Source organism: Emydura macquarii, unplaced genomic scaffold (genome assembly GCF_026122565.2).
Source record: "Emydura macquarii macquarii isolate MOO-44397 ecotype Brisbane River unplaced genomic scaffold, CSIRO-AGI_Emac_v2 contig_771, whole genome shotgun sequence".
In the NCBI taxonomy this organism is placed as follows: Eukaryota; Metazoa; Chordata; order Testudines; family Chelidae; genus Emydura; species Emydura macquarii.
This window is the reverse complement of record NW_027130908.1, coordinates 132,878-189,001: the sequence shown is the minus strand read 5'-3', so window position 1 is coordinate 189,001 and position 56,124 is coordinate 132,878. Positions and strand designations below refer to the sequence as shown.

Below are 56,124 nucleotides of genomic sequence, written 5' to 3'. Positions count from 1 at the left end.
GGTGGTTCAAATTGTCATAACTTCTTGTCCAAACACTCAGTGATTATGAATTTAAAACTCATCTCCTTTGAATATTCTGATCTAAAGCACTGATCTAAATATATATATATGGTGCTTAACTGTAACGTGAGAGAAGTATCACTGATGGCTAACAGCTAAACTCATGCTTAAGTTTGCTTATTTTTTTTTTTATTAAGGAGTTTGTGTCACAGTGCCTGGAGTGGCTCACAGCTAAGTGTGCCAAACTCAGGTCAGACCATCAGCAACCAGGGCAGACACCCCAGACTGGGAGTATATTTCATCATTAGATTTCACCATGCCAGTAGTGAAAGTGTGCTCCTGGATCACTATCTCTCACTGTCATGGTCACAGACAGTCCCCTTATACTCCCTAGCTTCTCTTTACCACCCAGACAAAGAGGACTTTGTGATAAAGGGTTATGAAAACCAGAAATAATAAAAACTAGATTCTTCCAACCCCAAAGGATCGGTCGCTCATCCTAGATCATTGGGTGCTCAGGTTCTTACCAAAAACAACACAGCACCCAATTCTTTCGTAAACCAACTACAGACTTCTTAACTAAGAAAAAGAAATGAGAGAAATATCGAGAGGTTAAAGCAGATAAAATACATTACAGCTGGATCAGACTGTGCTGTCTAAATGGTAGCAGAGTAGTCGTAATCTGCCAGTCTCTTACTGTCTTCATGAGTTCCTCGGGGTTGACCCAAGTGGATTTGGGGAACTCTGTCTTGTATCTGGTAACTCCCCTGGCAGCATCCAAAAAAATCAGAGAATCCTGTCCAGTGTGCTTTTTTTTTTTTTTAGCTCAAAACAGTCTATCAATCCCTTTCAGCACACCATGACTCTTGCTTTGGTCACTAAAAGCAGACAAAGCTTGTGGATCTCCCATTCTCCAGCATAATGATCCATGCTTTGATGCTAACAGTCTTCTCACGCAAAGTTCTAAGGCTCCAATTCTGGTTTATGGCCCATTTCATTGCAGAGATATAGCTAGTGCATTTAGTGACAATAATCCAGAGCCCTGCATTCGTTTTCATTAACACCACGATAAGAAGAAAACTCTTCCTTAAATGCAAAGCATCCTTTGATTTAGGTCCAGGATACAGACATGAGAAAGAGCATTGCAGCAGCAGGCTAATTTAGTTGCACTAATACACATCAAACAAGATACATAGATAATGCAAACAGCATTCAGCCGGCTACAGATAAACGCAGGCAATAACATTAACATTTAACGGTGAATTGGGGCACTTAACACTGCCTTGAGGTCATGACCTGACTTTAATTAGCTGCTAGAGACACAGTGTGGATGTGATTTTCAACTGGTCCTGTGGTAATTAGACACCCAACATCCATTGACTTTCTGTTGGAGGGCAGCACTCACCTCCCTTGGGCCAATTGCTTCCAGTTCACCGGTTCCAGGAACCTTCATCTCTGAATTGCTGGGGTATTCATGAACTCGCCTGACTCAAATTCATTTAGAGGTAAAGGTATTAGTCACACAACTACGTTTTTACTGTTTTCACTCATTTCTTCAGATGATCCAGGCTTTTGGCAGAGATAATCAGTGTTGTAACTCCAGGGTGTCTTTGTGGCCATGTTAGGTTATCTGTTTCAATGAATAGTGAGGCTCATTCAACCCCAGGCCACTGTCATTTGCTGAGACTCTTGAGAAAAGAGGTGACGGGTGACTGACACTGGAATTGTCTTCTCATTCTACAGCCAAACCATGCTGACCTGTAGGATGTGCCCTGAGGCCTCCCCATTCCCCCAATTTATCCCTGAAGTCTTGGATTGAAGAGGTAACATGATGGGTTGATGGGAGGGATTATATTCAGGTTTCATTAGTTGAGCTGAGAGGATGTTATGGTGAATATCTGTGAAATGATCTTATGGTGAGTGAAAAGGGTAGAATACTATCATTGACTGAGGAACGAAAATGGTATGATTTGTGAATAGGGAATTGTTTATGGTAGATTGTGAGGGGTAAGTCTATAACAGGTGGAGGTGTGGAAAGTCTTGGTATAAGTAATTGTGCTAGTGAATATTATGGTTTATGAATGCAGTATTATCCAATGGTTAGTGGAGGATCGAGAAGCCTATTGCTGGTGGAGGGCAGTGAAGTCCAAATGCTGATTACAGGATAAAAGATAAGGTTAATAATGCGGAAATGCAAGAGACCTATCAGCCCAGGCCCGTAAGAATTAGCGTCTTTGCTTTGTACACGAGCAAGTCCTCACAGCCTTAGCAGGAATTAAGTTGCTTAATAAAGTTAAGCTGAAGTTGCTTAATAAACACCAAAAGGGAGCTTACAAGAAGTGGACGCTTGGTCAGATGACTAGAGAGGAGTATAGAAATACTGCTGAGCACACAGGAGTGAAATCTGGAAGGCCAACTCACAACTGGAGTTGCAGCTAGCAAGGGACGTGCAGGGTTCCTACAGTTATGTTAGCAACACGGAGGAGTTTAAGGGAAGTGTGGGTCCCTTACGGAATGGGGGAGGCAACCTAGTGACAGATGATGTGGAAAAGCTGAAGTACTCCATTTTTTTTTCCCCTCTATCTTCACAGACAAGGTCAGCTCCCAGATTACTGCACTGGGCAGCACAGAATGGGGAGAAGGTGAACAGCCCTCAGTGGTGAAAGAACAGGCTCAGGACTATTTAGAAAGGCTGGACATGCACAAGCCATGGAGCCAGATACAATGCATCCGAGGGTGCTGAAGGAGTTGGCTGCTGTGATTTCAGAGCCATTGGCCATTACCTTTGAAAACTTGTGGCGGATGATGGAGGTGCGGGAAGATTAGGGAAAAATAGCAAATCTAGTGCCCATCATCAAAAAAGGGAAGAGGGAGGATCCGGGGAACTACAGACCAGTCAATGAGTAGTGTGTTCAGTTTTGGGCTCCCCACTACAGGAAGGATGTGGAGAAATTGGAGAGAGTCCAGCGGAGGGCAACAAAAATATTTAGGGGGCTGGAGCACAAGACTTATGAGGCGAGGCTGAGGGAACTGGACTTGTTTAGTCTGCAGAAGAGAAGAGTGAGGGGGGATTTGATAGCAGCCTTTAACTACCTGAAAGGGGGTTCCAGGGAGGATGGAGCTAGGCTGTTCTCAATGGCCAATGACAGAACAAGGAGCAATGGTCTCAAGTTGCAGTGGAGAAGGTCTATGTTGGATAATAGGAAAAACTTTTTCCCTAGGAGGGTGGTGAAGCACTGGAATGGGTTACCTAGGGAGGTGGTGGAATCTCCATCCTTAGAAACTTTTAAGGCCTGGCTTGAGAAAGCCCTGGCTGGGATAATTTAGTCGGTGTGGCTCCGGCCCTGAGCAGAGGGTGGGACTAGATGACTTCCTGAGGTCCCTTCCAACCATAATCTTCTGTGATTTTATGATTCTATGAAGAAAGAAAGAAAGAAAGAAAGAAAGAAAGAAAGAAAGAAAGAAAGAAAGAAAGAAAGAAAGAAAGAAAGTTGAAAATCAGATGCAGGAAATCTTAGCAACAGTGAATTCCTCCAAAGATCTGTCCCCAGTGCTAATGAAACACTCCTTAACCATGAAAAGTTACACTCTTGCAACTACAGTAGAATCTCAGAGTTTCGACACAGGACTGTGTTAAGCACAAACTACCCAAAATATAAAGGGAAAGTTGAAACAAACTCTTTGACACAGTGAGGAAACTGTTTCTGTGCTTGTTTCATTTACGTTAAGCTGGTGAAAAGCAGCATTTCTCTTCTGCAAAGGGAAGTTTCAAAGCTGACTTGAGTCAATGTTCGGCTGCAAACTTTTGAAAGAAGAACCAGACTGTCTTGTTCAGAACTGCAAACTTTGCAGAGTTACGAGCAGCCGCCATTCGCCAGGTGGCTGGTAACTCTGCGGTTCTGCTGCAATCCCATTGGGCAAAGAGCTGAGAAAGAGCAGATGGGTTAGGCACTTCTGTCTCTTGTTCAGTTCAGATGCACAGGCAATAGGGATTTGAAACTGTTTCATGGGCCAGGTTCCCAGCAGGTGTGAATCAGTCATGGCTCCCTTGCCGTCAATTTCAGATCCACTGAAATCAAAAGGCCACATCTCCACTTGGCACAAATCATCAATGAAATGATACCAAGTGACATCAGTTTCACACACTGCACTGAGCTCTTAGTGTTTGCCTCTGGCTACCTTTTAGTGAGCAGCGTCCTACACCCAGGGCAGTCAGAGCTGCGGGTTCCTCTGGCTGGCTGCATCACACCAGCTGCTGATGCAATGCAGGAGAGAAACATCTCTGCTGTCTCAGAACTGGTTGTGTGGCATGGCTGAAGGAACAGGCTATTCCAGCCCCTCTGAGTTTCTGGTGCCACTGGGCTCTGAGCTATCGTAGGTCACAGCTCTGGGCTAGCCTATAAATGTATAAATTATTCTGCAAACCCCTTGGGACACCCCTTGAGCCTCAGCCCTGCCTTGTTTTTAGCCCAGGGTCCTTCCAGAGATGCTGCCATGGCGTGAGATCCAGGGGGATCGTGTTCCCCTGCTGTGGGGTTAGGGTCAGCTGGGACAGGCTGTCAGGGCGGTTTGCTGCAGAGGTGAGATCAGAGCTGGGCTCGCAGCCCTGGAGATCGGATTCAGCTATTTAGTCCCAGAACAGGGACATCCTGGGTTGTGACTTTGTTTGAAGCCTGCACTAGAGCCGGGAGAACATTCAGTCCCTGATCCCATCTAGTCCTGCACCATCTATACACCAGCCCGAGGAGGGGAGCAGGGAGCACAGTGTAGTGGATCTTGTCTGCCAGGAACTGCAGAGAGACCCAGCAACTCAGGAAATATGGTGAAGGGGCAGGGAAACGGCTGCTGGATAATACAGGGACGGAGTCAGACAATGACTGAAGAATCCTGACCTGTTAAATGCATCACAAGCTGGGCAATTTCCACATCGTGCAACACAGTGAGTTTGGTGTTTGGATTATAGGTTTGGGTATTAATCTCCTGGGCAAATGTAATACTAGAGCTGTGAATTACAATGGGAACTCTTCAAGACTTTTACTATCATTTAATCAAACATCTAGAGATGCTCAGGTTTCTTTCCCCAGCCAAAACAAAAAGGGGGTAAAAAAGGGTCTTTTCATAGAAATTGTTACAACCAAAACTTTTCTTTTCTGTTTATTGAAAATCAGGTGATTTCAGGTAAAAATTGCTGAAACTAGGAAAAAATGTTTTCAGTTTTCTAACATCTATCTTGTATTTCTAGGACAACAGAGACTTTGCATGAAAGCCTCTTCAGTAGAAAACCCAATTTCCTTTTGTTATAATTTCAGCACAGAATATCTCACCTCCCCCTCCTGGAAATGTAGGTGTAAGCCGAAATGGGAACATTAATAGTGCCCAATAAAAGCACACTCGCTCTGTTGCAATGGCGCTTATTTCTGTTTCAAAGGGACACTCGCAGGACAGTAAAACGGAGGAAGTGGCAAAGCTGGTGATCCCCCGGTGTCTGTATTAAACACACTAGTGCCTTCAGCTGGGGACGGTGGGTTGGAGCCCCCAGCCAAAGCCTGTTTCTCTGGACCCTGCCCAAGACATGGCGAAGGTCAGTGGGATTAGAACCAGCTCTCCTGCTCTAGCGCTGGATCCGCTGCTTCCCTCTGCTGCCCAGGGAGGGAAAGTGACTGGCCCAAGCTCACAGAGATGGTCGGTGACAGAGCCAAGTCTCCTGACTGCCAGGCACCCGCACACACATAAAGTTACAGCAGTAAATGACCCAGCACAAAGGCAGCTGAGCAATGCTACTAGCCCACGATGACACAGGGAGGGAAATGCAACTGAGATTTGGTGTCATCAATCAAGCCATCAGCAGGCAGCAGGCCGCCCGGGTGGTGTTGCAGTGCAATCATTACAGAGGAGCTCTCACACGGGTACCGAGTAACACTATGTCATATTTCCACTGAAAGTGGATATCAGGCAGTGTTGGCATTTTAGTTTCATGCACAATTTCTGAGTCTGCGGTTGGATGTGATAGGAGACCCATCTTGGCTAGAAGTGTTGCGTTGGGGTTGCACTTTGCTCCATCCTTCACACGGCATTTCATCAAGACACATCCTGAGCTAGACCTTCAGGTGGTGTGCACTGCTGCATCTCCATTGACTTTACAGGAGCCTATTTACCTTCAGGTGATAACTCACCACTCCTGGTCAATGGAAGGGACGAGAGCTGTGCACCTTTGACACCCACATCGTGAGATATTACAGAGGTGGATCAGGGCCATTCCCTGTGTCACTGTAATCCCAACCGTTATCTTTGTCCTTCCCTTTACAGCCTTCAGAGAATATACAGAGGAAGAAAATGTCCAACCGAACCGCTGTGACCGAGTTCCTTCTCCTGGGATTCTCCGACATTCGGGAGCTGCAGATTTTGCACTTTGTGGTGTTTCTGGTGATTTACCTGGCAGCCCTGATGGGGAACCTTCTCATTGTCACGGCCATAGCCCTCGACCAGCACCTTCACACCCCCATGTACTTCTTCCTCATGAATTTGGCCATCCTAGACCTTGGCTCCGTCTCTGTCACTATGCCCAAATCCATGGTCAATTCCCTCATGAACACCAGATTGATTTCTTATCCTGGATGCGTCGCCCAAGTCTTTCTCTTTATCGGCTTCACTGCAGCTGAAATTGCCTTGCTCACCATCATGGCGTACGACCGATACGTAGCCATCTGCCAACCACTGCACTACGAGAGGGTGATGAACAGGACAGCTTGTGTCCAAATGGCAGCCGGTGCCTGGATCAGTGGTATTGTCTACTCTGCATTGCACACCGGGAACACCTTCAGGTTGCCCTTCTGCCAGTCCAATGTCATCAGCCAATTCTTCTGTGAAATCCCCCAACTGCTCAAGCTCACCAGCTCTGATTCCTACCTCAGTGAAGTTGGGTTTATTGCCTTTGGTGTGTTTCTAGCTATAAACTGCTTTGTTTTTATGATTACGTCGTACGTTCAGATCTTCAAAGCAGTGCTGAGAATCCCCTCTGAGCAGGGCCGGCATAAAGCCTTCTCCACCTGCCTGCCTCACCTCACTGTGGTCTCTTTGTTACTTTTCACTGGCTTCTTCGAGCACCTGAATCCCATCTCCACCTCAGCATCAAATCCGGATCTGCTGGTGGGTGTTCTCTATGCCGTGGTGCCTCCGATGATGAATCCCATCATCTATAGCATGAGGAACAAGGAGATCAAAGCTTCATTGAAGAAACTGATTGTGTGGAGGTTATTCACCAAGAATTAAAATGTCTGTCCTTGCTCCTTGACTGTGTTTTCATTCTGAACTTCCTTATAAATAGAATTGTCTGATGACAAAATGGTCTCCTTGAGATGGGTGCAGTCAGTTCCTGAATTCATAAAATCCAGACTAACTCAACTGACGTCAAATGAGTTAGCGCTCCATGTGGTTTTTGGGGCTAGGAGTTTGGGAGTGTGGAATTTGTTTGTTTAGATGTCAGTTGTTTAAAGGTCAATGTGTTTTATCATCTATTGGAGATGTAATCGCCTCGTCTCTTTGATGGGGTTTTCTGCGAGACTTAAACTTTTGCTTTCCCCATTGATGAAGACTTGGAAAAAAAGTTCATGGAAGGGTCTCGGTAGCTGAATTCCTGGTCAAACAATTGTTTTTATGTATCATTCTTGCCATGGTGGAAAGGCAGTTGGAAGAGAAAGATATTGCAATGGTGCCTAAAGACAAACTGAGTCTAGGTAACAAGGAAAAATGTGTATGCTACCAAATAATTGCTGTGATGGACCTGGACTTGCTATCTAATATTTTCTCTAATGTTAAACTTTGTTCCTACTGTGGTAAATAAATCACACTTTGTATGGAGAAGGCCGGCCGGTCACTCAACTTATTACTGCTCACAGCTCCTGAGAGAAGAACTGCAGGTACCCAACACTGCTGAGAAATCACGTTGGTGCACAGGGTGATGTCGACCGAGACCCCGCTTGAGAGAGAGGAAAATCAGGTGATTCTGCCTTAAAAGAGGGACAGGCTCATGGCTGAGACCTGAGGGGGTGACCTCAGAGAGACTCGAGAAGGGGTCAGAGATGTAGCTAACCCTGTAACCAGGCCAACTGGGATTTAGCCAATCACTGCAAAGGGTTGATTTGAAATTAGCCAATGGTCTGTCCTCCACACAGGGCTCCAAATGTGTCCAGATCACTGAACCTGGCTGCTATTGCTGTTGTTATTATTATTGGTCTTATTATTAAAGCATGTTTGTGCTTATTTGTGTACCCTGTATATACTTAGATAAAAGCAGAGCATGTGGATAGATAGATAGACAGATAGAGAGATAGATAGAGAGATAGATAGATAGATAGACAGATAGATGGGTGTGTATAGGGAAAGACAGATAGATAGATAATCAAAGCCAATTTTGTGTCACTTTTGTTGCCCATGTCTGTTGCTGTCGAGATCAATGATTTCTTTGAAAGTATTCATTATTTGGCATTATTCATCAAAGAATTTATGTGACTACTTCTTACTCAATTGCTCCCTTACAAGCTCTTCATGATAATCATTGTCTGTGAGCTTTGAGCTTCTTTTGACTGGTCATGTTTTAACCTGTTCTGTTGTTCTTGCCTTGTCGGTTACAATGGATTATTATCATTGGTTTTCTGAAAAACTAATTCAATTGGTCAAATTGTCATAGAATCATAGAAAATTAGGGTTAGAAGGGACGTCAAGAGGTCATCTAGTCCAAATCCCTGCTCAAAGACCCCTGTGTCAAACACGCAGGAACACTGAGAAATTCAAAATGTAGGTCTGCGCCTATCTCAGCTGAGATAAAGACCATCTCACTTCAAGATCATAAAGAAGAATCTGCTGAAGGGTTGACACAGCACAAAAGGTTATTCCAGGCAATGGATATCTGGCAGTCAGTGGTAACTGGGCATCTTGGAAAATGAGGCCTCTTTGAAAAGGCCAGATGAGGCCTTTAAAACTGTAAATCAAAGCACCCTGAATACAATCTGATTGATTCTTAGTGGCCAGCCTGAAATGCAGAGAGTTTCCTCCAGTTGCCTGAGGAAACAAACGTCAACATTACTAGGAACGATTTTCACCTTTGTGGTTTGTTTCTCTAGAGAGGTGCATGGGCATGAAGCAGGGAATCCTCTGTCAGACATTTTTAAATCGGCAAGTCCAGATAAATTGTATCCAAGAGTTTTAAAAGAGCTGGCTGAAGAGCTCAATGAACCATTACTGTTTCTTTTTAATATGTCTTGGAACACTGGGGAAGTTGAAGGTGACTAGAAATAAGTGAATGTCGTGTCAATATTTAAAAAGGGTAAATGTGGTGACCCTGCCAGTTATAGACCAGTCAACCTGACTTCAAACCTGGGCAAGTTAGTGGAATGGCTGCAGTGGTATTTTATTAATTAAAGAATTAAAGGACATTCGTATAAATAATGCAAATCAAGATGGGTTTCTGGAAACAGATCCTTTCAAACTAACTTGATGTCTTTTTGGATGGGAATACACTTTTGGTTGATAAGGGTAATAATGTTGATGTAATACACTTAGACATCTGTAAGACGTTTGACTTGATATCACATGACATTTTACAGGTGCTGCTTCATGGCTGTACACTTCTTAACATTTTTATTAATGACCTAGAAGAGAACATAAAATCATAACTGATAAATCTCCAATATCTAATATCCAAACTAGACCTCGCCCACTGCAACTTGGGACCATTGATCTTTCTTCTGTCATCTGCCACCACTGAGAACAGCCTAGCTCCATCCTCTTTGGAACCCCCTTGCAGGTAGTTGAAAGCCACTGTAAAATCCCCCCTCGCTCTTCTCTTTTGCAGACTAAACAAGCCCAGTTCCCTCAGCCTCTCCTCATAAGTCTTGTGCTCCAGCCCCCTCATCATTTTTGTTGCCTTCCACGGGACCACCTCCAACCTCTGTGCATCTCGTTCCCCTGTCACCTCAGAATCATGTCGACTGGGATCGTTAAGGCTTGGTCTACACTTGCTGAGAAGTTTGGCGGCAATCAATGGGAGATACACAAGGAATGTAGAGGATCTTGCGTATCTCCCATCGACTTCCTACATTCGAATGAATGCGGTGTCCCCACTACACTGCACCGACAGGAAATGCCCTCCCGTTGACGCAGCGTTACTCTTTATCTGGGGGTGGATTTATTCAGTCGACTTCTGGATCGATTCATTGAGTGGGGTCTCCACTTCCACTCAATCGACACCAAAGAATCTATCCGGCGGCACCGAATTTGCCGCCGTCAGTGAAGACATACCCTAAGGGTTCAAAGGAGTTAGGCACCCAGATTGTTATAGCTTCATTTGAAGGCGTTGGAGCGATGGCTGTTTACCAAAGCTGAGGATATGCCCCATCTTTGTTAAGGAACCGGCGTACAATACTTCATTTCATGCACTCAACAACAGAGCTTCTTAAAAATATATCCCGTCAAACCAGCTCCAAGTTCTAACACCCAAATCTTCCCCTAACTGCTGGGTTGTCATTGAAGAGGCAGTTCCCCCCAACCACCTGGCTATTTTTGGTGAGTACACCTACTGGATTGGGCCCTGCATGAGTGCTAGGTGGTGGAACACCTATCTTCCCCCAGTTCGTCCATAGGGGGCAGTCGTGCTCCCACCCAGAGCAGACACACGGGCACCTGGGGAACTTTTCCTGCAGAATCCCAGGTGTGGAGTGAGTTTAGGCGCGTCCAGGGTTTCAGAGCAGCTGAGAAGGGGTGTTGTGAATCTCAGTGAGATATGATTCTGGGATTTAAGTCAGCTAAGCACTGCAGAAGATTTAGAAGTGACTGAAACTGTTTTTGAAATGAAAAAAAATATTACATGTGTAAATGCCTGAGAGGAGAGGAGGATGATTAGGGGTGGAAGAGGTGTTGGAAACAGTGGGAAAGAGGCTTGGGGGGCAGTGAGAGGAGGGGTGATTATAGGGAGTGGATAAACGGGTGGGTTGGATACTCTAGGAAGGAGGCCGTGAGGGTGAAGAACAGGAAAATAGGGCAAGGCAGGGGTGCCTGACAATCCCACATTCCCTTCCCATGTGTGTGCCAATATCTGGAGACCAGCCCATCTTCGTGTTGGGATTCCCTTCAAGACATTTTCCAGCTGGCTTACCCAGACACCTTGTCCAGTTCTGGGCGAACACTGCCTCCAGTTCTCTGGGACCCAAAAAACTCAGCTCAGCTCCAGATTTCATCACTCACAATCCTTTATTTGGCACACAGCAACACCACACCGGGATTATCAGACTCTAACACAGGGGCAATGCAGGGTATATTGCAGCTCCAGAGTTACACAGAAATCCTCTCCCTTCATATAGATGTACATATCTCAATGCATTTACTATACACTACATCACATATTTTTGGCTTGCTCTGTAGGAACCAATCCCTGTGCTGCCTGTTCTGTCCGTACATTATCCTCACTCCATGTTCTCCTTACCTCATGTCCACGTTCCTAATTTATCTAGTCGATTGCTGTTCTTGTTCGTAGTAAATGGTTGCCTGGGTGTTCTCCCGCTTATCTTAGCTGGCTCAGACGTTTTGTCTTCTTAGCCTACTGACCTATCTTATTTAGCACCAATTTTCTGTTTTTAACTTAGTGATCTGTTTACCTTGCTAATTCTATCTTTCAAAAAATGAGGCCTCCCTCCAAGAGTTAATTACTCATGTCAGACCAAGCCTCAGTTGACTCAGCTCCACTTCGGGACCCCACACCTCTCAGAGCGATTGTTTCAGGCTCTACTGATCACCCTGAAGTGTTCTCACTCAGCTGAGACTAGCTCATTGAGATGAATAGGCCACTTCACTGAGCCTCCTATGCTGCAGATGGTTGGGTTCAGCTTTGTACTGCACCTACCACGAGTATCTGAGGGTGGGAGTGGATGTGAGGGGAAACCCAGACTGTCCAAGCAGTGCCCAGTATACAGCTCATTTCCAGAAAATTGTGGAGGTTCTTAAAAGAGAATTTTGGTCCACTAACCATCCATACCCATTGCTATCTACAATTGTCACGGTGGCCACTACCTCCTACGAATAGCTTCTCTTTTGGTTAAAAAACCTAGGAAAATAAACAGCAAAAAACTTTGTTAAGTTGGTCCAGTGACAGTTCATGAACGTCCAGAACAAAACTCAAGCTTCTGAAAACCAGGACTTACAGAATTAAGTTTAAAACACCCTTAACTCTGCCCACTTTGAGCAATGCCTCACAACATTCACATTGTGCCTTTTCACTGTCATGGAGGGAGGCATACTGTACTTGCTCTTTGCTCAAACACAGCCTGCTCCCCCCGCAGAATACCACACTTGGAACATTTAGCAACCGCTTCATACCCTTTTACAGCCTCTTCCCACACAATTTTTTCTACATATATTTATGATACACATATAGATTATTACGTAATTTGCATTTGTGTAAACCTAGAGTAGCTTCTTTGACTTCAGTGAACTCAGTTTGCATATATTACCAGTGTAAACCCAGTATTTTACATAAAGAGAGAGCACATCAAATCTCCACGGAAACAATAACTTCATCAGTTGATTATATCTGTATAGACATAATAAATAAAGCCATAGACTTGGGAGAAATCTGGAAATTTTATGGTCACCCTATCAGTTTTCTCAGAGCACCTTTGATCTCCTTGTTTCTCATGCTGTAGATGATGGGATTCATCACTGGAGGCACCAAGGAATAGAGGACAGCCACCATGAGATCCAGCCCTGACATTGAGATGGAGGTGGGCTTCACGTAGGCAAAGACGCCAAGAGAAATAAACAAGGAGACAACAATGAGGTGAGGGAGGCAGGTGGAGAAGACTTTATGCCGGTCCCGCTCAGTGGGGATTCTCAGCACTGTAGTGAAGATCTGAATATATGACACTATTATCAATAAAAAACAGCTTAAAAACAAGCACAAATTGAAAACAATAACTCCAACTTCACCGAAGTACGAGTCAGAGCAGGCAAGCTTGAGGAGCTGCGGGATTTCACAGAAGAACTGATTCACCGTTTTATTTCCACAGAAGGTTAACGCAAACGTGTTCCCCGTGTGCAGGGCAGAATGGAGAACACCGCTGATCCAAGCACCGGCGGCCATCTGGACACAAACTCTTCCGTTCATCACCCTCTCATAGTGCAGTGGTTGGCAGATGGCAACGTATCGGTCATACGCCATGATGGCGAGGAAAGCAAAGTCTGCTTCAGTGAAGAAAATGAAGAGAAAGACTTGGGCAACACATCCAGTATAAGAAATCGTCCTGGTGTTCAATAGGGAATTGACCATAGACTTGGGGACAGTGACAGAGATGGAGCCAAGGTCTAGGATGGACAAATTCATCAGGAAGAAGTACATGGGGGTGTGAAGGTGGTGGCTGAGGGCTACAGTAGTGATAATAAGGAGATTCCCTGCCAGGGCAACTAAGAAAATCCCTAGAAACACCACAAAGTGCAAAAGCTGCAAGTCCCGCACGTCAGAGAATCCCAAGAGAAGGAACTCGTTCTCGGTGGTTCGGTTGGTCATTTCCCTCCTCGATACATAGTGCGCCACCTGTGGAGGGGAGGACAAGGGCAGTAGCCAGAATCAGAATCCTCTCTGACAATCATATTCCTAGGCAGGCACATTGTAAATTGGAATAATTCTCTTAGAGTCAATGGACAGTGTCAGATCCATCGTCCTACAATCTCGTCCAAGGTGTGGCTTGATAGAAAGCAGGGTAAAAATGGACCAAATTACAATGCAAACCCAACAGTTGTAACTAGGATGATTGTACTGTTGCGACAATCGAGAACTGTGTTATGAGAAGAGGCTACACTAGATTTATAGACATTGGGATCACTGGGATCATCTAAGCTGACTTCTGTATTAGACATGCCATAGAACTTCCCCGGAATAATTCCTAGAGTGGATCTCCAAGAAAAATCATCCAATCTTGATTTTCAAATGGTCATTGAAGGAGAATCCACCACAACCTTTGATCATTTTTTCCGGTGCTTAATTACTCTCACGGTTAAAAATGTACACCTTATTTCATTCTGAATTTGTCCTGCCATATCATATTATATCTTCCTCTGCTAGACTGAAGAGTCATTTGCTAAAATGTGTTTCCCAGGTAGGTAATTATACACTTTTGTCAAGTCACATCTTAACCTGCTCTTTCTTAAGCTAAATAGATTGAGCTCCTGGAGTCGATTACTGGAAGCATGTTTTATAATCTTTTAACCATTTTTGGGCTCTTTTGTGAACTCTCTCCAGTTAATCAACATCCTTCTTGAATTGCGAGTACCAGAACTGGACATAGTGTTCCATAAATACACAGAAAAAATAGCCTCTCTGCTCGTATTCAGGATTCCCCCATTTATGCATCTCAAGATCTTAACTCTTTTGGCCACAGCATCACACAGTTCATGTTCAACTGATTATCCATTACCACCCACAAATCTTTTTCAGAGTCCCTGCTATCTCAGGAGAGAGTCTCCTGTCCTGTAAGTGTGGTCTATATTCTTTGTTCCCGAATGTATGTATTCACATTTAGCTGTATTAAAATACATACTGTTTGTTTGCATCCAGTTCAGCAAGTAATCTAGATGGCTCTGAATCAGTGACTTGTCCTCTTCATTCATCACCACTCCCCCAACTTTTGTGTCATCTGCAAACTTCTGAACTTATGATTTTATGTTTTCCTCCAGGTCATTGACAGAAATGTAAAATAGCTGAGACTTTCTATGAAAAATTGCTTTATGTCCAACCCAGCTGTGGGGGGAAGTGTCAGACGAAATTGTTCAGAATTCAGCACTTTTTTAGCTGAAAATGCTCGTTTCTCATTTGACCCCCAAAAATAGAAAACAAACACTGGGGATTTTGGAGCTAATATAAAGTCAAAATTTTCTGCTAAAAAAAGAAATTCTGACGGGCTGTAGATATTTGATTGAATTGAGAGAAAAAGTCTGAAAAAGTTCCAGTGGAAATTCATATTTCTGTTCTTTAATGTGCCTTGTATATTAATACAGTAAATATTTAATTGAAATAACAACCTTACTGTGTTGGTCTTTGTGGTCAGCTGTTTCCATGTCCCTTTGCTGGGTTTCCTGAGTTGCTAGGTCCCTTTGCAGCTCCTAGCAGACAACGATCCACTCACCAGATGGGCACTACCTGGGACCAAGGATGGAAAGCCTCTCCCAGCTGAAGAGCTGATCCTGGCTTGTGCAGGTAACAGACGGTCACAGCCAAGGATACACCTGTTCGAGGGCTACAGAGCTGAATCTGTTCTCCAGGGCTGTGAGTCCAGCTCTGATCTCACCTTCGGAGCAAGTTACCCTGACAGTCTGCCCTAGATGACGCTAACCCCACAGAGGGGAAACAGCCCTTGTCCTGACCTCACACGATGGTAGCATTCCTGGAAGGACGCTTGGTTTAAAAAAGACCAGGGCAGAGACCCAAAGGGTGTCTCAAGGTGTTTGCAGAATGAAGCATGTATTTATAGCACAGACAGACATGTGACCGACAATAGCTAAAAGTCTAGTGCAAACAGAAGCTCAGCTGGCCTGGAATAAACTGTTCCTTCTACGACGTCTATTATCACCTCTGGGGGAGCAGGGATGTTTTTCTCTTCCTTTGCATCAACAGCTCTTGGGATGCAGCCACCAGAGGAACCCACAGCTCAGACTCCCCAGTTCAACTACAACTTCTGGAATCTGGTCGCTAAGGCTTATGCCCAGAGGTGGACACACAGGCATCCGGGGAAACGTTACTGCAGAAACCTAGGTGTGGAGTGAGTTTAGGTACATACAGGATTTGGCAGCAGCTGAGTGGGAGTTTTTGGAATCTCAATGGGGCCTGATTCTGGGATGTAGGCACCACAAGTAGCAGCGAAGGCCCTTTGTCAATCCCCCCCACCCTCTGTTCTCAGTGAACTTAATGGGAACTGGGTATCCCAGTTTCCTAAGCCAGCTTTGAAAATCCCAGTCTCTGTGACTTAAAAAGCAGTGTTGGCAAGTGCAGTGTCAATACACCCTCTCTCCGTGATCTCTGTCTCTCTATTCCGCCCGTCAGCATGGTGTTTTTAAAGTATATTAAGAACAAAAAAAGTCCTAACAATGGTATTGGTCCATTACTGGACCAGTTGGTCCATATGGAAATGGTAAAATGAATAATTATGCAGAAAAGACAGAAGTGTTCAATAAGTATTTCTGTTCTGTATTTGAGGGAGGGGGGAATAGATGATGTAGTCGCCACATGATAACACTCTTTCTATTCCACTAGTATCTCAGGAGGATATTAAACAAAAGCTACTAAAGTTAGACATTTTTAAATCAGCAGATCCACATAACTTGCACCTGAGAGTTTTAAAAGAACTGGCTGAGAAGCTCGCTGGATTGTTACTGTTGAAAATGGCATGGAGATTACACGTATAAAGTTTGCAGATGATACGAAACAGGGAAGAATTACAAGAGCTTTGGAAGACAGTATTAGAATTCAAAATTATCTTGAAAAGTCAAGAAAGGGTCTGAAATAGATAGGATGAAATTCAATAAGTACAAATGCAAAGTACTACACTTAGGAGGGAATAATCAACTGCACAAATACAAAATGGGAAATGACTGCCTAGGAAGGAATATTGCAGAAAAAAACCTGGGGGACTACAGTGGATCACAAATGAAATATGAGTCAAAACTGTAATGCTGTTGCAAAAAAAGCTAACATTATTCTGGGGTGTATTAGCAGAAGTGCTGTAAGAAAGACACGAGCAGTAATTCTTCCACTCTACTCAGCACTGATAAGGCCTCAGCTGAAATATTACATCCAGTTATCGGCATCACATTTCGGGGAAGATGCGGACAAATTGGAGAAAGTCTAGAGGAGAACAGCAAAAATTATCAGAGGTCTAGAAAACACGACCTAAGAGGAAAGATTGAAAAAGAAACCCTGAATTTGTTTAGAAGAGAAGAGAACACTGAGAGAGAACATGATAATAGTCCTCAAGTAAATAAAAGGTGGATAAAGAAGAGGGTGATGAATTGCTTTCCTCTTACACTGAAGGCAGGGCTAAAATTGCAGCAAGAGAGATTTAGGTTCGAAATTAGGAAAACATTTATTCACTGTAAGTGTAGTTACATACTGGAACAAATTCTCTAGAGAGGTTGTGGAATCTCCATCAGTGGAGGTTTTTAAGAACGGGTTAGACAAATACTTATCGGGGGTGGTCTAGATCAGCGGTTCTCAACCGGTGGTACGCGTACCACCGGTGGTACTTACGGGGAGGCTGGGCAAGCGGCAGAAGGGTTTCGGCGGCGGCTATTGTTTCCCCCAGGTAAGCTGCCGCAAATCTCTCCCCGCCTCTGCAAAACCCTGCCGCAAATCCCTCCCACCGCCGCCGCGAAACCCCGCCGCTGCAGGTCCCCTCCCTTTTTTTCCCCGAGTGGTACTCGGGTCGGGTACAGTCAGGTCAAGTGGTACTTTACCTGTCTGTACCTGGCCCAAGTGGTACTCGGGGAAAAAAGGTTGAGAACCGCTGGTCTAGATAATACTTAATCCTCCCTCAGTGCAGGGGACTGGACTAAAAGACCTACCAGGACTAGACCTTTCTAGTCCTACATTTCTATTATTCTATTTTTTTTCAGTAAGTCAAGGAACACTGGAAAAGCTCCAGAAGACTGGAAGAAAGCTGATGTTGTGCCAATATTTAAAAAGAGTAAATGGGAGACCCGGGTAATTATAGACATTGATCCCAGGCAAGCTAATGGAAGGGCTGGTGCATTAATTTATTATTTTATTATTTATTAAGTATTTTAATATAATGAATTATTATATCATATCAATATTATAATTATTATATAATAATAATTAAAATAATATATAATAATAAAATAATAATAAAGTAAATTATCCAATAACAAAATATATAAATGAATAAAAAAGAAAAGAAAACTTATAATAAAATAAAAATAAATAAAAAATAAAATAAAAATTAATATAAAATAAATAAATAAAAATAATAATAATAAAATTAAATGGAATAAATAAACTTAAATTAAATTTAACTAATATTAAATAATAATATATTATAATAATTATATGTTATTAATATAATTAATTACTATTATTATTGATTTATTATTTATTAATTTGTTATTAATTAATTTAGATATTCATTTCTTAATGGATAGTTGGCATTTTGTTTTCCAATGTGTATTACTTTGCGTTTATCAACAAATTAATTGTATCTGCCGTTTTGTTGCCGTGTCACATGAGATCCCTTTGTAACTCTTTGCAGTCTGCTTTGGACTTATCTTGAGTAATTTCGTATCATTTGCAAATTCTGCCACCTCTCTATTTACCATTTTTTCCAGATCTTTTATGAATATGTTGAACAGCTCAGGTCTCAGTACAGATCCCGGGGGGACACCACTATTTAACTCTCTCCATTCAAGACTCATGAATTCTCCTTTTTGGGTTGATGCCCATCATCCTTGCATCTGATCAATGCAAAGATGTCTTGCTCCTCTATTAAGTGTAATAAAATCCAGGCTAAAACCCTCAGTCAGCTCTGGTGTCTGTTATTGTTTGTGGTCAGCATTTCTAAACTGCTCTTCGTACGAACATCTCAATGCCAGAGTGCAAACCCTCTGGGGAATCCAGCCCTGAAAGTTCACTTTTCCCGTGTGGAATATCTCTGCTGACACGTCAGCCTCGGGAGAGAGAATTTTATCTGTGCTCTTCTGAAGAGCTTCTGCCCACAGATCACTGAGAAGGGCCCATCCCTGCTTCTTCTATCCAGATATCTACCGGCACGCAATGGGTGAAACATCCCCACTCCCTTCACCCAGCCTGCTCACCTCTGCACAAGCTAAGAACAACTAGACGGCAGGGTATATCCTCTTGCAAACCCATCTATCTATCATCATAGACCTTTCCCTCGCTTTCCCTCTGTCTCCTTGAATCTCAGGCATGGTTACCAAACTTTAATTATTCGTAGGGCTCTTCTCTGAACCACCTTCAGTTTTGCAACAACCTGCTTGAATTGTGAACACCAGAACTGGACACAGTATTCCAGCAGCGGTCACACCAGTGCCAAATACAGAGGTAACGTTTTTATTATATATCCTTCTTTTTCGGCAGGGGGAGTTATTATTTTTACAGTTACTTTTGCTTTGCCTCTAAGCCAGACGATTATTTTTTCACTTCTATAGCCTTCTTTCTCAATTGTGGGATTGTGGCTTTTGGGGCATCTTGTCAAATGTCCTTAAACAATTCCCCATGATCAGCCACTTGATTCTGTTTAAATGTTTCCTCCCAGCTGATTTGGCTTATAATTATTTTCAGCTTTGTGAAATGGACCCTTTTAATTAACCAAGCATAGATGTATCTTATATATGTGTGTATTTATAAGACAGGCTGGACTTTATTCTGTTTACACATTGCAAATGTTACCGAGTCATGATCACGGGTAACTAAGCTACCCCTAATTTTTAGTTCTGTGACCAGTTCCTCCTTATCGCTCAAGGTGAACTTTAATACAGAATTTCCCTGCATTGGATGCAACGTATTTTGAGTTAGGAAATGGCCATCTGTAATAGTTAGAAATTCCAAGGATTCTTTAGTACTGGTAGGAGGAGATGCCCAGCATACATCACTCAAATTGGAGTCTTTAGTGAGCATGACACCCCATCTATCTAATCTATCTATCTATCTATCAGTGTTGGTGGCTATTTCACCTGCAACTGCAGGATTTATTAAGACCTGGTATTAATTAATGTCTTCTAGTAAAAGCTTTAATTACTAAACAAAAAACAAAAAAAACCCTGCGAGTCCTGTAGCACTTTAAAGACTAACAGATTTAATTTCTGCAGGCATAAGCTTTCGTGGGCTGCAGATGCATCTGACAAAGTGAGTTGCAGCCCACGAAAGTTTATGCCTGCAGAAATTAAATGTGTTAGTATTTAAAGTGCTACAGGACTCTCGTTGTCTTTGCTGTATACAGACTAACATGGCTTCCCCTCTGGAACCTTTAATAACTAAAGCCTTCATACCCCAAAAATAAAATCATTATCTGTATTGCAGAGTTTTGCAGTGGAAAGAAATTGCCATCTCGAGACATGGATTCAGCAAATTCCACACTGTAAGTTACTAAATGTGGCTGTGTTTGTGTGTGTGTGTGGCTGTGTGTATATATATATTTCAATATATATTTATAATACACATATATTATACATATATACAAATATATATTTCTACATATTTGTATGCATATTTATATATATATATATATATATATATATATATATATATATATATATGTCTGTTTAGCTCCAGATTTTATTATCATAAAGGAGAATTGTGGATCTGAACGGAGAATTGTGGATGAATGACTGGATGGCTGAAGAGGGAAGAATGGATGGATAACTGGATAGATGTGGGTGGATGGATGGACTGATGGAGAGGTATAGATGAATGAATGGATCCATCTATTTACCCAGCCTGTTATTTATCGGTCTACCCATCAATCAGTTCCTTTATCTATCCTCTATCTATTTGCCTAAGCTCTGATTCTCTCTCTAAGCTCTGACCACCTGCCCATGTCCAGTTCTCTCTGTCTCTTGGTTCTCACCCTGTCCCATCCCGGAGGTATGATGGGCTCATTCTAAGGGATGTCCAGCTGTCTTCCTAGCAATGGCCAGGGACTCATCTGTCCCGCCAAGTCTTTAAGGCCCCACAGCTGGTCCAAGAGGGTGGTCTCAACACCTAATCGCCTTCTCTCTGAATAGGCCCAGTGACCGGCTACAACCTTCAAACACCAGCCTGGTGAGTGAGATTGTCTTGCTGGGCCTCTTCCAGACCCAGGGCCTTAGTTTGGCTTTGGGCCTCCTGCTCCTCCTCTCCTACGCCACCGTGTTGCTAAGCAACCTCTCCATTATCCTGACCATCCGCTCCGAGCCGCGCCTGGCCGCCTCCCCCATGTACTACCTCCTGGGCAACCTCTCCCTGGTGGACCTGTTCTACACCTCGGTCACCACGCCCCAGATGGCGCTGGGGCTGCTCTCTGGCCATGCCACCATCCCCTTGGGCGAGTGCCTGGCCCAACTCTTCTTCCTCCACTTCTGGGGCTGCACCGAGATCTTCCTCCTCACCGCCATGGCCTATGACCGCTACGTGGCCATCTGCCAGCCCCTGCACTACGCGGCCATCATGGACCGCCGCACCTGTGCCAGGCTGGTGGCTGGCTCCTGGCTGGGGGCCTTGGTCCACTCTTTGATACAGACCCTTCTGGCCGCCACCTTGCCCTACTGTGGCCCCAAACGCATCGACCATTATTTCTGCGACGTGGCTCCGCTGTTGGGCGTGGCCTGTGCTGACATATCCCTGGTGGGAATCTTGGTGGTGTCCAACACCGGGGCCATCTCCCTGGTCTGCTTCCTGGTGCTGCTGGTCTCCTATGGGGTCATCCTGGCCGCCCTCCGGCACCGCTCTGCTGAGGGCCGGCGCAAGGCTCTGTCCACCTGCACGGCCCACCTGATGGTGGTGGCCATCTTCTTCGGGCCCTGCATCTTCATCTACACCCGGCCCTTCTCCACCATCCCGGCCGACAAGGTGGTGTCACTGCTGGCCACAGTTGTGACGCCCACACTCAACCCACTGATCTACACCTTGAGGAATGCGGAGATGAAGGGTGCCATGAGGCGGCTGTGGGGCAGGCGGGTGAGAGCAGAGAAGTGAGACGAGGGCCTTTCAGGTGGGGAGGGCTGGCCACTTTGCCATCGTTCTTCAGTTCGTGCCTTGCCCTTACAGCTTCACACACCTGCTGAGGTGCAGTCAGCTCTGGGGTGGAGCAGCTGGGTAAGAGCCATGCATCAAGGCCGCACAGAGTTGGCCCACTCACGGCTGGGATGCAGCCAGGTCTGGAGTGGGGAAATTGGTTAACAGCTGCACAGCAACACCACCTGGGGATGACTCCACCAAAACGGAGATGCAGACAGCTTGGGGTGGGGCAAGTGGGTAACAGCTACACCACAAGAGGAATGGTTACCCAGCAATTTAGGGTGGGAAATGCAGCCGCATTTCAACCCAGCTGCTCAAAGGCATTGAGGTGCCTAATTCCCATTGGTTTTGATGCCGTTGAGGTTGTGGCCTGGGCGTCCCATTGGCACTCGGGGAAGATTTGTGAATGAATAAATTATAACAAGGATTGTGTGTTCTGAGCGTTCGTCTCCTGCTGATCACAAAGCAAAGAGACTTTGGCCAGGACACTGGCCCTAGCTTAAATGTTCCCTCCGCTTCCAAGATAATCACCAGCCAGTCTCCGGTGACTCTGAGTGGCTGGGACGTCAGAGAGCCAGCCTCTGGCAACACAGCACCCCGAGGTGGCTCTGGAGCCGGGACTCACTCCGAAGGCAGAGTGCAGTCCAACCTAATGGAGACTCCACTCTGGATCCCAGTGGAGGGTCATCAGGGGCCCAGGTCCTATGGATGTGACAAGGAGGAATTGACCAACTGGCTAAATATCCTGGACCCGGGACAACACCCTGGTGAGCCAAGGTGATCTCATTAAACAGAAGGTGTTACCCAGATCTGGACTCCTGTGTTCTGTCCTTAGCCCTGGGAGGGGAGTGCGTTACAGTGGGTTGGAGTGCCGGGGCCTGGGACCCAGGACTCCTGGGTTCTCTCCCCAGGTCAGGGAGAGGAATGGGATCTGGTGGGTTTGATCAGGGCTGGGGGCCAGGATGCCTGGGTTCTCTTCCTGGCTCCGGGAGGGTAGTGGGGTCTGGTGGGTGGGGCTGGGAGTCAAAACTTCTCCAGGGCTCTCTTCCTGGGTCTGCCACTGACTCCCGGAGCAACAACGCTGCCTCGGTTTCCCCATCTTGAAATCAGCAATGGAACTGCCCATCTCGCCCTGTCACAATGATTGGGGTGAAGGTGCAGGGTTGACAGAGATTTTCAGAGCTTTAGATGCCCTTTCAAATGAATGGCCATGGCACGCTTACATCTCTGCATGGCTTTGAAGATCTTAGCCATGAATGTAAAGTGAGAGCATCACATTGGCTGTAGCCATATGCTTACACACTGGGAGCATCATATAACGGGGACGTCGTCTACAGCATCTTTGCACGATCCGCACCCAAATGAGACAAAGCAGCACCTCCCTAAGGAATCAGCAGTAGTAGGCTATTATCCTACCATGTGGACCAGCCATTGGAAAGAGACAAGCTACAAACCTTGCCACGGAACTACAAATTCTGTAACCTGATTTGCACGTGCAAATATTTAGTAATCTGAGTGTGCAATATATATATATACACAAGCAGGGTTTCTATTTATACCCTATGGCTCAGATTTATAGGATTATCCATTTATTAATCTTAAAGGACGTTTAAATAAACTATTTACAGTAGGTCCTGCTTTATACACTGGCATGTTTCAAATAAAATCTAAACTCACTCTGCTAAAACCCACCCTTCTAAAGGTTACACGGAGATAAACAATACACGGGACTGGAAGGTGCATGGAGCTAGTGATGGAGACGCAGAAGCCATGAATATACTTGCACAATTCCCATCACATTGTGTTTAGCTTTTTGTCCCCCCAATACCTGCAAACCAGCTCACAACTTCTCCGTCGTGACCCACCAAAACACTGACGGGTCCTGAGAAGAGCTGTGGAAAGTCAAACTTGGCGGCTAGTAAATACACCGAAAAATGCATTTTGACACAAATCCACTGAATGGTTTGGGACGATGTTTTTCCCTCCCAGGACTTAGACAACCTTCGCAAAAGAGCCAGAGGAGGAGCCAACTCTTTTCTAAGTCCCAGAGAACTCACCTGGGAGGTGAGAGATGCCCCCCCCTTCAATTGCCCCACACCGCTTGATGAGGAGAATTGATGTGAAGATGGGTGCGGGCCCGGGACCTGGGCTGCAGCCAGAGATGACAGTTTTATAGCCCTGCTGTGGGCAGGATGTATAAGAGGCTAGGGGTAACTAAGCCTCCCCCAAAAAGGCCGTCCACGCAGGGGGGGAAACGCTGTGGATACTGCATGGATCACTCCTGCAGAGGCGCGCCGGCCTGCTGCTGCCTTTGGAGCACCAGAAGTGAAGTGGGGGGGTGGCCACTGGACCCCATCCCAGAGTGCCTCTTCCCCTTTGCCCCCACTCTGCCTCTTCCCCTATGGCCCCGCCCTTGCTCTGCCTTTTGTACTGAGGCCCGGCCCTCACTCTGCCTCTTCCTGCCCCCCGCTCCACTGCTTCCACTGAGGCCCCGCCCTCACTCCACCTTTTCTCCCAAGGCCTCTCCCCACCCGCCACTCACTTGTCTCCACCCCCTTCCCCGAGGATCCCCCCGCACCTGCTTCTTGTGCCTTTCTTCCCCCTTCCCTGTCACTTGCCTCGGGCAGGGAAAAGTGATGGGGCATGGGCCCACCTGTTTCAGGCAGTGGGTGGAGAGAAGCGAATATCTGGTTCAGGGACCTTCTCTGGAGAGAGGGCAGAGAGGACATAGAGGCAGATGGGGGGCCCTCGAGTGAAGGATGTGGAGAGGTGTGGGTGGGAGGTCTTGGTGGAGAAGGTGGAGAGGTGCAAACAGCAGGTAGGCAGGGCCTCAAGGGAGAGGATGGGAAAGGGTGGATGGAGGGCGGGGCCTCATGGGAAAGAGGCTGAGCAGTGGCGGGGACATGGTCCAGGCGCCGGTGGCCCCTCCCACTTCTAGGAAGCTTCCGGAGCTCTTGTGTGAGCCTCCCCGAACCCTGCCCAAGTCAGCTCACACAAGCCAGCTGTGTGTGTTTTATTGCAGTGTGCACACACGCAGAGAGAGCCCCGGTTCAGAATAGCCCATAGAGCAGGGCACGGTGCGAGATCCGAATTTAAATCCTTTCTCCATAACAGGCAGAGAGAGAAATTGAACTCAGATCTCTCTCATCAGGGGCCGAACCACTCCTTTAACACGTATAAGAGCAGTTAGACCTGTCCCTACCAGCTATTTTATGAGTCCAGCCCTTTAAATATCATAGAATCAGAGGGCTGGAGGAGTCCTCAAGAGGTCATCTGATCCAGTCCCCTGCACTCATGGCAGGTCTAAGTAATATCTAGACCATCCCTGACAGGTGTTTGTCTAACCTGCTTTTAAAAATCTCCAGAGATGGAGATTCCACAACCTCCCCGGGCAATTTATTCCAGTGATTAACCACCCTGACGGTTAGGAAGTTTTTTGTAACGTCCAACCTAAACCCCTTGCTACAGTTTAAGCCCATTGCTTCTTGTCCTGTCCTCAGCGGTTAAGAAGAACAATTTTTCTCCCTCCTCCTTGTAACCATCTTTTATGTCCCCTCTCAGTCTTCTCTTCTTCAGGCTAAACAAACCCAGTTCTTTCAGTCTCCCCTCATAGGTCCTGTTTTCTAGCCCTTTAATCATTTTTGTTGCTCCTCTCTGGACTTTCTCCAATTTGTCCACCTCTTTCCTGAAATGTGGCACCCAGAACTGGACACAACACTCCAGTTGAGGCCGAATCAGTGCAGAGCAGAGCGGAAGAATTACTACTCGTGTCTTACTTACAACACTCCTGCTAATACATCTCAGAATCATGTTCGCTTTTTTTGCAACAGCATTACACTGTTGACTCATATTTAGCTTCTTGTCCGCTATGACCCGCAGATCCCTTTCCGCAGCACTCCTTCCTAAGCAGCCATTTCCTGTTTTGTACGTGTGCCTGGAAAAATGCCTGGAAACGAAACATTTCAAAACATTTTGTTCAACCCAAAACAGTTTTTTTTGTTTCAATTTGCCAAAATTTTGTGGACTTTTCAAATCTGGTTCTACTTGAACCAGGTTTTTTCTTTTCTAAAAAAACATCCAGTCCCTGTATTTGGAACTTCCAGTGAATCAAAAATCAGTTATTCACCCCCAGTACGAGTCACAAATTCAAGTAGAAAAATTTGCATAGATCCTTGTGATTAAAAAAAACACTCACTCTTTTTCCCTAACACACACATCCTTGATAAGGAGAAACAAAAATAATGACATCTGAAGTCATGTGCAGAATTTTGCATTGATCGTCCTGAAGAACATGTTCACCAGTTCTTCTCAAAAGCTTTCTTTTCCTTTATGAGAGGGTTGGAGTCTTGAATCCACATGAGAAATTTTGGACCCATTTCCAGCGAAAACGTTCCCACCGTTTTTCGACAATGCACTGCAATTGGGCCCCGGTTGGAGGGCACCTGCGGAGTGGTGGAAACTGGGGCACGGAGCCCAACACTGCATGAAATGACAGGCATGGATGGCCGTGAAAATCTTTATCCCGAATGTGAAACATGACCATTTTTCCTGAATCATTGAAACGTGGCACATAAATGTATATCGTTGATAAGTGCCACTGTTGGACAATCGCAACAAATCTTGTACAATGTCAAGTAAGGTGTCAATGGAAAGTTATGATTTGTTAAATAAGATGATCTCGTTTAAATCCATGTATCATCACTCTATCTGAAGTTAGGAATATTGGCTATATACCTGTATCACAAATGTGTTTGTTCCGGGGGTGACACCCACAAGGTAGTTTACAAACAGTCAAGCCAGCACATTGTGAATGGATGAGTCAAGTTTGATGGCCCCTCAAAGACACTTAGCTCCCTCAATGGGCCATAGAAGGAACTCATCACCCCCAGATTGCTCTTCCTGAAGATACTTTAGCCTCCAAGTGGCCAACGGCTGCCCCTGTGCGTCATCAAGCCATATGAGGACAAGTGATATGCTCATGGGACCCTGGACTCCATCTTTTGCCAGTCACTTTCCACATGCGTTGTTTGAAGCAGAAAATTCCCAGGCATTTGGCCGAGGGTATAAAAGACCCCTACAATGACTCCATTTCCTTCCCTGATACTCTGGACTATGGATTTACAACTAAAAGGAGAATTTTGGACTATGGAGTGAGGACCTCCCAATTTTTTGGAAGTTACCAGAGTGACTTTACAAGCCAGCAACCTATAACATCGCGGCTACCAACGCCTGATATAAAGACATTACAATTATTGTATGTCTATGATCAAATAACCATTTTAACTTTCTTCTTCTTTCCTCTATAAATAAACCTTTAGATTTTAGTTACTAAAGGATTGTCAGCAGCGGGATTATTGAATAAGATCTGAGTTATATATTGAGCTGCCCATGGGGCTGCTCTCCTGGGATTAGAGGACCCTATATGTAATTAAATGGGTTTTCAATAACCACTCATCATAGATTCCAGTGTCTGGGTGGTGAGACAAGAGCTGGAATGCCTAAGGAGAATGCATTTTTGATTTCTTGTTCACCAGTGCGGTGAGACGGAAGTTCACTTTTGTTACTGGCTTGGTATAATCTAACGGCATAACCACCAGTTTAGGATGAGTCTCAGCAGTTTGTCCTGAATTTGGTATTCTCTGCTATGACCTATTGGCCCATGATGACACTGAATTTGCCTGTCCACCACCAGTAACTTAAACCCAACTCCCAATATCTCATTTCTGAAATAAACCCAAAGCATTACAAGATCATGTATGACTCCATAATTCTAACCTTGTGCAAATCTTCCTCTCCATTTCCCCATGCCCCTCATCTCCTTCTTAACAACAAACCAAAACTGATTAGGGTGCTGAGACCACATGAAAAATTCCTCATTGATCCCAACACTACATGTTACAGTTTGTACTGAACTGCGTAAAAATCATTCCCACCATTTCTCTCTGCCACCCACTTTGAGACGATACCAAAAACACCAAGAAAGCCCAAAAGTCACATCCATCTTTTGCACTGCTCCAGATGTCACTTGAAAAATTTTGCCCTGATCTTGGTGAAAAATATTTCATCTCCCACCCACCTTCGAGGCTCACTTTGTCCCTAAGGAAAAAACGGAGACAGGAAGGGTGAAACCAAAATGTGCGCAGATCCCAGGGTCACATGACAAATTTGGCAGAAATCCTCATAAAAAACAGGTTGCCGTTCCCTCAAACACCTACGTCAGAAGAAACCAAACCAAAAATTCATGGGGCTCATGAAGTCACATGATTTTTTTTCACCTGGATCCCTGGGCCACTTGAAAAATTTTCCACTGATCCTTGTAAAATCAATCAACCAATCAATCAATCACTATTTCCCTATGCTCCCACTCGCCTTCTATGTCCAACAAGGGAACTTAGGCCTGTGTGCCAGTCGCCTTATGGCTTCCTTGACCTCCCGGTTCCTCAGGGTATAGATGACGGGGTTCAGCACCGGCGTGATGATGGTGTAGAAGAGGGAAGCCATCTTGTCCATCCGCGAGCTGGAGAAAGGCCGGAGGTAGACGAAAACGCAGGGCATGAAGATGAAGCTTACCACCATCAGGTGGGCGCTGCAGGTGGACAGAGCTTTCCAGCCGCCCCCACCGCCGAAGCGGCCCCTGAGGGTCACCAAGATGACACCGTACGACCCCAGCAAGACCAGGAAGCAGAGCAGCGAGATCAGGCCGCTGTTGGCCACCATGAGGATCTCCACCACGTAGGTGTCGGTGCAGGCTAGCCTGACCACCTGGGGCACGTCGCAGTAGAAGTTGTCCAGCTCTCTAGGCCCACAGAACGGCAGCCTGGTCACCAGCGCCAACTGGCTGGCCGAGTGGAGCAGGCCTCCAGCCCAGCAGGCCGCCAGCAGGCCCAGGCAGCGGTGGCGGTGCATGGTGTTCGCATAGCTCAGTGGGCGGCAGATGGCCACGTAGCGGTCATAGGCCATGAGGGTGAGGAGGAACATCTCAGAGCCACCCAGGAAGTGGAGGAAGAAGAGCTGGGCCATGCAGCCCGCATAGGAGATGGTGTCTCCCTGGCTCAGCAAGTCGCCAAGCATCTTGGGAGCAGCCACCGAGCCAAGGGCTGTGTCGATGAGCGAGAGGTTGGCCAGGAAGAAGTACATGGGGGATCGGAGGAGGCCGGAGTCAACCCACACGGTCACCACAATGAGGAGGTTGCCCAGCAGGCTGGCAGAGTAGCAGGCCAAGACCAGGGCGAAGAAGAGAAGCTGGAGAGGGCGGGAGTGGGACAGGCCCAGGAGGGTGAACTGTGAGACTGCCGAGCCATTCATCAGCGCAATGCCTGGGGGAGAGAGGAAATAATGGGAACGGGTAGCTTCCATCCTCGCTCCAGCTCTGTCCCCTTGAACCCTACTCCTCACCCAGAACTGAGACAGAACCCAGGAATCCTGACGCCCATCCTCCGCGCACTCTAACTCGTTCCTAGATTCATGGGTTGTGATGGACCACTGTCATCATCCAGTCCAACCTCCGGCACCACTCAGCCATTGGTCTTCCCTGAAGTAACTCCCCTTTGAATTGGAGCATCACATTTAGGGGGAAAAAAGATCCAAACTTAATTTAAAAATTGTCCGAATCCACCACAACCCTTGGTAAGATGTGTCAATGGTTACTTGATCTCACTTTTAAAAACATCCACTTAATTTCTACCTTAAATTTGTCTAGCTTCAACTTCCCACCATTGGGTCATGTCAGACTTTTCTCTGCTCGATTGAAGAGCCCATTATCATACATTTGTTCCCCGTCTAGGCACTTATAGACTGAATCAAGTCACCCCTTAACCGTCTCTTTGTTAAGCTAAGTAAATTGAGCTCCTTGAGTCTATGACTCTAAGGCATGTTTTCCAGTCCTTTAATCATTCTTGTGGCTCGTCTCTGACCCTGCTCTAACTTATCAACATCCTCCGTGAATTTTGGGCACCAGAACTGCCACATACAGAATTAAAATAATCTCTATCTTGCTAGTCGAGATTCCCCGTTTAGGCATTTCAGGATTTCATTAGTCCTTTTGGCCACTGTGTTGCACCGGGAGCTCATCTTCAGCTGATTATCCACCAGGACCCCCAAATATTTTTAGGATCGCTGCTTCCCAGCATGGAGTCCCCCCTCCTGGAAGTATGGCCAACGGTTTTCGTTCCTAGATGTGTACATTTACATTTAGCCGTAATAAAACTAATATTGTCTGCTTGTGCCTGGTTTAGTAAAAAATCCAGATTGCCTTAAATCAGCAACCAGTCCCCTTCCTTCTTTATCACTGCCTGCAATTTTGTGTCCCCCGCAAACTTGATCAGTGATGATTTTATGTTCTCTTCCTGCTCATTGATAAAAAGCTTCAAAGTGTACAGCCAAAACCTGAACTCTGAGGGACCCACCTGGAAATAAACCCTCACGCTGATGATTCTCCCTTTACTATTATATTTTGAGCCAGGAAGTAGCTGGTTTTTAATCCATTTAATGTGTGCCAGCCTCATTTTGTATTCTTCCGGTTCCTTAATCAAACTCTCATGCGGTAGCACGTCAAATGCCTTACAGAAATCCAAGTCTAGTCCATCAACACTATTACCTTTATGGACCAAACTAGTCATCACATCAAAAAAGACATTCAGTTAGTTCGATACAATTTATTTTCTATCAGCCCCTCTTGATTGGCATTAATTACATTAGCCGCCTTTAATTCTTTATTTATCAAGGTCCATATCAGCTGTTCCACTGGTTTGCCTGGATTGATGTCAGGTTGACACGCCTGGAATTACCCTGGTTGTCCCATTTACCCTTTTTAAATATTGTCACAAGATTGTGAGTCTTCCAGTCCTCTGGAACCCCCCCACTGTTAAAGGGTCATTGGGGCAGGGGGGCTGCATCTGGGGTGTCTCACATCTGCTCTAACCACTAGGCAATAGAGTCATTCCCAAACTTGGTCTGTCTCTCTCTCTCTCGCCGGCCCAACAATGCTGTAATATTTAGCTGGCATAGAACAGCTGCAACAAGAGACACAGCTGACCTCTCTTCCCCAATAGCTCAGTGACAGGGGCTCTTGCTTCAGAGGAAGCAGACCGTTGTTTAAAACCCATCTCCCCCTCCCTTGAAAGGGGAACTTGAACCCAGGGTCTCCCACACCCCAGACGTGAGCCGGAACAGCTGGACTGAAATAAGGGAGCCCCTTCTTTCTCCCTCCCCCCCCCCCACGTCTCCCAGCAATGTGGTGTGGCTCACCTGCAGGGCGTGACCTGCTAAGCAAGCCCCGAGGACACCTACCGGATTGGGCTCTGCAGGTGAATTAGGCGGTGGAACATCTGTCACCCCCTCCCGTTGGTGCATCACACGGGGGCTTACGTGGCCGGCCGCCTAGAGCGGGGCTGCAGCGTGCACACCCAGCGGCAGAAACATGGGCACGGAGGGAAGTGTTCCGGGGGAAACTGAGGCACTGAGTGAGTTTAGGCACCTACAGCATTTGGGGGGGGGGGGGGAATGACTCTGTGATTTAGGTGCCTAAAGTGGCTGCCAGGGGCCTAAGCGCTTTAGGAATCTAGCCCCCACTCACCACAGCCGTAGTCACATACACCACCGTCACTGACGCACGGACTGGCCCCTCTCCCACTAGCCCCATTCCCACCCCTATGGGCCAAGGGCAGGTGCCCTGCAATGAGACACACCCCCGTCAGCCTCCGTCCCCACCCAGCGAGAACAGCCAGGGAGGGGGTGGGCATCACACCCGAGAAGAGGGCAGCCCCGTCCACCCCCCAGCCCAAGGGTCAGCCCCAGGTACCTCTGATCTCAGCTGCCTTCTCTCCCTCCAGGGCTGGAGGCCTTCCCAGGGCGCAGATGGTCCCACAATGACCGGCCAGAGGGGCGAGAAGCTCTGATCCTGGAGTCCAACTCGCTCGTGCACGAAGAGCCAGGCAGGGAAGGAGATTGTTCAGGGTGAGCGACTCTGTTACCCAGCTAGGACCCAGGAGTCCTGGCTCGCAGACTCTCCCCCCTGCAATAACCCACGACACCCCTCTTCCCTCCTGGAGACGGGGATAGAACCCAGGAGTCCTGAATCCAACATACCAACGTAGATACAGCGGCAGCCCTCACCCTTTGGCAGCGACCACCCAGCAAGCTGCACGGCACAGACTCTGTCTGCAAAGCTCAGAGACGCAGCAGAAATATTTGACAGGACACAGCCCGCCCCCCCCCGGAGACGGCACGCTGGGGAAACACGTCTCTGCCAGCAGCAGCCTTTGCTGAAGGACAAGCTAATCAGAGGCTCTCTGACGGGAGAGCAGGGTGGGGCGGGGAGTCAGGACTCCTGGGTTCTGGCAGGGGAGGGAAGGCTAATGGTTAGAGCAGAGCTGCTGCGTCTCCAGGCACCCCTTTGGCCTGGCTGCGGGCCAGGGATCTGCTTGATGGAGTTTTCTTTCCCAGGATCAACTGTCTTGCTCATACAGGGACCAAACAAGGTTCAATGATAATTATTGGCTTATGGCAGGATCATAGTTAGAGAAATGGCCCCTTATTTCTTTCCCCTACTTCCCTGGGCCAGCCAGCCCCCTGTCTGTGGCCAGATCGGAGCTGGAATCCCCTAGAGGGGAAAGGCCCCACGTCCCTTTCTCTGCCCCCCTGAGACAGAAGAATAACACTTGTGTAATGGGCAGATCTCATCCCCACAGCCACAGTATGGACACGTACACAGCCCTGTGGGTCTGTCTACACCGCAAGGTAAGCCCAGGTCTGTGGGATTCGGCGTTTCTAAGACCAGACTTGAGCATCCAAACTGAGTCATGACCCCGGGTTTACTGGACTCAGGTCTCACACCCACACTTGTGCGTCCACACGGCCCTGAGGAAAGCGGAGTCAAACCCACCTAGCCCAGCTTCCTAGCTCCTTGCCCAGTCTTTCCGGCTCACTGCAGGGAAACGTCTCTGTCCATCCAGCGGTACGTTGCTGGGAATGGACTCAGCCCCCCCAGAACGACCTGTCTAGCCATTTTTCGGGTCTGCACGCTCCTGGCAAACAAAGCCAGCCAGACGGAGCAGTCACCACTGGAAGGGCTTGTTCTGCTCACACGTTCACTCCTCTTCCACACACAGGCAGAGCACGCACAAGACAACACAATACAGACGTGGCAGATTCCAACCGGCTGATGCTACTCACAGCCCAGTCCCCTTCTCTCTGTCTATACAGAGTGGGGGCGTCTTTCTTTTGGAAGCTTTGTTTTGCTTTGTAATTTTTGTGGTTTATTTTTCTTTTCTAATGAGTTAAATCTGACATGGATGTGCTTCAGGGTCGATGACGCGTCTGTCTCTCTGTCCCCTGCCACAGCGGCCTGTGTGTCTGTCTCATAGAATCATACAAGATAAGGGTTGGAAGGGACCTCAGGAGGTATCTAGTCCAACTCCCTACTCAAAGCAGGACCAACCCTGACTAAATCATCCCAGCCAGGGCTTTGTCAAGCAGGGCACTAAAAACCTCTAAGGATGGAGATTCCACCACCTCCCTAGGTAACCCATTCCAGTGCTTCACCGCCCTCCTAGTGACAAAAGTTTTCCTAATATCCAACCTAGACCTCCCCCACTGCAACTTGAGACCGTTGCTCCTAGTTCTGTCATCTGCCACCACTGAGAACAGCCTAGCTCCATCCTCCCTGGAACCTCCTTTCAGGTAGTTCAAGGCTCATATCAAATCCCCCCTCACTCTTCTCTTCTGCCTAGTTCCCTCAGCCTCTCCTCATACATCTTGTGCTCCACTCTCTAATCATTTTCCTTGCTCTCTGCTGGACTCTCTTCAGTTTGTCCACATCCTTTTTGTAGTGGGGGGCCCAAAACTGGACACCTCACCAATGTCGAATAGAGCCACTGTGTAAATTCTATGTATTAACCCCCGTCTCTGGGGGTGGGCTGGTCCTCCACTCTCTTTCACGGAAGTTTGAGCCACTTAACAAATCATGCAGCCCAGACTGCAAATCCCTGGGCAGAAGTAGATTGTTTTGATGTCTGAACATTTCTCGCTCTGGGTATTGACAACTTGGGCCCCTGGGCAAAGCCAACTGAAGAGCTGAGCAGTTGACCGCTGGTTCCTGCTTGAAAAGGTGGAGCCAGGCAACTAAAAGTTCTCTCTTCTCCTGAGGGAGCTGGGCACAGATCCCAAGGCTCAGAGCAGGGGGTGGGGGCTCTGGGTTAGGGCGGAGAGGGCAGGTGAGTCTCTAGGGTCCGGTCCGCTCTTGGTCTCTGGCGACACGCAGAGCTATTGAGCCTCAGGTTCCCATAGACCGCCTGCTTTGTTGAGAACCAACCCACTCGTTACACGAGACCCACTGCAGGGGGTCGGTGCCCCGGGGTCTAGTCCACCAGGGTTCAACAAAAGGTGGATGGGATGAGAGATCCCTGTCCTGGGACCACACCCACACTCAAGGCCTGGAGAAGACCAGTCCTAGCCCCCGTAATGAAGGGGGAGTCTCGCACTCCCCGTCTGAGATACGCGCTCAATGGAGGAACCCAGCACAGGCCAGCCCAGAGGCAAAAAGCGCTTGAAATATTCCCATGCCCCCGTTGTCTTTCCCGTGCACCCTGCTCCCCACGGTCCCTCCCACATCAGGAGACACATGGGGCTAGATCCCCAGACCTAGATTCAGCGGTGTGGCACTGGCTGGTTAACCGGTGGCATCTGCACCCTGTGTGAGGGGCCCACGGGTCAGAGCGCCCTGGGAAAAGGTGCAGAAACTCCCCCGCTTCAAGCCCTCCTCAGCATGATGTGGGACTTGTCCCGACGTCTCCTACGGCACAGGGCGGTGCAGGGGAGGGCTAGCTCTCAGCTTCTCCTGTTCCACGTTGTAAGACGCAGGGGGCGGCGCAGGGACTTGAGCCTGATTTCCCCCCGCCTGGGTGCTCTGACCACCGGCCTGCCGCTTGGTTATGGGACATGCCGTGGGGCAGCTTCCACAGGAGGCTGAGAAAGACCCACATCAGACCCGCGGCCCCCTTTGCCTGAGCGCGTTGGCTGGAGAAGGCCAGGCCAGACGTTTACACAGCAGAGAAACAGCCCCAAAACCCGAGTCTACTGGCACGGGGCAGCTGCGGGTCTCCAGTCACCGTGTGGACAGAGCCTCAACAATGGACTTCGGTTCACTTGTGAAACTCTCTGTAGAGCTGCGCTGGCCTCCTCATCCGTCCGGGCAGATTTCCCTCAGCACCGGCGGGGCAGCCAGGCCGACTGGCCGACACACGGCTCAGCCACACGCCAAGCTGTTGTAGTCCCACCCTTTACCTTCCCGAGAGAAACAACCGAGATATGGCGGACAGCGGGTCAAGGAGACAGACAGGCAGACGGGTGCAGAGGGGGACAGAGACACAGACAACTTCCCTGACCCCGCAGCACATCGATGACGGATTTTATTCATTTGAAAAGAAAGGAAAAAAAAACGTTAAACATAAAAAATGATAAAATAAAACAAAACTTCCAAAATAAATATGCCTCCGCTCTGTATACACAGAGATCCGGGCCCCGGGCCAGACCCACTGTCTACACACAGAGAGCCGGGCCCCGGGCCAGACCCACTGTCTGCACACAGAGAGCCGGGCCCCGGAGACACAAGGCAGGGAAGAGATGCGGATGGAAGAGGCATAGATGGGTTGGTCCTGGTGAGATTTCCTGACGCCCGGGCTTAGTCCATTTCTTGGGGTGCCAGGGGGCAGAGCCGGGGTACAGCTCACTGCCCTGGGTGACAGGACTGTGGAGAGTGGATGGGGAAAGGGGGATCTCTCCCCCTCTCCGTGGGGGTGGGTGGGGGGGACGACTGCCCCATTCTGAGCTCCCCCATCTATACCCTCCAGGCCCAGCTGTCCCAGTCCCTCTCCCTAGGAGGGATCTCCCTGTTCAGTCCGCATCCTTTGCCCCAATCCCCACTTGTAAATCCCCTGTATTCTCCTGGCCCCACAAGCCTCTCCAAGCCATTATGCCTGCGGGATCCACCGGGGGGCAGCAAACAGCAGGATAGATCTGATCCCTCCAGCAGCGGCACCGGAGGGTAGGGCTCACTCGCTCTGCGCTCGGTAGGTCACAGTGGCTGCCGCCTGGCTGCAGGGTCCCTGCGTCTTCCCGTTCACCACCAGCAGGCGTGGGGTCTCCACGCGGATCCCAGGGAAGGAGAAACTCTGCGGGAACGGCGGAGACCAGAAAAGTCAGTCAGAAATGTGGTTAACTCTGAACCCTACTGAGGGCTGAAATTTCCCAGCCCATCTCAGAGGCAGGGCAAATGCCACTGTTCACTCTGGATCCTACTGACGGTGATTTCCATTTCGTGGGCTGAGGTTGTTAAACCTGCTGAAGGGCTCTGGGTACCCATATTTAACAGGAGCCCAAATCCCCTAGGCAGCTGCAAAAAACCTGAGAAGCCAGAGGGTCGCACCCCGCTTGTTACAGAAGACTGAGATGTGCTCTAGTTTCCCGGCAAGCGTGTCAAAATTAACTCTTTCCTTGCTGGGCGCTCATGCACCGCTAGTGGGCTTCTGCTTCCCTGAATGTGTAGGTAGATATCGGGGAGGAAATAGCGATCCCCCGCCCCAATTTAAAGGCACTTCCACCTCTTCCCATAAGCAGGGGGTTGGGCAAGACACCTTGCCCCCAGTGTGCTGCGACAAAGGCCCCGATGCCCCCCCTGCTATCACTGGTGTCTTCCCATATCCCTCCTCCTGCAGGGCCACACTTATAAAATCCCGCCAGCACCAAGCAGGCAGCAGGGAGGACCGGGCCGCGCTCACCTTGTCCTGATGCTGGACGCGATGGTGCCGGAGGTGCGGCTCGGGGATGGCCACCGAGTCACCGACAAGCACCCCCCAGCTCTGCGCCATGTTATAGACGGTGACGGCAACACAGGGGCCCTCGGAGTCAGCCAGGCCAAACGCGCTGCCAGGAAAAGAGGCCAGAGTGTGAGCCCAGCGCTGGATGGACGGACGGATGGGGTATGTGGGGATGGATGGACGGACAGACAGAGCTCAGGACTGACAGATGAAGAACAGGAGAGACAGAGATCCAGACAGACAGACAGGAGGACGGACAAATGGATGGCCCTCGAGACTGACAGATGGATAGCAGGGTGGGCAGATGGATGAATGGAACGGCAGACAGACAGACAAAAATCAACAGAAAGCGCTGAGGACTGACGGACAGGCCGGGACTCACAAGGGCACCTTCTCGTCCGCGGTGAGGCTGAAGAGAACCCTGCCCAGCACGACGACCCCTGCGTTCACGCCCGGCCGCAGGGCGCTCAGGGGCCGATGCTCCAGTGCCACCTTCTGGCCGGACGACCCCTGGTACTGCCCATCCCCGCAGGGGCCCAGCTGGGACGGGCGCAGGCTTCCCAGCATGCTCTGCAGCTTCTTACCCTTCACTTTGCCCTGCAGCGGGAGGAAGGGCAGCAGGGTCACCGACTGAGACATGTCTCGCCCTGTAGGCCAGGCAGGGCAGGGCCGGGAGCAGGGCGGACGCTCTACCTTGTTCTCCAGGAGGCTGGTGAGTCGCTCTAGGAAATGCAGGAGCTGCTGCTGGCGCTGCCGGGGCTCGGGCCAGGCTGGGTCAAGGGCGGCCGCGCGGGAAAAACCCTCCAGGGCCTCTGTGTAATTCTCCTCGTACTTGTGCAGCTGACCCACGGGAAACACACAACAATGCGGTCACGGTGGGCAGAGGGCTGGGAGCCAGGACTCCTGGGTTCTATGCCTGGCTCAAGGTGGGGGAGGCGGACCGTCCAGTGGGCTACGGCAGCGTGTGCAGGGAATGCGGATTCCTAACCTCCCCGCTGTAAGAAGAGTCGGGTGACGGAATGGATTTCCTCGGGAGGCTGTGGTAACTCCATGACTGCGGGTTTTCAGAATCAGGCTGGGCATTTACCCGTCCTGGACGGTTTTGGACAACACAGATCCTGCACCTCGGCAGGGGGGTTGAAGGAGATTGACCCTTGCGCTCCCTTCTCACCCTGGGATGCGACAATTCAATCCCTGGCTCCGGCAGGGCAGTGGGGGCTAGTGGTTAGAGCGAAAAGGAGCCAGGACGCACCAACACCCGGAGCAGGGCTCCTTCCTTCCCGCAGGGGGCAGCCGGCACACGCACACAGGGAGCATAGCACAGTTCGTGATGTCTAGACGGACAAGCAGAAAGCACCACAACTGAGCCCCGGCCTTGTTTCTTGCAGCTCGGTGCCCTCCAGAACCACACTGGGGCCCGGATTCCCAGGGCAGCACGCCCCTACTGAGCCCCCCACCCCGCTTAAATCACCCTTTCCGCTCCCCTTCTCACCGTAGCTCTGTTGAGGTGCAGGTCCGGGTTACAGGAGGCCGTAGGGTCCACCTTTTCCTAGCGGGGAGAGGAAAGCAACGTCAGAGCATCCCCCATTGAGCCTCCCGCCCGCTCCGTGGAGCATAGCAACCCCTCGTGCCGTGCTGCAGAATGGGCGCCAGCCCTGGGTCCCGGAGAAGAGCGCCCCCTGCAGCCGACAGAAGACAGGACACTACCTACCGCCTGGCCATAGGCGCTCAGGGCCTGCTGGGAGATACCGGGGCTCTGGCCGGCGTTGAAGAACAGCGAGAGGTAGGCATTTCCCAGGACGTCTGTGGCGGAGAGACACGGAGGTGAGCACTGAGACCGGACGGAGAGAGGGCGTCAAAGAAGAGGAACGGCTGATGGGATACGGCAGAGGATGGAGGGTTGGATGGATGTCTACAGTTGATGAGTGAAGGGATGGCTATAGTTGAGGATGGAGGGATGGACACAGCCGATGGGACAGACGGAGATAGCTGAGGGTGGGATGGGGGGACGGCGATAGCTGGGCTCGGATGGAGGGGTGAATGACAGGATATCGCTGGGGCACGTTGCCCGGGGCAGGGAAAGGGGCCGGCACTCACACCACGAGCGCCCGTCCCGCACGTCCATCTGGACGGCCAGCTTGGCCTGCCGGACGCTGTCCACGACGTTCTGGGCCTGCTGCTCCGCGCTCTCGGCTCGCAGCTGCCGCAGCACCATGGACAGGTTCTGCAGCGAGACTTTGTTCTGCCGCTGGCAGGGGGGAGAGAGACACGGAGCCCGGGTCAGCGCCTCAGCCCAGCCTCTCGCCTCCCCGTCTCCTCTGCCCTCAGATCAGCCCCCTGGGCCAGTCTCCCCTTCCCAGGACTGGCCCCTCAGCCCAGCCCCTCTCCGCTTGCCCCAGATAGGTCCCTTGGCCCCACCTACCCACCCCACTCGCCCCTGATGGGCAGCCAGGTCTCTCCCCTCTCTGCCCCCTGGGATGGGCCACACCAGCCCCCTGGCCTGCCCGGGGGTGGGACTCACATGTCCCAGCGCCCCGGAGAAGCAGGTGTGGGCGGCTGCGACGTCGCCCTTTTTCCAGTAGGCCTCGCCCAGCTGGTTCCAGGCCTCCACCAGCTCCGGGTCCAGCTTCACGGCCTTGGCCAGCAGCTCCTCGGCCTGGGGGCTGTAGTCGGGCGTCACGTTCAGGGCCTTCCCCTTCAGCATCAGCGCCCAGGCGCGCCCCTGGGAACAGCCTGCAGAGACAGAGCCGCAAAGGGAGGGAACAACTTGTGGCACGGTTCCCTTCCGGCCCCAGGGCATGGGGGGGACTGGCTGGTTCATGGGGTGAGAAATGGAGCCTGGGGCCTTTCCGGCATCACCTCCAATCCCTGCCCCAGGGCTGGCCGGCGCGTGGGGGTGGAGAACGGGATGTTGAATTTTTTCCCCCCAGTCTAGGGCAAGGGTCTTGCATTTCCCTCCTGCGCCCGGTTACCGGTCACTATCTCGTCCATCTGCTGGAGCGTCTTCTGCATTTCCTCCCGCATGTCCTGCAGCTTTCTCCCGGCGTCCTCCACGCCGTGGCTTTCAAAGTAGCGATCCCGGAAGCGGTACAGGCCATCGACCAATTCCTGCGGGGGTGAGGGACAGGGGGGTAAAAGGGGCGGGGGGGGGGAATGATCACATTGGTAAACAACACCCTAGGAGCACCTGTCTAAAGTAGCATGCAGCTGGGGGGTTGAAACACGGGGCTGGCACTGAAGAAACCTGGGTTCAAAGCCCGTTACCAGAAACTCTGCAAATAAATCACTTAGGCTAGGAATTTCAATGAAGCCTAAGGGAATAAGCCCCCAGCTCCCCCCCCCCAATTGCACTGAAAGCCAATTAGAATTAGACTCTTCTTTGTAAATCCAAGCCACTGAATCCCCCTGTGCCTCAGTTTCCTGCCCAGATGGGGATTTTCAAAGCTGGCCAAGGAACTTGGAAATCAGTTCCCGTTATCGTACCAGGCCTTGGCGGCTCAGTCAGGCACCGGGCCGGCCTCGCGCTAGGTGCTGCACGAACGCAGAGCGAAAAGGCTGCCCCGGCTCCACAGAGCTGATGAACGGGAACGGGGCACCCCAATCCACGATACAGTTCTGGCAGCGTCCATTCAGACGCTGGACTCTGCAGGGAGGGACTATCTTACTGCAGGTCGGCCCAAGGGTCAGGGTCTGGGCGGCTGGCACAACCGGACGCCCATCATATTAGACATCTGTGCGGTACCTGGCCCAGGCAGGCCTCGAACCCAGTCCAGGTGTCGCACAGACCCTGACCGTGGGAGACAGACCCTGCTCCGTCTAACCAGACCAAGGCTGGATTATTATCCCCATTTTACAGCCGGGGAAAGCGAGGCACAGAGGGAGGAAGTGACAGACCCGCAAACAGGACCCAGCTCTAGTGCCCCAGGCCGCCTCTTATAGCGCCAAATCTCAAAGACCTCCACACGGTCAGACCCCTCCCGCCTCCCTCCGCTAACGACCCTTTTATTAGAATTTCAATTAAAAATCCAATACACCGCAAAGAAACCCCGTTCACGAGTGTTACGTCCCACAGCACTGGACAGGCTGTTTCCTGCCGCAGGCCCGTTGTCGGCACCGATCCTGGGGCTGGGGGCTATAAACGGCAGAAGGAAAAGGGCTAAAGCTGCCCAGATGCGCAGAAAGAAGGCGCAGGATGCACCAGAGAGGGAAAGTCACACGCAGGGATGGCAAAGGCAGACGGCAGCGTAAAGGGGGGTACACGGCAAAGCTGTGTGTGTGTCTCTCTGCGTGTCACACAAGGGAGGGGGTGTGTGTGTATGCAGGGATCGGTGTTTGTGTGTACTGTTGTGTGTGTGCGTCTGTGCAGGGATCAGGGTGTGGGTGAATGTGTGCATCGCTGTGTGTACCGGGACAGGTGTGTGTGTGTGTGTGTGAGTGTGTGTGTGAGAAGGGAATCGGGGTTGGGTGTGTATGCAAGGATTGGGGGTGTGTGCACAGGAATCAGTGTGCCGTGTGTGTGCATGCAGGGATGGGGTGTGTGTGCGTGGATCAGTGTGTGTGTCTGTGTGCGGACCAGTGGTGTGTTGTGGGTTCCAGGGACTGGTCTCTATGTGTGTAGGGGTGTGTGCGCAGGAACCAGTGTGTATGTCTGTGGGGGGGGGGGGAGGGAGTGTGTGGCGGTGCAGAGATTGGTGTGTGTGTGTGTGTCTGGGTGTGCGTACGGGGATCAGTGTGTGTACTGAGGGTTGCAGGGACCAGTGTGTGCGCGCAGGGATTGGTAGGGGTGTGTGTGTCAGTGTGGGGGTGGGGGGTGCAGGGTTTGCTGTGGGTGTCTGGTTGTGTGTAAGGGTACGGTGTGTGCGTGTGTAGGGCTGTGTGTGTGTGTGTGTGTGTGCAGGGGGTGCGGGTGCAGGTTTAACCCCCCCCGGCCCGGCCGGTACCTGGCGGCGTTGCAAGGCCTGGCGGGTCGCGGCTCCCTCCGGATCCTCCTCGGCCATGATCGGCCCGGCTCGGCCCCGCCGCCGCTACACGTCCGGGGCAGGGGGCGGATGGAGGCTGCTGCAAACAGAGTCGCTCCGCCTCCTACCCGCGCGCGCACACACACACACACACACACACACACACCGCCCGCGCCTGCGCAGCTCCTCCCTGCCGCCTCAACACAACCCTGCTGCCGCTACACACACACACGCACAGCCCCTGCTTTGCAACCTCCACAACACAGTCCCTGCATTGCTCTGCACACACACCCCCACACACCCTGTGCCTGCATTGCAACCCCACACCCCTGCATGCTTTGCACAAAACACACAGCGCGCCTGCATTGCGACCCCCCCCCAACACAACCCCTGCATTGCGCTGTGGGTGTGCACACACAACCCCCCCGCCTGCGTAGCTTGTGCCCCCCAAACCCTGCATTGCTCTGGGCACCCGCACGCACACACAGCGCCTGCATTGTAACCTCCCGCCCCCCAACACACAGCCCCTGCATTGCTTTGCACACACACAGACACACACACAGCACCTTCATTATAACCCCCCAGCACACTCCTTGCATTACTCTGCAGACACACACAGCCCCCGCCTGCCCCGTTTCCCAGCCCCCTGCAGCCTGGCCTGTGCTCTCCGCAGCACCCACCTCTCCCGGGGTCCCTTTTTGATCCCAGGGGGTTTTTGCCTGCCCAGCTTTTCCCAGGATTGTCCCTTCGGTTGGGCACCTGTCCTGGGAAGTCTGTCTGGGGGCTCGGCCCAGCCTGCCCTGCCAGCTGCCCAGCGTGGTGGGTCCCATCCTGTGGTTTTGTATCTCAGAGGTGGCAGCCCTACAGTCCTGGGTTTTCTGGGTCTGTCACACTGTGACCCCAACGCCCCTGTTGTGATCAAAGTGGCTCCTGTCCTGTGGGGCTGGCTGGGCTCAGCTCCCCACCCCGGGCGTTATGCCCTGACTCCTGGCCCATGGGGTTGAAGCAATGCTCATATTTGGCCCGGCCCCACTGAGCGGGGAAGGGGGGTATGGCTAGACCAAACATGAATGTCGCTGTGACCCTGTGCACTCCAGAGTCCAGTAAGCGTGGGACAGACTCGCTTTGCAACTCCCTGCCTAGGAAACGCCCCCGGGGCAGCATCTCAGCCCCCCCCAGGGCCTTCCTACTCCCAGCCTGGTGCTACCCACACCATCCACCACTCCTCATTCAGCCACCCCCTCCCTGGTCGCATACCCCATGCTGTCCACCGCCCCTGTTTTACCTTCACTCCCCTGCAACCTGGCCTGGGTTCCTCACGCCACCTAGATCCCACCCTGCAGAGATCCTTGATCCAGCAAGAACTAGAAACCAAGACACAAAGGATCCATTTTCCCCACCCTCTCTTTTTTAGCTGATCTGATTTCTGAGCAGGAGAGCGAGGGATTTACACAGGTCGCTTGACACAGCACACAAATCCATGGGCTGCGAGATGGCAAAACCGACCCCGCTTCTCCCACTGCGCGGCTCATGGATTATAAATCCTGGGGTAAAAGAGAGGGGGAAATGAACGAGTGCGAAATACACATTACGGCCGAAATGTAAGTGTGGGAGAGAAATAACTGCAAAGATAGGAAGGGGTGGAACGTACCCAGGGAAACACACTGAATAACACTGAGTAACACACGCACGCACAGATCTGAACACAAGCAGAGATATGGGAGCAAGAACACACCCACATGGATCTATGCGTTTACATACCCCTCAAGCTATGCGTCCTTCCCCATTTAGAGAGAAACACCCACACAAGAAACACACACATGGCATTATTTTTTTTTTTTTTAAATGGAAACTGGGTGTCCAGATCCCAAGTGCATTTGAGAAATCGCAGTCTAACCCTAAGTGGTGTTGGTAGGAGAAACCAGACAGTGGACAGGGTCGAGTAAATTCATGGAAGAATGGAAAGTAATTTTGGACAGAGTCATAAATAGACCAGTGTTCATTAACCATCCTGATTCTCTATTTCATACTCCTCCATAAATACCACCAGGACTAGGAGCTTTAAACATACCTGGATATTCTATCTCAGACATGACGTCAAACCCAACTCATTTCACTGAAAGGGCAGCTGAAAAGCCTTCAGATAGCAAAGATTAAGGATAGGATTTTCAAAGGAGTTTAAAGCAGTATGGCATCTAACTCCCTTAAGTCTCCTGTGAAAATCCCAACCACAGCCGCTACTGACCTGGGCTGAATTTAGACCAGTGGATTAGAGTTGAGAAAGCTCCATTTCCCCCTCAGTTCTACCATTGCCGTTTTGTACAAAAACACACCCACCGTTTACACATCTTTTCAATCTAGTTTTATTATTTATCCTGTTTTCAGTATCTCCTTTCCTGGCTATAACTTCAAAGAGTCCTTGTAATGCAGATCAGAGACAGGGCAAAACTTTTCATCTTCAGGACCCAAATTCTCTCTTACAGTTGATGCTGGGGGAGAGAGAAAGACGTTTTCCTTTCCTGTCCGGCTCATCTCAAATCGGCCCTGTAAAAATAAGGGATCTCCGTGTTAAAGACGCAGAATGCAGCACACCGTTGTCCCCTGGAAAACGAGTTGGTGTAGTTAAGGTAACTCCTCCTCCAGCATAGCTTCTACAGCCTCAGCGCCTGCCATCTTTCAGCTCACATTGTAAAATGACGATCTGGTTAGCCCGCTAGCTAGAGTTCACAGAGCAATATGTGCAGAGCAGGTTCTTTTTAAACCCCATTTCTGTCCCCAGAGTCCAGTCCCCTTCTGCCTCTTTGAGTGTCTGACCCCGCAAAATTCAGAAGGTGCTAACGGACAGCCAAACCCATCCAAGAGCAGCCTGAGTGAAGAAAGGCCAGATTTAATCTGCGATGACACAAAATCCCACTGCCCATGGCTCGCGGCAGCAAGAGGAACAGTCATCGCGGCCACTCTCCCTTAAATGAACAGCTCTGAGAGCAAAAGGACCCCCTAGAGAGAACGCCCCATGAATTTCCCCAACGAGCAAACCTTTACTACGCCATTTCCTCGATAAAGTCCCGCAGCAGGGAGCTCCCGTTCAGATGTGCCGAAAGATACGGCTTTCTGAAAGCGTCTGCGGCTTCAGGCACTGAAAGACAGTTTGCAAAGTTTGGAAGATCAGTTCACTGAATGGGTTCTGAATGAGGAATGGCTGGTGCACCCTATGCCAGAGGTTTGTTAACTGCTCTGTCTGCCATAGTACCCCTTTTTTGTCCCATACCTCCCCCGCAGGGCGACAGTGGCTGGGGGTACCGATATGGGGCCATGCTAAGAAAACGGATGGATACGAACTTCCAGCAGCACTTACGTCTGTGATTCCTACAAGGGATCCAGGGTGAGGAGGGGGAAGCGAACCCAGCCAATCTTGTCTTCCGAGTTGCTGCCCCTACAGAAGCAAGGAGGAGGTCATGACCAAAAAAAGAGCTACCAATTGCATGGAAACTCATTTCCTTGCATCTATGTCCCTACTTCATTTACACAGAAACCAGATCCATATTTCTGAAGAGGCTCCCCTGTATCTGCTATTTATTCCCCTCGCTGTCTGGGGACTTGACAGATGGTTGCATTGCAGACCATTAGAACAGCAGCTTTCCCCCAAATCAGACTTCAGCTGCAGGTGTTTGTTTCATTCGTCTGCTCAGGGCATGTGTGTAATCAGGGTAGATCAGGTGAAACACGGACTGAACATGCGGCTCATCACAGCAGACCCCCCTCCTCATCCTCCCACACACAAACCACTGCCCAGGACTCTGAAATCTCAAGGGGCTGAGAATTTTAGCTGCTTCCTCATGGTGCAACATGGGCTCCCTGGCTTCCCAACATCACCTGCAAGACAGATAAAATCTCTGCACGTGTGTGTGTGTGTGTGTGTAGGAGGTAGAAGCAGGGGGGGCAGTAGGGAGATTTTTTGCCCGTGTATGGCACTGGGGAGTCTGATACAGGAAGACCGCATCCAGTTCTGGGGTCCACATTTTTAAAAAGGATGTTGAAAAACCAGAGAGGGTTCAGAAATGAGCCCAAAAGTGATTCAAGGGCAGGAAAAAATGCCTGTGATCATGAGAGACTTACTGACCTGTTTAGTTTAAATCAGAAAAGGGAAACTTGAGGGGTCACTTGATTACAGTGTACAAGTACCTTCATGGGGAGAAAACACTGGGCCCCGTAGGTCTCTTTAACCGAAGGCAGAACAAGGACCAATGGCTGGAAGTTACAGCCAGGCCCGCTCCAGTTAGAAATAAAGCACACGTTTCGAACGGAGAGGGTGACTGACCAAACTCCCAAGGGATGATGGATTCTCCATCCCTTGCGGTCTTCCCATCCAGACTCTCTTTGCTTTCGTCAGACACAAATCACTGGGTTCACTAGGTGAAACTCTCTGGCCGGTATTAAACTGGAGATCAGACCAGGGAATCTAACAGTTCCTTCTGGGGCCTGCGAAGATCTGGCTATTCAATAAAGGCCATCGGAGCAGCTGGTAAGGGCACAGCAGTTACAGGCAGGGAAATGGCACCGTGAAGTTACCTGGCGATGCAGTGAAGTGAGGGGCTGGTGCACAGAACTATTTTAAAGCAGCGTGAGTGGGGACAACAGCTGAGGTTTAGAAAGGGGAAGGAGTCAGGAGGTCACAGTGGGGGTTACTAGGTGACGTTCTATGCCCAGGACGATGCAGGACGTCAGACTAGATGGTCACAACGGTCCTTTCTGGCCTTAAACCATGACCCCGTCTACTATGGGAACCGCCCAGATTTCACTGCAGGCCCAAAACGGAAGCCGCACAGGAAGTTAATGCTTCCTTGATGTAGTGGGTCTGCTCAGGGCACGTGTGTCATCGGGGGAGATGAGGTGAGAGATGCAATGAATACACAGTCCATCATGGCAGACGCCAGCCACGCCCTCAAAGCCAGCTGTGCTACCCCAATGGCAAAGCACAGAGGGGTCCCAGGGATCTGAGAAGAAACTTCTTGTGGGCGGGGTCTTGCCTCCACAGCCCCCCCCGAATCCATTCATGGGCTGTCTCATGCAGTAATACACTTCCCCCAGTTCCCAGTGGCTGTCCAAAGGGGCGCTCATCGTGTCACAAGGGTGAGGACCTTATCCCCAATGTTCCTGGGGTGTGAGCCGTGGGAACATTATCCTTCACGCTCCGTGGCAAGACCTAAGAAGTGCCCCCAGCGCAGGGACAGTTGTGCGGCTACAGCGCTGGACTGAGACACCTGGGCTCAGTTCTCAGCTCTGCCACAGACTCCCTGGGTGACCTCGAACAAATCCTAGTAAATCGCCGAGTTGGGGGCCTAACTCCACTGGGCTCCTTGGAAAATCTCAGCCTTCATCTCTCTGTCCCTGTTCTCCCTCGGTAACGCTGACACTTCCTGTCTTCCATCCTTTATGACCGAAGCAGACAAAGCCAACAAAAACCTCTGGGACAGGGATTCAAGTGTCTGTACAACACACACGGGCCAGGAAATCTCTTGGGAAGTTGTCCTAGCACAACAGGGCCTCTAGGCTACAGTGTGACACAACTAACACACCCTGGCTACTTCCTCACAGCTCAGAGCAAGCCCTGAAAACCCAGGCGCGGATTATCCTTACCTCAGCTCACGCAGGCCATAAAACCCTTCAGTCCCTTTTCTTTAGGCCCTATTCCGTGGGAGCCCCTCACCCTACGGTCCTCAGGGTTCAGGTTCAGGATGCTGCGTTACAGACCATTGCCAAGACATTTTTCCAATCCTTCCGTGGGGGTGGGGAGTCAGTCGCCATCCTCCAGCCCCTCCACAATCTGAAACAGGCAAACAAACATTTATAAGAGCATGACCAACACAGCCTCTTCCTCTGCCCTGCTGCTGCTGCTCCACCCGGGATCAGAGCTGCTACTGGACCCATCTAAACCTAATTCCCCAGCACGCCCCAGCCCAGTTCTACCGGGGCATATCGAGGCAGAAAGAGCGAACGCTACACACGGAAGGGAAGACAGCAGGACCAAAAGGACGTCACTTCCGGGGTGGAGAGAGGCAGCCAGAGCAAAGTGCAATAGGAGGAGGGAAGGGAACAGTTCAGCGGACAACGTCCCAAGCCCCCTTCTGTGCTTACAAGAGATTTCATGGCCCGTTTAACGTCCACAGCGAGCAGACAGGAGCTCAAATTTTAGCAAGGCCTCAAGCAAGGGACTCGAACAGCTTCAGCCAAACAGCATGAATGTATCTTCAGTGGAAGGAGGAAGAGATGAGCCAACCCAGGACACTGAGGATTTAAAAATGTGATGCTCAGCTCACTAAGGCGACACCAGCCTGAAGGACTCAAGACACGTGCCGTAGATTAGCAGGGCCAAAAAGCCACAGGTCCCTCCTGCTACACTGCATCATCATGGATGAACGCTGGGTCGGCCGACACAGCTGGAGACAGATACTTCGATAAAGGCAGAGCTGAAAAACTTCTGCTACGCTCCAAAGGCCAGAGCGGGAGGTTTGACAGGCCTCACCCTGCACTTGCTGGGGGAAAGGAGATCGCTCAGGGCAGGATGAGGCCTGCCAGACCCTCTGACGGGAATATTCTGGAGTCTTCTCTCCAAGGTGGAAATTATAGGTCTTAGAGAGAGGTAGTCAGATAGAACCCAGGCGTCCTGACTCCCAGCCCCTCTGTTCTACAACTGATTTGACTCCCTTTGCTCTAACCACTAGTCCACACTCCCTCAGAGCTGGGAATAGAACCCAGGCGTCCTGATTCCAAGCCCCCGTGCTCTGCCCCACTATAGTTGCCCTTAGATTTTGACACCATTGCTGTTGTGTGTAGAGTTTAATCCCTTGGGCAGGGAATCTCTCTTCCTCTGTAAGAAGCCAGTCTCATACCAGTTCACTGTGCCCCACATCTGGAACGTAGCATTGCTCCAGAGCAACTGTTTCCTCCCAGCTCGTCAGGTCCATTTCTAGCCTACAATGAAGGGAGACAAACAGCAGTTTAGGATACAAAAATCCAGCCACCAGACCACATCTAGCCTTGCCCCAGCGATGTCAGAAAAAAGGTTTTTAAAGGTCACGCCAGAGACAGGCGTGTAAAAACCTCCACAGCAGGAGGTTCCCACCTTCAGGGGGAAACAGCAACGAGTCACCAATAATGCAGAAGCGACACTCGCTAAAATTAATCATAATCAGGGTTTGTCCTTCTCTTGCTCCTTTCCAAAAATCTCCGACACTGGGGCCTTCAGAGGAACCCAAGGGAATTAGGATCCTGTGACAATCCCAGCCCAAGTGCTTTACAAACATTAAGTCTCATCCACCCTGTGACGGCAACATCATCCCCATTGTACAGATGGGCAAACTGAGGCACGGAGCAGCAAAGGACTTGCCCAAGGTCACACAGCAAGAGGCAGAGCCATGAATAGAACCAAATGAAGCTCAGTGTAAACCCGCAGTGCTCTAACCAGTGAACCCTACTTCCCTCCCAGCACCCGAAACGGCACAGCGCATGGTGCAGTGGAGAGCCTGTCTCTCTGTAGCACCGACATGGCTCCCTTATCGACATGGCTCCCTTATCAACGAACTAAGCACCTTGCTGGCAATGAGGGCACTGCTGTTCTCCACATTTCATAAATGGGGAATTGAGGCAGGCCAGGTTTTTAAGTGTAGGTGGGCACCTAACCAGGCAGATTGAAGTCAGTAGGTGTTAGGCAGCTGGGGCGCCTGAAAATCCCACTGCACATCCATCTGTATCTTTAGGTGCCCAAGTACCTGTAGAAACCCGGCCCAGAGAGGTGAAGACTTGCACAGGGTCACACAAGATGTCTGCGATGGTGCCGGAAATTAAGCCTGTGTCTCTCAAATCCCAGGCTAGCCCCCTAACTGCCGGCTCAGCCTTTCTCTCAGCCCGAAGGCTTTACAGGTCTAATCTCAGCACTTCCTAATGTACTCTGGGGCATTTAACACAGGATTGAACAAAGGGATAGAAAACAGACTGGGGGGGAGAGGGGGGGTTAAGTGAGATACAAAATCAATGCTTAATAACTGGCACTTTTCCTAGGAACTCCCATCCAAAGATTTCCGAGTGTTTTATGATCATTAATGAGTCAAGCCTCACGGTGCTTCCTAGGAAGTGTTATTCACACTGGACAGCTGGGGAAACTGAGGTGCAAAGTGACTTATCCAAGGTCACCCCTAGGACAGTGTCAGAGCCAGAGTCCTGACCCCTAACACACCCGCCATTAGACCCCAGTCCACTCCCAGCAGTGGGGCAGAACCCAGGCGTCCTGACCCCCAACCCACTCACCATTAGGCCCCACTCCCCTCCCAGCATGGGGGCAGACCCCAGCCCCATCACAAAACTGCTTTTGGAGCTCGCTCAACCTTCTTCTCTTGCAACTCAGCTTCCATGTATTATTTCCTGCAGTGGGCAGCAGGCAGGTGCATCCCCAAATTACGAAGTGGGGAGAACCGCCAGACCAAAACCAAGGCCAGGCTCGACCTTCAACTGCCCCCCTTTCCCCCAACCCACCTGCTGCCTTTTATCATGGTTTGTTACAGCCGGAGGAGTGGATCTCAGGGCTTTGTGCTCTGGGAAGGGGAGCAATGGATGAGATTAAAGGGCAGGATGAAGCAGCAGAACTGCTGGGTTAGTTTCCAGGCTCTGCAGCGCACCCTGCATGCCCTGAAACATGTCACAACCCACACAGGGCAGGGGACAGGGAGAGGAACAGGAGAGATGTAACAAACCCTTTGCACAGCACGTGTGGGACAGGGAACACTGCAGCCAGACAGTGCTGCATTAAACACAGCGACAAATAATGCAGCCAGTGTCACCCGGCGGGGGGAATTTCAAGGGTGTCGCTGAAGATCATAAAACACAGCCTCAGTTTTACCAGGTCACTTTCCCACTAACCCCCTGCCTCTGGCCTCATGGAAAGGGGGGGCCTAAAGATTCTGAATTCAACAGCCCCACGGCCAATTCCAGCCACAGGAAAACTTCTCTGCACCACATGCAACTTAACTACATTTATTCCAGTCCTGATACACGGGTGGATGGCAAAAAATAAATGCAGATTAGCAAAGGATGCAAACCGCGGTAAAGATCTTGTAACTTACCAAGCAGGCCCAACTCCAGGAAGACAGGCTACAGGAAGCAGAGTTTGCTAATCAAAGAGCCAGTAAGAGCACATGGGAGGAAGTGGGAGGTGGGGCAGGGGAGAGATAAGCAGCTTTGCAATTGGCTGAGAGCATAAATCAGCCACAGCCAGCCGCCAGCCTCTCATTTCCCTGAATCAAGATAAGGAGCAATGCAGAGACATTGATCTGCTGAGGCTTCAAGCCGTGGGGCTTCAAAGCATGGGGCTAAAGAGACTTTCACAGAGCTGGCTTCAGGAAAAAAATGGGTGACAGAAATCAGGGGCTTTCTGTGAAATCTTTCAGTCTGTATCAGGGAATGTGTCTTGGGTCCAAATTTTAAAAGCTAAGCTGGAGTTTTCAGAGGAACTGTCCAGATATATAGGCTCTGAACCGGGCTGGTACTCAAACCACTCAGTGCTTCTGAAAGTCAGACCATTTATTTAGGAGAAGTTTTTTGGGGGTTTTATGACAACCAGTATAACAAAGAATCAAAGCTGCAACAGCAACACCCTGCTGATCTGTACCAGTAGCACAACTGCTGTCTGGGTGGTGTATCCCAGCTGGGATTTGTTGTACCAGTGTTTGATCAGTCCTTTCTTGTTACACTCTCCTGCCATATGGGGTCAAGAAGTTTCTCAGTGAGTTTGCAGGGTTGCAATTACATCTATGCAGCCTGAGATTTTAGGGAGATGTCGGGTGCCTAACTCCCTTAGCCTCTGTTGAAAATCCAAGACATAATATATATAGGCTTGGCAGAATTCAATTTTTATTCTTTTATCATTCTGATAGATAATATCAATGTTGATTTTTAAGCATTCCCCCCCAATTTTTTTCAATTTAAATTTTCATAGTTGCAGGAAATTATCAGACAAGGGGGCAGGGAATCAGACAATTATTTAATAACAGTAGATGAGATTCAAAAAGTGAATGCTATATAGCCACTAAAACACAAACAAGCAACATCATAGGTCAAAATATCAAGGGAATATCCATAAATCAAACTTGAATGAGTTCTCAAGCAGCGTTTGTCTCACACTGGTGATCTGTGAATTTACATTATTGTTGAGGGAAGCCTTTTTTCATCAGTTTCATCATATACAGTGAAATCGATGTTTACCAACATTTACTGATAAAAATCTAAGCCTTCCAAGTCTAAATATATAGCTCTGAGATTGGGAGGTGATCTTCTACAGCAGGCAATGGCAGAAGGGCCCACATTTTTAAGTCTCCAGTGATCTGCACAGATCACACAGTGAAAACGGAGAAGGACTGTGACCCAAAGGAAATAACAACCATGTTGGATTTTTCTCACTTTCAAATACCACCCAACTTCCTTAGTGGAATTTGAAATGGTTTAAAACCCTTATTTAGGACCAGGGCCTCTGAGTATTTTATCAATCATGTAGGACTGTGTGTAGTTTTAGTTTGCATTTATTCACTAAATTGCTACTTTAACCTAGGAAATTGCTCAGTCAGTTTTCACGAGGGATGATTCTTGCTCATGGCTTCCGGCCAAATAATCCAGCTATAGAAAGAACCTCTTACACAAGGGCTACTGGGTACTAGCAGCTGGTAATGAAAGGAGAAAGGGCCATTTCACTCTAGGACCATCCCTAGATGAGAGAGGAAAAGGAAAAGTCTGTTATACTGTGTAATGACTGCTAGATGAGAGTGGAAGTTACAAACTGTGAAAAGGGGCATCTACGTTTGCTGCCGTTGTGTGAATAAGGGCGTCTCTGCTGCGTTATTGGCACAAGCTGAGAGCAACGCAAGGGAAAAGGGCACCTATAGAACCGCATCCGCAGGATAGGAACAAGGGAAGGAAGCAGCAATGGTGTTGTGGCTACTAAGCGTCATGTTGCACCAATGATAAATAATCTACTGTGCACTAGATGGGAGCACAGGGTAAGGGATGCACCTGGGAAGCCTTGGGGAAAATAGATACCAATCAAGATGCCAGAAGCCAGCAGGGAAAGCTGGGAGGATTCTGTTGAGGGTATTAGAAAGAGAGAAAAGGATCAGCTGCACTGAGGCTTGGAAGAATTAAACTTTTAGCGGTAAGCGTTGATTTCGCCCCATACATGCACTGATGATAAAATATTTCCAGTGATCATTGAAATGTACAGGTCGGCAAAGAAAGATAAAATGCTGCTTGAGAATTAGTTGGATTTAAGGATATTTACTGGGTACAGTTTGACACGTGATGTTGACAATTTGTGTTTTAAAGTTACTCAGTTTTAACTTCTTGCATCTCAACATCTGTCATTCAATAAGGACTAAATACAGCCTTTATTATAAGCCCTTATTTCTGTTTCTCTCTCAGATTTTGCAGTTCCTTAACTTGCACCTAGCATATTCTGTAGATGTAGGCCTCTGCTGGGAGTCCTACAATACACAAATGGCCAGGCAGGGAGGTAAGATCTAGTTCTCTCCTGCCTGAAAAGAACATCAGAGGTATAGACCCATAAGGTTAGATAGGATGTCAGGGTCACCTTGTCTAACCCCTGCCAAGAGGCAGGATTGGATGGTTTAAACCCAACCAACTCAGGTGGTTTCCAGTCTTTTTGATGAAAGCCTCCAGGGAAGGAGCTTTCACGGCTTCCCAGGGGCAATCTGTTCCACTGTTCTTACCGTCAGGAAGTTTTCCTGAGGTACATCCCCTCCTGGCGACTTGGCTTTACCCCATGACCACATTTTCAGTGTAGATACGCAACCCCTTAAATGTTATCCATCCACACATTTCACCAGGATTACAACAACCAGCGTGCTGTCGGCTCACAGGCTGCCCTCCGGTGAGCTACGATGCAGATATTCAACCCAGGGGATGCCCATGAAACTATGCACCCCCTGTACCCTTTACTAGTTGGCAGAAGTCACCGTGTCACACGGGCCACTGAGCTTAAAAAAAATCCATTATTCACTCAGCTCTCCTCAGCGGAGGTTAAAGACCAGGAGTAAAATTTTCAGACGTGCCCAAGGGCCTGATCCTAAAAACGTATTTGGACATCAGTGGGACGTGCCGATGTGTCTAGGTGGTTAAATCCATTTGGGAGCAGTTAATCTATGCAATACTTTTGAAAATCCCACTTGGCGCCTAAATGCCTTTAAAAAAATCTGGCCTAAAGCGACATGGGAGCTTCACCCCATTCTGCAAAGTGACCTAGGAACGCAAATCTCCATGCAAGCCAACAGGCCTCAGTGCATCCGCAGCTTCTGAATTTGGGGTTTCAGGGATAGGCCCACAAGAGGAGGCAGGTGCCAAGGGCCAGCATTTAGGAACCACCATGAGCCTCAAAACCCCGACTCAGTTGGCCCCTAACGCCATAGGTGGCTAGATCTCTACCATTAAAGTACTGTAGGAGCCGGCCTACCTACCTCAGTCTAGGCAGACATCTCACTCCTCCCCGCCGTGGGATCCTCACTCTTCCCTGAGAATCTTGCCTGCAGATTGATCCCTGGAGCATGTTCAGAGCACCCCCATCCCCCTCACGCCTCCATTTGAACCCTGAGCCCCGCGGCCAGGGCATTCAGCCAGAACACAAGGGCCGATTCCTTCCCCCACCCCCTGCAGACCAACATTTCAACTGGGATGGGTTGTACCAGTGTTTGATCAGTCCTTTCTTGTTACACTTTCCTGCCACATGGGGTCAAGAAGTTTCTCAGTGAGTTTGCAGGGCTGCAGTTACATCTATGCAGCCTGAGATTTTAGGGAGACGTCGGGTGCCTAACTCCCTTAGCCTCTGTTGAAAATCCCAGACATAATATATATAGGCTTGGCAGAATTCAATTTTTATTCTTTTATCATTCTGATAGATAATATCAATGTTGATTTTTAAGCATTTTCCCCCCCAATTTTTATCAATTTAAATTTTCATAGTTGCAGGAAATTATCAGACAAGGGGGCAGGGAATCAGACAATTATTTAATAACAGTAGATGAGATTAAAAAGTGAATGCTATATAATCATTAAAACACAAACAGGCAACATCATAGGTCAAAATAATCAAGGGAATATCCATAAATCAAACTCGAATTAGTTCATGCAGAGTTTTTCACACTGGCCTGTGAATTTCTATTATTGTTGAAGTGATCATATACAGTGAAATCGACGTTTACCGGATAAAAATCTAAGCCTTCCAAGCCTAAATATATAGCTCTGAGATTGGGAGGTGATCCCCTACAGCAGGCAATGGCAGAAGGGCCCACATTTTTAAGTCTCCAGTGATCTGCACAGATCACACAGTGAAAACGGAGAAGGACTGTGACCCAAAGGAAATAACAACCATGTTGGATTTTTCTCCAAATACCACCCAACTTCCTTCGTGGTTTTTGAAATGGTTTAAAACCCTTATTTAGGACCAGGGCCTCTGAGTATTTTATCAATCATGTAGGACTGTGTGTAGTTTTAGTTTGTGTTTATTCATTAAATTGCTAGTTTAACCTGAAATTGCTCAGGGGATTCTTGCTCAGGGATAATCCAGCTGTAGACATGACCACAAATAAAGTTACTCGTGCTCTTGTTTGTGTGAACATTACTTAACGGCTGTGTGTGTGCAAGGGGTGGGAGGTGGTACTCGAGCATTCCCAGCTGGCTGCATAAATTGCATTCCTAAAAACTGGACAGTATTGGCAGCATCTGTGGCAAATCTCTTTCCTAGCCATATAGAAATGAGGCCAGTGCGATAAATATTCTCCCCCCGCCCCGATTCGCTTTAGAACCCAGGGTATCTGAGGCATGGGATAGGGAAGACTTTCACCAATCCAATCCAATCCAATTCCAGATCCAGATCCAATTCCAGATCAGTGTGAATGGCTCCCTCAGAGAAGTTGGCCAACAGGCTACTGGGCCTTTTACCTCAAGGATCCCGAGTGAAATGCAGCCCCAGCTGAGGACTGGCCAGCTCCAGGGTGTGTGTGTGTCAAGGAACATCTCGTTTAGGACACCAGTTCCAATCCATCACTATGGTAGCTAGCTTGGCTGGATCAGGAGGGACTGAGGAATGGCATGGGGAGCTGTTGCTCCCTTTGGTCCAAGAAGTAAAGCCAACATTGCAAATATGGCCTCCGGAGCATTGAAATGAATGGGACGGTTCACATCTACAGCCACTGCGTCAGGTCCTCTGCAAATTCAAGCAGACCTCACTGCATCAGCCCCTCAGATCACATTTGGAAGGTTTCTTTCTCTACCACAACAGCCACAGATGGTTTTTTGTCCCCCTTAAATGAAATCTGAGATTCCGGAGAACGCCCAAGGAGACTGTTGGTTCCTCTGTGACTAGTTTTTCCTACCCCCAGCAAGGTTTCGAGGCCTATGCTTGGAGAAATGCCGTTCTAGGGCAAATGTGCCAATCTAGCCTCAGTTCCCTCTATGGACCCTGGAGCAAAGGGAGTGTCTTCATTATTTGTTAGCAGTTTAGGCACCAGAGCACACA

At 49.2% G+C, this 56,124-nt stretch overlaps 5 protein-coding genes, 1 long non-coding RNA gene and 2 other non-coding genes across 8 annotated transcripts; 2 read left to right on the top strand and 6 right to left on the bottom strand.

Annotated features, from left to right (window-relative positions):
- Window positions 1-6,333: 6,333 nt before the first annotated feature.
- Window positions 6,334-7,269, top strand: LOC137149587 (olfactory receptor 14I1-like). The gene has a single exon (XM_067543102.1). The coding sequence runs from the start codon at window positions 6,334-6,336 to the stop codon at window positions 7,267-7,269; it is 936 nt and encodes a 311-aa protein (XP_067399203.1).
- A 5,368-nt stretch (window positions 7,270-12,637) lies between these two features.
- Window positions 12,638-13,552, bottom strand: LOC137149575 (olfactory receptor 14C36-like). Its single transcript, XM_067543088.1, has one exon. It carries the CDS (start codon window positions 13,550-13,552, stop codon window positions 12,638-12,640), a length of 915 nt encoding a protein of 304 aa, XP_067399189.1.
- A 7,272-nt stretch (window positions 13,553-20,824) lies between these two features.
- LOC137149577 (olfactory receptor 4E2-like) lies at window positions 20,825-21,742 on the top strand. Its single transcript, XM_067543090.1, has one exon. The coding sequence runs from the start codon at window positions 20,984-20,986 to the stop codon at window positions 21,740-21,742; it is 759 nt and encodes a 252-aa protein (XP_067399191.1). The 5' UTR covers window positions 20,825-20,983.
- A 6,414-nt stretch (window positions 21,743-28,156) lies between these two features.
- On the bottom strand, window positions 28,157-29,092 carry LOC137149576 (olfactory receptor 4Q3-like). The gene has a single exon (XM_067543089.1). It carries the CDS (start codon window positions 29,087-29,089, stop codon window positions 28,157-28,159), a length of 933 nt encoding a protein of 310 aa, XP_067399190.1. The 5' UTR covers window positions 29,090-29,092.
- A 6,070-nt stretch (window positions 29,093-35,162) lies between these two features.
- Window positions 35,163-43,648, bottom strand: LOC137149574 (tetratricopeptide repeat protein 5-like). The gene is made up of 12 exons (XM_067543087.1): window positions 43,627-43,648; window positions 43,062-43,099; window positions 41,538-41,621; window positions 39,570-39,705; window positions 39,119-39,330; window positions 38,695-38,845; window positions 38,309-38,400; window positions 38,090-38,146; window positions 37,291-37,437; window positions 36,980-37,194; window positions 36,559-36,703; window positions 35,163-35,952 (listed from the first exon to the last, which is right to left on the bottom strand). The coding sequence occupies exons 1-12, from the start codon at window positions 43,646-43,648 to the stop codon at window positions 35,833-35,835; spliced, it is 1,419 nt and encodes a 472-aa protein (XP_067399188.1). The 3' UTR covers window positions 35,163-35,832.
- Window positions 43,649-43,902: 254 nt separating this feature from the next.
- Window positions 43,903-50,735, bottom strand: LOC137149586 (uncharacterized). The gene is made up of 5 exons (XR_010918805.1): window positions 50,672-50,735; window positions 48,446-48,527; window positions 47,193-47,379; window positions 44,911-44,988; window positions 43,903-44,691 (listed from the first exon to the last, which is right to left on the bottom strand). It is a non-coding gene; the product is annotated as an uncharacterized lncRNA (long non-coding RNA).
- On the bottom strand, window positions 44,359-44,506 carry LOC137149588 (small nucleolar RNA SNORA79). The gene has a single exon (XR_010918806.1). It is a non-coding gene; the product is annotated as a small nucleolar RNA SNORA79 (small nucleolar RNA).
- Window positions 45,234-45,311, bottom strand: LOC137149589 (small nucleolar RNA SNORD126). Its single transcript, XR_010918807.1, has one exon. It is a non-coding gene; the product is annotated as a small nucleolar RNA SNORD126 (small nucleolar RNA).
- Window positions 50,736-56,124: the final 5,389 nt, after the last annotated feature.

What these genes read in the sequence shown, in the direction of transcription:
- LOC137149577 (XM_067543090.1), top strand. Translation starts at nt 20,984, where the DNA reads ATGTACTACCTCCTGGGCAACCTCTCCCTGGTGGACCTGTTCTACACC.
- LOC137149574 (XM_067543087.1), bottom strand. Translation starts at nt 43,648, where the DNA reads ATGTCTGAGATAGAATATCCAG. An exon ending in TGAGCGCCTATGGCCAGGCG is followed by an intron (nt 38,147 to 38,308) that starts GTAGGTAGTGTC and finishes TCTCCCCGCTAG; the next exon opens with GAAAAGGTGGACCCTACGGC. An exon ending in CCAGCCTCCTGGAGAACAAG is followed by an intron (nt 37,195 to 37,290) that starts GTAGAGCGTCCG and finishes CTCCCGCTGCAG; the next exon opens with GGCAAAGTGAAGGGTAAGAA.
- LOC137149575 (XM_067543088.1), bottom strand. Translation starts at nt 13,552, where the DNA reads ATGACCAACCGAACCACCGAGAACGAGTTCCTTCTCTTGGGATTCTCT.
- LOC137149587 (XM_067543102.1), top strand. Translation starts at nt 6,334, where the DNA reads ATGTCCAACCGAACCGCTGTGACCGAGTTCCTTCTCCTGGGATTCTCC.
- LOC137149576 (XM_067543089.1), bottom strand. Translation starts at nt 29,089, where the DNA reads ATGAATGGCTCGGCAGTCTCACAGTTCACCCTCCTGGGCCTGTCCCAC.